This window comes from Ictalurus furcatus, chromosome 3 (genome assembly GCF_023375685.1).
Source record: "Ictalurus furcatus strain D&B chromosome 3, Billie_1.0, whole genome shotgun sequence".
NCBI lineage: Eukaryota > Metazoa > Chordata > Actinopteri > Siluriformes > Ictaluridae > Ictalurus > Ictalurus furcatus.
This window is the reverse complement of record NC_071257.1, coordinates 3,106,036-3,177,491: the sequence shown is the minus strand read 5'-3', so window position 1 is coordinate 3,177,491 and position 71,456 is coordinate 3,106,036. Positions and strand designations below refer to the sequence as shown.

The following is a 71,456-nucleotide window of genomic DNA, read 5'->3' as shown; positions in this document are numbered from 1 at the left end:
ATGCACAGAAAGCATGTTCGCGTTAAAGCAGGGATGATTACTGTGTTTGTCATGAATGTACACCTGTCCTTCCTCACTGATTGAATAATTAAATATAACTTTTTTTCCCCCCCCACATAGTGCAATGCCAGCAATGTAATGCTGTTTGTGGTCATTAGTTAATTAGGTAGAGTGAAAATGTATGAAATAATTTCACTCAGAGAGAAGAATGAGCCGTTTGGGAGCTGAAAGAGTCGACTCGTGTTAGTGAACCGAGTTACATGAGCCGACTCACTGAAAAGTGCCAGACATACAGTCATTAGTCTATTTGATTTTACCTTCACAATCATGACATTTGGCAGACTCACTTATACAACTGAGCAGTTGAGAGTTAAGGGCCTTGCTCAAGGGCCCAGCAGTGGTGGGATTTGAACTCACACCCTTCTGAGCAATAATAAGCTAACGGCTTAACCGCTGAACTATCTCATCTTACTACATCATGCTATCACATGCAGAGAGATTAAAGATTAATAAGAATATTCTCCTATGCAATGTTATAGTGAACAATATAGGATAAGAGTAAGAGGATTGTGCACCAGCATAACACTATGCACACCCTGAATGACCTCACTGCTGGAATCTAACAGTGCATGATGAAAATTCTCTCATATGTTCCAAATAAAATCCTTAGACAATTCCGTTGAGACTATTAATGAAGAACATTCAGTCAGATATGACGTACAGAGGGTGTGTATAACAGTGTGTGTGTGCGCGATTATATAAGGGTGAGGTAAGACATGAGCTCACTCATTTTAACACTGGTTTTTATATGTTCCCAGAACTGTCATCTTTGTTATTCTAGATATTCTGTACTCTATCTATGTGTGTGTGTGTGTGTGTGTATATAAAATCAAAAGTTTGTGGACGCTCGACTGAAATGTTTCTCATGATCTTAAAAAGCTTTTGATCTGAAGGTGTGTGATTAAATGTTTGAAATCGGTGTCGTAGATAAAAATATAATCCTGCCGACATATTCATTTCTTTCATTAGAAGACTAAAATTTTATTTACAAAACTTATTTTTATTAAACGGACGACTCGGAGCGAAATATTCGGAAAAGCAGCCGATAAGAGTCCAGCGTCGGTGTGAACTCCTTCAATACTGTTTAAAAATCATCTCAGGGAAATTCCTCAAGAAATTGGGTGAGAAAACGCCAAGAATACATTTCTGGGAATTCTAGGCGAAAAGCGCGTCTACTTTGAAGACGCTAAAATATGAAATTATTTTGGTTTATTTTGTATTTCTTATCACAACATAATTCCCATAGTTCCATTTGTGTTACTCCAGAGTTTTGATGACTTTATTATTATTATTATTATTATTATTATTATTATTATTATTATGGAATCACTGTTTTTGGCGAAATGACCCTAACTGAGCCACACATACATTTTTTTTGCAGTGAAAAAATTGTCACGTATAACATTTGAATGAATTTTTTGTTTGTTTTAAAAAGTGAATAATGTGTAATAATAACTCTATATGGCTGTTTGTATTTTTCATTTTAGATCTGGACCACACTGCAGATGTCCAGTAAGTCTAGTAAGAACTTTTCCAGGCTGTTTGCGTCTGCAAAGAATCACAAGTCAGATCGCAATATTTATCATGATCTAGGCTTGCTGTGAAACTGCCCTCAGAATAGTAGTGTTTTATTTTTCAATCAGTCCGTACAGGATTTTGGAGGGTTTTGTGATTTTTTTTTTTTTCTTTGCGGCCAAAAATGCTCGCATTTGTATTATTTTTTTGTGCTTTTTTTTTTTTTTTGGAGGAAAACTACTTTGAAATTGCAATTGCACAAAATTGTTTTGCACGGGAATCAAAGAGGGCTCGAACTGAACGTGCCATGTGATGACGTCACACAAAATCTATGGACAATTGTTTTGAAAAACAACAAGCTCCTTCAAATATATCCTGCAGAGTCTGCTTGGTTTGGCATTCATTTCTGCAAGAGAAGCAAGAGGGGAAAAGACTGCTTCAAAACCAACTGTTTAAGCGACTAATGACTTGTATTCAGAATGAGAAAGTTACTGATTGAACCTAAAGTAACTTGCTTCAGATATTTCTATTAGAAGTATAGTAAATGATTATCTCAGTTTTATGAAGTGGGCTTAATATCGAGGTGTGTGTGTGTGTTTCAGGCTGCATTCTTGGGGTGACTCATTGGAGGAGGCATTTGAGCAGTGTGCCATGGCCATGTTTGGCTATATGACCGATACGGAGACAGTGGAGCCCATCGATACTATAGAAATCGAATCAGAAGGTGAAAAAGTGTGTGTGTGTGAGAGAGAGAAGATGTTCTTTGTTTTCACTACACTGTTAGAGAACCAATCTACTGTAGGTGTCATTTTCAGGAGCCTAATTTATAATGTTCTTTTGAAAACACGACAAAAATGTCTGGTTCGAAATCCAACAGGAGCACTAAAGCAAGCAGAGTTAAAATATATAACTGCTGCGATGTTCTAAGCGGCGTTCATACGCGTTCAGCTGGTAAACACTGACGAGGAACGCCCAGAAACATTTTCTTCCCCGCTGTAAGACTGAAATACATCAGTCTGGGCAGGGTTACAAAGCTATTTCAAGGTTTTTTGAGGTTCTGGGGCTCCAAAGGGCCACAGTGAGAGGCATTACTTCGGAATTGGGAAGAAAAAAAACTTGGCACAGTAGTGACCATTCCCAGACCTTCCAAAATTCCTCCAAGAGCACAGCACAAAAAGAGCCAAGGAAATGTGATAAGGTGAAAAATACTGCTAACCCAGAAAAACATTAAGGCTCGTCTGAATTTTGCCAAAACACACTTTGATAATCCGCAAACCTTTTGGGAGAATGTTCTGTGGACTGCTTAGTTGAAAGTGGAACTGTTTGGAAGACAGGGGTCCTGTTACATCTGGCGAACATCAAGCCTGTGGTCATGCATGGTGGAGGAAAGTGTGATGGTCTGGGGATGCTTTGATGCTTCAGGGCCTGGGAAACTTGCAATCGTTGAGGAAAACATGAATTCTGCTCTCTAGCAGAAAATCCTAAAAGAGAATGTCCAGTCTTCATTCCGTAAGTTGAAACTCAAGCGCAACTGGATTATGCAGCAAGACAGCGATCCAAAGCATAAGAGTAAATCCTCGTCCTAGAGGTAAATGAAAGACTGATCACCGGTTATCGGAACCGTTTGTTTGCAGTTATTGCTGATAAAGCTGGCACAACCAGATTTTAAATTTAAGGGGGCAGTTAGTTTTTCACATGGGCGATAGGTGTTGGATAACTCTTTTTGCTTCAGTAAAAAAAATAATTATAAACAAAAACTGCATCAAATGTTTAATCAGGTTGCCGTAGTTTTACGTTGTATTTCGTTTGAAGATCTAAAACTATTTAGTATGAGATATATATACAAAAACAGAAGAAATCCGGACGGGGCAAATAGTTTTTTCCCAGCACTCTATATAAACACAGTATAACCTATACTTTATCAGTGGTAGAGGGACGGAAGGGGAGATAACAAGGAAACGGTGGAGATATCCCAGGGTTCCACGGCCTCTCCCTTCCAAACACAGCTGGAGATGTCTTAAAGATATGCACCAAGCTATGAATACTGTGACGAATGATGAATAAGATCCCACCGTGGCCCTGTGTGTGTGGAGTTTGCGTGTTCTCCCCGTGCTGCGGGGGTTTCCTCCGGGTACTCCGGTTTCCTCCGCCAGTCCAAAGACATGCATGGTAGGCTGACCGGCGTGTCCAAAGTGTCCGTAGTGTATGAACGGGTGTGTGAGTGTGTATGTGATTGTGCCCTGCGATGGATTGGCACCCTGTCCAGGGTGTACCCCGCCTTGTGCCCCATGCTCCCTGGGATAGGCTCCAGGTTCCCCGTGACCCTGAAAAGGATTAAGCGGTATAGAGGATGGATGGATGGATGATAAATAAGAGAGTTCTAGCACTGAAAATTGTACCCAAGTGTTGCTCTTGTTTTGTTTTAAATAGTTCTTGAAGATGGAATGACCAAACTTGGGAGGCAGGAAGACTGAATGTAATGAATTTTTTTTCATCAGACATGAGTCAGGATATTGCCTCATTAAACAATGGCTGTGCTGATTTAGGATGTCCTGTTTGCTCCCACAAGCATGTGACTTTTTTAGGTTTCATTGTTCAGTCAAGAAAGTGCAATCCGGAGTCTCTAGGAAACATACAGTGCAAAAGGAAGGTTAATAATAAGTATGTACACTCGAGTGAGTTTTAATTCCAGTAATGAATGGCCAGGAGTTGGCAGTACCTGTATTAAATACCGGGACAAAATATTAGGTACAAGGAACATGCAAGACAACATATAAGCTGCGAACACACATTGAGATGAAGGGAATTAAAGAAGCAACGTTTGAACACCGAACATTTATTGCTGGTCAGACACATTTTGGGGTTAAAGGGACATCGTGGGCATTTAAGTTTCGGGAAATATTTAGAAAGCTGAGCTTAGGGTGGGTTTAAAATACCGTTAGAACGCCCTGTTCAGATGGAATCACTGGAAACTGGGTGTCGGTTTTCCTGTATCGCTGCTTTGTTGATTTTCGTTTTTTTTTTTCTCCTTTTGTCACACGTTGTCCTAATGTCTTAATACAGGAGTCTCAAAAGGGGACAGTGTAGTGCTCTTTCCCAGCGATGGATTACCTTCTTTCGATGTGTGAATCAACATTGAAATGTTTAGTGTTAACCCCTTTCCTGATTAACTGTATGAAAGGAATTTCATTAAAGGTATGAAAGAAATACTAACCCCTTTTGTGTCTCTGGGTTGTTTTGAGGCAAGAACGATCCCACAAGAAGTGTCTCTTTCTGTTGATAGCTGACCCAGACTCTGGTATTTGGGTGGATTTCAACAGTCTGCCTCATGCTTGAGCCTGGTCCTTTTGTCAGTGCTAATAATCCCATGGTACTGTTACTGGTATGGAAGATCATTTAGAAAGTGGAGCTTCCTGAGATTTTAAAATGTAACTGATGTATAAATGCCCAACGGTAAGAGCTAAGCTTTCTACGGAGAAGGAAATTAATAATAATAATAATAATAATAATAGTAATATGTTCATTGATAATAAACATCATGCTGGAAGGGGATGAGTGAGTAAGGTTTCCCTAGATGTGGCCTCCCGGTGCAGTTCTGGGAATGGGAATAAAAGCACCACTATGTAAATCACTGGTCCGGATAATGCTTCACAATAACAGATCTGTCTGTGTTCTCATAGGTGATGATCTGGAATCACTTCTCTTTCATTTCCTAGATGACTGGCTCTTCAAGTTCAGCGCAGACGCCTTTTTCGTCCCTCGGGTATTTCACACACACTGTTGTTGAGAATCTGATATTTAAATGAGAGGTGGTCTCGGGAGTATTTCATCAGCTGTCACGTTATTTCAAGTGTCACTTCATACAATATATGGCTTATACTGTGTAGTGGCAGGGAAAAGTTTTTCAAAGTATTTCTTCCTGTTTGATTCATTACTGCCAGTTGAATAAGGGGGATAAAATAAAATCAAGTGTTCCATCAGATCCAGTGCATTTGTTTAGTGAAGCAGGTACTGTACGAGTCGATTTCTCTTACAGATGATTTTAGTGTTGGTATCAGCTGTAACACACACGCACGATGTGAGCTACAAGTGCATAATTACAGAGAGCCAGGTCAGCCTTTTTCAGATAGCGCTATATTTATTTCCCAGAAAAATTAATACGGAGATTTCGAAGTTCATTTCCATCTATTTCATACTAGATTTTCTAATTCTGGTAAGAATTTAACTTACTGTATAATACTACTAATACTAGTACTACTACTCCTACTACTCTTACTCCTACTACTCTTACTACTACTCCTACTGCTACTACTACTCTTACTCCTACTACTATTCTTACTACTCCTACTACTACTACTACTCTTACTCCTACTTCTACTACTCTTACTACTACTACTACTACTACTACTCTTACTACTACTACTCTTACTCCTTCTACTACTACTCTTACTCCTTCTACTACTACTCTTACTACTACTACTCTTACTCCTTCTACTACTACTCTTACTCCTTCTACTACTTCTCTTACTCCTTCTACTACTACTCTTACTCCTTCTACTACTACTCTTACTCCTTCTACTACTACTCTTACTCCTACTTCTACTACTCTTACTACTACTACTACTACTACTACTACTCTTACTACTACTACTCTTACTCCTTCTACTACTACTCTTACTCCTTCTACTACTACTCTTACTCCTACTTCTACTACTCTTACTACTACTACTACTACTACTCTTACTACTACTACTCTTACTCCTTCTACTACTACTCTTACTCCTTCTACTACTTCTCTTACTCCTTCTACTACTACTCTTACTCCTTCTACTACTACTCTTACTCCTACTTCTACTACTCTTACTACTACTACTACTACTACTACTCTTACTCCTTCTACTACTACTCTTACTCCTTCTACTACTTCTCTTACTCCTTCTACTACTACTCTTACTCCTTCTACTACTACTCTTACTCCTTCTACTACTACTCTTACTCCTACTTCTACTACTCTTACTACTACTACTACTACTACTACTCTTACTACTACTACTCTTACTCCTTCTACTACTTCTCTTACTCCTTCTACTACTACTCTTACTATTACTACTACTACTCTTACTACTACTTCTACTACTCTTACTCCTACTTCTACTACTCTTACTACTACTACTACTCTTACTATATATATATATATATATATATATATATATATATATATATATATACTATATATATATATATATACTATATATAGAATACTAACAACACTTTATATCCACTTGGTATTATTAGTGTTTCCTCTCCCTCTCTCTCTCTCTCTCTCTCTCATATATATATATATATATATATATATATATATATATATATATATATATATATATATATACTCTAAATTATATATAACATAGGCAATGAGTAAAATGACATTACAGTAAAACATTGGTGTACATAATGTATATCATGATGTAAAAGATAGTTTGAAACCAGCCATGTTTAAATTTCTAAAGTCATAGAAAACTATCTAATAGATCCAATCATAATCATAATCTAAGGAAAATGAAGTAAGTATATGGCCTGGCCAAAATAGATGTCCTGTTCCTTGTAAAAATAGAAATAAATAAATAAAGTAATCAGGTTGCTTAAACTTCTCGACTGAACCACCAATTACAGCTGCAAATACTTTGTGACTTAATGTATTACGTTATTTAAAAAATATGAATGCCATTAATTCCAGTGATCTTGTGTTTAATTATAATATAATATTATTTTATAGGAGGTTAAAGTGTTGCACTTGGATCGGATGCGCTTCACAATACGGTCTATCGGGTGAGTTCACAAAGTTTGTTTCTGGCAGCCATCTGTGCTGGGGTGGATGACTGAATAAATGTTTTATTTCTCCACTGTCTCTGCACAGTGAGGCCTTTTTTATAGTAACTGTAACTAACCCCAAGTCACTCTGCTTCTGGGGGTAAGTCAGTGCTGATTCACATTTGACCTCAGTTAAATTTTTTTTGCAGAGAACACACACACCCACATGCCTTCCTTTAGATCACAGTAAGTGGAAGGATATGAAAAAATTCCAAGACATCAGGGAGGCAAAAACAAGCACATTTACTGTTGGAGCTTCTACAAATCATTTTGGTCCTTTCAGTTTAGAGAATTTGGTGATGAAGTGAGGGCCGGTCAGAACAAACCCTGCATACCAAGCAGAACAAATCCTGTATATTTATAAAGCATGTAGAGCTGGAAGGGAGTAGAGAACGTATTATCTGATTCCACAGTTTGGCCATTTATGGTAGAGATTTGTTAGAGGAAATGTTCGAGTTTGAACTTTCGTTTCTTATTTGGTCTGCAGTGTTCCCTAGAAAGAAAGTTTTCCAGATAGGAAAGAGCTTGGTAGGACTTTTGAGCGCAACTATTCTGCAGTATACATACATGTATGAAAGAGATGACTCTTCTTTGCCAGTGAAACAGGAACATTTCCCAAAATCTGTGCAGGTCTCTCATACTTCCAATTAATCCTGTTATAATGTAGAAAGATATGTACACATTTTTGGAGCAACATACGCTGCAATCCAGAGCAGGACTACGCCAAACCACATTCTGCCCGGATTCCAAGCGCCTGGTTGCCTAATCCGAGAGTGTGGGTGCTAGCATGGTCTGGCTGCAGTCCAACTGGTGTCTTTACTCAGCGGCCAAATGCTTAAAAAGTGTTATGAAAAGAAAAGCCGATGTTACACAGCGGTAAACAGTAGACTGTCCCAACTTTTTTTGTAGTGTGTTCATCACCATAAGAATTGAAATGAGTGTATATTTTCAAAAATAAATGAAGTCCACAAAGTAATCCATCAAAATAATGTGTTTTCCATATCGTACAGGGTGAATTGAATTTTCAAAAGACTCTCTCTTTTTGTTTTTTGCATTTTCCATACTGTCCCAATTTTTTTTGGAATTGGGGTTGTACTTCTTGCAATTAGTTTCTAAAAAAAAAAAAAAAAAAAAAAATCCTTTGTCCTAACTTTCTTTGATATTATTGGGGTCTAGATCGCTTCCAGAGTCGAGCCAAAAAGTAGCATTTGCAGGTCGACTAACAAGGTCTAGTGGCTAGCATTTGTAGCACGCATATCAGCACGTGGTCTACTAAATCTTTAGAGCACGCAGGAATCTCACACACATCCTCAAAGGCACCATTAGAAACAACTGTCAGTTGTTGGGGGGTTTTTTTTCTTCGTTTTTTTTTCTGGAAATTCAGTCTAGAACCATTAAGGTTTCTTTGGCTTGTTTCTCTGGTGTGGATATTAATGGTTCCATGTTCAACCCTATAAGACCTCATTGTTTTCCCGTTTAGGTAGGGTTTTAAACAGAAATCCTTTAGAGAAAGATTTCCAGCCAAGAATGCAGTAATATGATGTGTGCTCTAGGAACACAGCTATTGTTTAGAATCTTTCAGACACTGTGAGACACTGTGGCTTGTGTAATTTGTTTACTACGGAGTCATTTGACTCTTATTATGGGTGAACTGTATATAAGGACGCACAAACTTTTGCTTTGTCTCTCAGTCATACCCCAGTCTCAGTGCTCCTGATTAACTGTTAACTGACTTGCCTCTGCTTGAACCCATGACCATATTCTTTCAGTCAGTGAGAAGAATCATCATTTTTTATTTTGCCAGTTATCCAACAGAAAGTTTGGATTTGGTTTTGTTCTATGTTTGAGCAGTGATTATTCCCAGTACCCTGTGTCCGCTCTTAGACTCCATGTTAATCTAATAAAATCTGAAAATTTACATGTTTGACCTAGAACAGAATGACCTAGGGGCCCGTTACTGGTTTCAGTTTTTCCAGACCCAAGACTTGTTTTCCTGAATCTGTAGACTCTTTGTTTTATTATTGTAGCCCAGTTTATTTAAACTGTTCCAGTTTGGCACGTTTCACACTGTTATCCCCTGATATCATCTGAGACACCAGGAAATATACAAACATAGGAAAAAAATTTTCATCCTGCCAGGTTGCTAGACTACGAAAGTGTTTAATTTTTTTCCCCACCATTACAGATCATAGACATAATGTGAAGTCATTATATAACTAGTTAAACACCATGGCAGTCACGTTGGCAACCAGCGTGTTGGTCAGTATTCTATTTTCATGGATCTTTATGTTGCAGGACATGAATATGTTTTCATTTCAGTCATTTTCCAGCATTTGACTCAAATTCTTCTTGTTCTGTAGTTGGGGTGAGGAGTTCAACTTGGCAAAACATCCACAAGTAAGTAACTTCCTTTACAAGAATACACAAGCAAAAAAGTTTAGTCGAAAGTATGACTCGGATCCTTCGGATATGCTACTGACATTACTTCAGACTTCTTAGTAGAACTGACGCAACCTTTAGTTCTTCAACACTTTCGGAAAACCATAAAGCGAGCCAAACTTTTTATACAGTGGACCACTAACTAGAAAAAAACAACAATAGAGCAGTTATGAATAGCTATGACCGGAGCGCTGATGAAGACATTTACGCCAGTGGTTTATTGTTCCAAGAACAGTGGTTAAAGCACAGATGTCGGATGATTTTATTTTCTTTCTTTTAAATAGTATGTATGTATTTCTTTTTTCATTCGAACCCTTTTCAGAGTGGCCTTTCTGTAGTGTAACAGACACCCAGTGGTCCAGCAGATGATTGTCATCTGTAAAATCCTACTGGGAAGAAATAAGGAATAAATAAATCAGTAGGAACGATCTCTTCACAGGGCACAGAAGTGAAAGCCATTACCTACTCGGCTATGCAGATATGCGACAAAGAGAAGCCAGAGATCTTCGCCATCATCGATATATGAGAAAGAGGTTCTCTCTGACGAGCTCGTGTCAATCACGTCGCACAAACTTTTTTTTTTTTTAATGCTAGAAACTGAATGCATACTGTTGTGCTTTATATGTTTTGACTGGCGAAAGCACCAAAGCACTGAAGAGATGATCCACGTCATATTGGGGATTTTATTAAAGGTGTAGTTTCCTTGAAACCCTCTGTTTTTACTCCAGTACAAAATCAAAACAAACCTTGTATCCATTTTTTTTTTTTTTTTAAATCTACAAAGGGTATCCATTAGAAACCACCTACAAACAAAGGAGAACTATGATGTTTGCAACAATTTCATCATTTATAATGATTATAAAACAGACTTTGTATTGATTGTATAGAGCTTTTTTTGTTTTGTAATGTTCCTATTTTTTTATAATATAGTATAAGTACAGCTTATAATTCAGTAACATGTAGAACCACCTTTAGCAACAATAACTTGAAGTAAACGTTTTCTGTAGTAGTTTATCAGTCTCATTAACGAGGGTGTACTTTCTTAAGCTATATACCCACAAATGAGAGCAACTTTTCAGATTAGTTTAGTCTAATATTGTGTACTTGGTCCGATTTTTTTTTTTTAATCCAAAAAAAATTGTAGGTTTGAAGTTTTGTGTATTGGATATCTAGCTTTCAAAAAGTGGAAGACTATAAATTTGGGTATCAGGCCAGTTTGCTTTAAAGATTATCACATCATTTCCAGTACATTCCAGTTCTGTGTGTGTGTGTGTATATATATATATATATATATATATATATATATATATATATATATATATATATATATATATACACAGAATCAAAAAAGGGAATAAAATGCTAGGTACTCAATAAGTTTGTCACCTTGGCAAGTTTGTTTCATAATATTTGAGTATCTGATGAATATATATGATACATTTTCTTCTCTCCCCATTTTTTGGGGTGTTTTGCTGAAATATTTTAGTTGACAACTCTAAAAATCTGGCTGTAATTGTACAGAAGCAAAATTGTGCATTTATAACTCGGTCTGAAACAAATATTCACAAAAAAAGAAACAAAATGCTTAATTGTTTATATGAAGTTTTATTGACTAATTCTAAGAATAATTATTTTTTTTAGCATTTAGACATGTAAATAGAAATACAGTTAGTAACTTATTGGCATATTTAAAGTCTCTCTCTCACACTGTCTCTCTCTCTCTCTCTCTCTCTCTCTATATATATATATATATATACACACACACACACACACACATGATTGGCAGCAAAAAAATCATTACAATTTCATGGAAACATATGAAAGTAACAAACAGTAACAATTCTCATTCAGCAGAGCAGACAGAACAAACAGGAAGTAATCCAATTTAAAACAGGATCCGTGTATAATGTCCATGTTGGGAAACAAGGAACAGATTACGTAACTGAGGTATAACAGAGACAGTAAAATAACAGACAGTCTCTGAATAACAGAGACAGTAAAAGGTAACTGCCTTGTTTAGTCGTTTTCTTTTCTCTCAACGCTTCTGGGATATGACTTTAGAGAAGCCACTGTAAACTTGTGACTGGGGGGGGGGGGGGGTTTGATAGGGGTTCTTTCACATTCTCCATACTTCCATCACCGCTTGTGGATGGGGGGTTGTAAGGCACTGTCATCTTGATTTAACACTGGTTTTGTACATTTCAGCCGTTTTAGCTATTATATACATGACTGTACATACATACAATTTTTTTCTCCTAAATATCTGTAGTGCAGATCGTTTTGAACCAAATTTATGGCCCAAAAAATAATCCCCAATAATAATAGTAATGAATTATTATGGAATGTACCTGACAACATTTCTGTTAGTTTTTGATCCAAATCACTGGCATATATATAGTATGGGGTTTATTTCACAAGAGGATCTCAACAGCTAGAGAGCAGAGTTAATATATATATATATATTTGACTATGAGGTTTAGTACAATTCAGTGTGGCAATTGCCTACATAAAAATCTGGAAGAAATAAGTTAGCTAGAAAGCCTTTGCGAGCTGGAATGCATCTAGCTTGGGTTATTTCCCTAAAGCCGACCTAATTCTTCTCAAACTGACCTACTTGATTCATAACCTAACTTAATAAACTCTTTAATCAGCATCAAACTTTAGAATTTTGCCTTTAACCAACATAACTCAACTCCTCCAACAATGGATATCTTATGCTCACATGTAGAAAGACATGGTAAGGATGTGCTTTTGCGTTGGTACTTCAATCCCGTACTCCGATCGATTCAAAACCACCAGTGTCAGACTGCCAGGACAGAAACATTTCAAAATGATTGCCTGAAATAATTCTAGCCCAGTTTATAAACTATTTTAGCAGCCTCTATTATTACACACAGAGCAGCACTCATCAATGCTTAAAGAAGGCACAAAGCAGCATAATGATAATAATAAGAAGAAGAAGAAGAAGAAAAAGAAGTAAAACGTCTGTTGAGGTGCGTTTAAGCAGTCTTCGACATTCCAGGATTCATAAAGTGCACAAGTATTTAAGACAAACAAGGCAGTTCCCAGCTTCATGAGGCCTTCAGACATTTTGATTATCTTTATCAGGTTGTACAAGCTGTTACTGACAGTGTGTGAACGGCCAAGGATTCTCGGAAAGTTGGCTCGGGTAAGAACTCATGAATCTCGTGCTAGAGAGCTACACGGAGCTCAGACACTGATGTGCGTGAAGGTACACTCAGATCATTTATACGGCAAAAAGTTCTAAACTTTTTTTTTTTTTTTTTCTTTCTCCCCTCAGTTTGTTGAGGTCATGGTACCTGGTGTTTTATCAAAATTCAAAAAACTTGTTCTTCAATCAAACCCTACAAACTATACACAAAAAAGGACACAAAAAACCTATGTACAGTTTTGATACTAATTAAATAAAATAAAGCAAAATGATAATCAAAAGCGATAATCAAACATTTTTCCCAGCTCCACTCTGTCAACCTGAAAGAAGATGTGCCTTCAACAAACCCAGACTGCTGGACGTGTTCTCAGAAAACATCACGCTATGGCATTTATCAACGTTACTATATTTAGACTTAACCTTAGGCGTTGATACTTGCCTCAGCCTTTTTTAAAGAAACAGTCTTTCAGTTTATTTCTTCTCGCGATCATATAGCCAGTCAACATCGCTGCAGTCACGAGGAAGAGAAAAGAAACGACCACGGGCACAATAACTTGGTTAAAGCAGGAGTTCTGTCCACCTGGAAGAAAAGAGTGGAAATTAAAACTAAATAAAAGCCTATTAAATCCTTATTAGGATCAAATATCTAAGGGGCTAAAATCTACACGGCCTTAAAATGGAAGCAAACCAGTGACCGGGTGAAATGATCGGTCAGTATTCAGGATATCCTGTTTGAAAACAGACCAGCCCATGTGAGGCTTTGTGGTTAAAAGGTATGACTCTCATCGTTGAGGTCATTGGTTGGCTTTTACTGTTAGTTTCCATCAGGGTATTACTAATAGGATAAATACACTGGACAAAATCCCTGTGTGGCCAGTGGCTTGCCAGGTTACTGAGGGCATGTGAAAGTGTCTGTTGCACTCTGCTCGCTGTAGTAAGTCTCTGGCTTTGACTCCCAGATGGAGCTGAATAGAAAGGGGGTGGAAAGATCAGAGGGTCATGAGGGTCAGAGGATCTTGATTCACTATCAGTAAGTGTTACACCATCTCGAGGAATCATAATGCTACCAACAATACCAGTTCTTTGTAAATACAGAACAAAGAAGTACTCATGGTTTGTATAACGTGACCTTGATGTCTTCATTTTTATAAACACCCACCTACTATGAGTCGCTGCCAGGCATGGAAATTGCTTTCGTGTGCACAACAAATGAGATATATTTGGGTAAATTCGGGTATTTTCAAAAACATTGGACGTTTATATTGATAGAAACTTCAAAAAAGACCGCTAGGATACATATCCACGTCGTGACATCTCGTCGTGAAATGTAAAGTCCTTACCAGTGTAGCTGACGGGCCTCTGCAGGTACTGATGCAGCAGATGGTTTTCGAGAATAAAGGTTAAGCTGAGAGGAGTGTTCGGGGCCGTGTAACTGCTTTTGACGTAACAAAGTCCCGTCTCTTCATTGGATTGCACGGACGTCTGAATGTGATCGGTGAGGTTCTCGCCATGTTCTCCTTCCCACATCACCACTGGCGCGGGGAATCCTTCCGTCTCGTACTGGACCAACACGCCCGAGGAGTTCACGCTGATGGTTAACCTCGGCTCTGTGTAGAAAGCTGCAAGAAGAATTCGCACGAGTATTAAGTGCTGAGGAATTCTGGAAAACCACTCATTTGTGCAAGCGTATAATTAGCCAGACATTTGGTAGGCTGACTAAACCTTCAGGTGGGCAGCAACACAAAGCCACATTGTGTTGCGCTTCTGTCAGTCACGAACGGGAATGTGAGGCTACATTACGCACAGACTCAACAAAACTGGAAAGTTGAAGATGGGAGAGATGGCACCTGGCCATTTTTCCATTCTTCAGCTGTCTAGTTTCGGTGAGACCGTTCCTACGGTGGCTTTTCAAATCCCTTCAAACGTGAGGCCTTCTGGTTGACATACATGCGAAACAACCCGTCGTTGTCAGAACGACATATGGTAGAACATGTCAAACTATGACCGCGTGAAGGATTTTCCCAGACCACCTGAAATAATAGTCATAGGAACGAAAAGAATGAGAAGCGAAACATGCCCTGAGCAATAATCGGACTTGGAATTGGATAATTGCAACGGTACAGGCTCAGAATCAAACGAAAAACCCTCGTTTACCTCCGTAGTCCAGCTGTAACTCTGCTTTGTCCGTTCCCTGATTCGTGCTCACGGTGCAGAGGTAGCGCCCTGCATCGTTAACGCCGACATTCTCGATCCTTACGGATGCGTTTCCTTTGCTCAACTCGGTCACGAACAGCGCTGTACGGTTCCGGTACGCAGAGCTTTGCTTCTCCAGTTGATCTTGCTCGTAATAGAAGCTATGGACCACGCGGCTATCCTCCTGCCTCTGCCATGTCAGCACCAAGCTGGAAAGGTCTGGGTTTGCTCCAAAATCAGGTGAGAACTTACAGCCCAGAACCACAGAGTGTCCTCGGGCTGCTGTCAAGCGCCTTGCTGGTACCATCACACTGAAGGCGTCTGAGAAGATACATGATCATATTAAAGAACTTACACTGAACAATTAGACTATTGCTAGTAAAAAAAAATAATAAAAATATACAGAATGTTATGAAGAAGCGAGGCTGGGGCTGATAACGCTAACAGTTGCATCACTGTGCAGAGTGAAGCACACTCAAGATCTTTGATATTTTTCAGCCTGCTTTACTCAACCAACTGGAGAAGAACCTGGTAAAGACCCATGTCCTTCAGAACGGAAGCCCTGCAAAATTCTTCAAGCTCATAGCACCAGCCCAGTAGTTATACTTCATTCGTTCGTTCACTCATTTATTCATCTTTCATAGCCACTTGATCCTGGTCAGTGGACCCGTAGCCTAGCCCGCCTACACTGAGCGTGAATGCTGTATTCATTTTTAGCACCAGAAAAAGAAAATGCTTCAAAGTGCACTAACTAGCAGAAATATTTATGTATTTATTTTAAAAGCCTCTTTTACACGGAACAAAACCAAAAAAAAACTGTGTCATGGATTAGAGGAAAAAAGGAATTTTGAGCCAAACTTGGGGGAAAAAAAACAACAACCAAATTGTATAAAGCATTCCATACTAAATGTAGAACTAGATGGAGACCAGCTCTCTACAATACTGCCGGTGAAATATCTTTGGATAAATGTATTGGTATGGTCTTTAAAACTCTTAGAAACAATCTTTTACAGCTCTTTAAAACTCGTGAAGTTCTTCTATATTCGATGACTGATAACTCCAACGACACCTTACACACTCTCTCATGGTTATTTTCAAATTTCACCTAATACTCTTACATCGTGTGTGTGTGTGTGTGTGTGTGAGTGACCCCAGGTTCCTGACATGCGAAGAAAAGAACCTGTGCACATGTACGTGTGATCAATAAAGACTCGTCATTATTATCTATTATAATGTTACTTATCCACACCAGGTGTCAATGTCAAGTTACCCTTCTTTCATTTATTTATTTATTTATTTAAAGTTTTGCAATTCAGTTGTCTGTAAACTATTGTAATGTACTATTTGTTAGTATAATCCTGTTTCTCTTCTCACATCGAGGTATTCTGTTCGGCTTTTCCCAATTCCCACTTCCATTTACAAACTGCAAGCTGCGAATCCAAATGACTCGACAGGAAACTTATCCTATATCGGTCAACATAAGCATTTATAACAGGAAGCTTATAAACCAACACCACACATTCCAACTCCAACAGGGTGTAGGAAACACAAAAACAACAAGAGATAACATTCAGAGCAAACAATCTGTGCACTTTTGATGAGGTTATTCAACAGTATTGGACTACCAATCCCAGCACCAACAAGCTGCCACGGCTGGGCCCTTGAGCAAGGCCCTTAACCCTCAACTGCTCAGTTGTATAAAAAAAAATGAGACGTATGGATGTTTCTCTGGATAAGTGCGTCTGCCGGTTACATCTGTAATCCGTTACATAAATGTTATGGAATAATGAAACGTTAACTAGGAGGAAATGATGCCAATATTTTCCCGCATGTTTTACTTTATATTATGTAAATAATCCTATCTGAAATATTTGTGAGAAGGGAGTTATTATTATTTTATTTTTTAAAAATATGGCGAATTGAGACATTGGGACAGTTTTCAGACTGTATAAGCTAGTACAAGTTTGTATCACGTTCTAAAGAAGAAAGAAAAAAAGCATGGCTTTGCTTTTCAAACATTTCGATTGCAAAATGATTCGATTATAAACGTCTGTGCGTGTTATGAAGCAACTTTTAGTGAAGGCTACAGCAGGGGGTAGAGCTTTCTCTTACAAAGCCCTACAGTTACATACATTACATTTATTCATGTGGCAGACGCTTTTATCCAAAGTGACGTATGGAACAGCCTTCTAATGAGTGTTCGGGACTCAGACACAGTCTCAGTGTTAAGGTCCGGGCTGAAAACATGTCTGTTTACTCAAGCTTACCATGAATAGACTTTCTTTTACGCAAAACACACGGTTTTAATCATTACGAGACCGTAAGCATAATAAACTGTCTGTTCACCTCCCTCTCCCTCTCTCCTTCTGTCGAGCTTGACAATTTTTATGGATTTTATTTTATGGAGAAGCCAGCAATCCTGACGCTTTCTGCACTCCGGACCTGCCTGATCTATCCTGATGCCCTACGTCTGAATGGAGCTCTCATCAACTACAGGCTAAACCCTGGAGATTGCTGAGGACGGTACCGCTTGAAGTATATTGAAATGGTTTTGGACCTCAGTTCCACATGGACGTTCTCGCTGTGGTTGCTGGGACTACGGTTGCAGCGATGTCCTTGGGACTGCGATTACCACATGCAGTTTTACGCTCCTTTAGTAAACCAGTGGACTAGTTCAGCAAAGACTTCCTATAAAAACCATAATGACCTTTCTTTTACTTTCACACTCCCCGTTGTTATCCAGATGAGGACGGGTTCCCTTCCGAGTCTGGTTCCTCTCAAGGTTAAAAATCCTGTGCTTATATGTTTCTGTAAAGCTGCTTGCAGACAATGTCCACTGTTAAATGGACGTCCCTATTTTTGTTACAGCACTACGCATTTATGCACTGAAATATATTACCCATGATCATTTTACCTCATTATAAATCAAACAGCCTGTGAGAAAAGCACGTGGGAAGTTTTCATAAAGGCAAAGGCAATGTGTTAAACTGGCTTGTTTCTTCCCTTCTGGGATGTTTCCAAAAGAGTGAGAGAGAGAGATTACATAAGAGTCATTACTCTCTAAGAAGACAACAGAGACACAGTGTTCTGCCAATATGATTTGTGATGGCCTTTCCTTTGTGCTCAGTGTCAAATTCCAGGTCCACCCAAAAGAGCCTCTCCGAACAGAAATAGAAATGATAAATGAATTGTTACCAACCTGCATATGAACACAGGATGATGATGATGAGGAAGGTGCTGTGCAATAATGCATCCTTACGGATTTCGCCTCTGTGACGTCGTACTGCATGCATTGCTGTTTCTACTCCACTCTGTGAAAACTTCCAGAGAAATGGACCAGTCTTACGAAGGAGCCTCTCTCTAAATACTCCTTCCTGCCCCTTTGTGGCCCCTCCTACTGAAATGAAAGTGCACCCCATGCCTCCCACTGCTCTGCACCACAGCACAGTGGAATACAGTGGAAAGCAACAGGTGTGCTTTATTTCATTCCCGCACAGCTCGGACATGAACGACGGGGGAATGTTACCGGACGTGTTCTAATGTTATTGCTTCTGTATTCTCAGCAAAAAAGAATCATTTCAAAACATTCATCTGCTTTTACTTCCAGAGAATTTCTTAACAAGTTGTACTGACATAAAAAGAAATTTAAAAAAAATTCAACAACTGGGACATAAACTGAACGTTTCCCAGATGTTTGAGGAGCAGAAATGGAATAACGAGTCCATGAACAAGGGGGGGGGGGGGGGGGTGCACATCCTCTGCACATGAACTGCTGCAAACGTGTCATCCTCATGAACTGCTCCAGATGTGTCATCCTATCCTCATGAACTGCTGCAAACGTGTCATCCTCATGAACTGCTGCAGACGTGTCATCCTCATGAACTGCTCCAGACGTGTCATCCTCATGAACTGCTCCAGACGTATCATCCTCATGAACTGCTGCAAACATGTCATCCTCATGAACTGCTCCAGATGTGTCATCCTCATGAACTGCTGCAAACATGTCATCCTCATGAACTGCTGCAAACATGTCATCCTCATGAACTGCTGCAAACATGTCATCCTCATGAACTGCTGCAAACATGTCATCCTCATGAACTGCTCCAGATGTGTCATCCTCAAGAACTGCTGCAAGCATGTCATCCTCATGAACTGCTGCAAATGTGTCATCCTCATGAACTGCTCCAGATGTGTCATCCTCATGAACTGCTGCAAACGTCTCATCCTCATGAACTGCTCCAGACATGTCATCCTCATGAACTGCTCCAGATGTGTCATCCTCATGAACTGCTGCAAACATGTCATCCTCATGAACTGCTCCAGATGTGTCATCCTCATGAACTGCTGCAAGCATGTCATCCTCAAGAACTGCTGCAAGCATGTCATCCTCATGAACTGCTGCAAATGTGTCATCCTCATGAACAGCTCCAGATGTGTCATCCTCATGAACTGCTCCAGATGTGTCATCCTCATGAACTGCTGCAAACGTGTCATCCTCATGAACTGCTCCAGATGTGTCATCCTCAAGAACTGCTGCAAACATGTCATCCTCATGAACTGCTGCATATGTCATCCTCATGAACAGCTCCAGATGTGTCATCCTCATGAACTGCTCCAGATGCGTCATCCTCATGAACTGCTGCAAACGTGTCATCCTCAAGAACTGCTGCAAACATGTCATCCTCATGAACAGCTCCAGATGTGTCATCCTCATGAACAGCTCCAGATGTGTCATCCTCATGAACTGCTGCAAACATGTCATCCTCATGAACTGCTGCAAACGTGTCATCCTCATGAACTGCTCCAGATGTGTCAGTTCTCGGCGTTTGCAAGTTCTCGATCACGTCTGGGGGACACGGTTATTTCAAATGTAATGTCCCGCTGCGAGGATGTTCAGAGCAGCTGTCTTAGGCGTCTTACATAACAGACATCGCAGTTCATTTCTCAGAACATATCTGCAGTCCTCATTCTTCCCTGCAGCAGAACTATGACCTGTTCCCGCATGCTCATTCCTTACCTCTCTCATACACACTCTCATATGAACACATCTCCTCCTCCTCTTCCAAATCCCTCCTAAAGCCCTGCTGACCTGCTCCCAAAAGAAACCCTGAACTCAGCAGATATGATCATAGGTGAGTTTAACATCACACAATGCTGGTGTGCATTCCAATGTGGATTCCTGTTAGTGCTGAACGTTTCAGTCCTGATTGAGATGATGTAGTGATGTGGTGTAAAGTGGTGCAGCTCTCCTACACTGCACCCAGATGATAGCGACCCCCTGCCTAGCGCCATCAATGCCGTCAAGGTTGTTTTTATATTCCGTCACGTAGTTCTGTTTCTATGTGACATTTTTTCACACAGGACTTGATATCTGTTCAGTGCTACTTCAGATAAACATGTTTAAGTAGTATTTATGTTTCTGTATTGTGTTTATATTTTAATGCTAGTAACTGGTGTTGAAAACTGGCCTAACCACCAAAGAGCCAGTGTGTTATGATGTCGCGTGTTGTGGTCCGCTCTGGGCCACAAATCAAAGGCCAATTTCTATTCCCAGTTCACCCCTGCTTGATTTAGTTAATCTACTGGAGACATTCCTTCCACTTTATGAATGGAGTCCTTGTTGTAAACGCTACGCTTTGCATTGAGACTAGAGAGAGAGAGAGAGAGAGAGAGAGAGAGAGAAGGAAATGATTGTTTATCACGGCTCTACCGCAACCGAGAACATTACATAACTCGAACCCCAGGCATGCAGAGTTGTTTAGGGGAGAGCGGTGTCAGGTGCGATATTCTTTGTAAACAAAAACAAACAAACAAAAATCAGCTACGCGATTAAATAACAGGTTTGCTATTCTGGGTCTAATCCTGGCGAACCAAGCTAGTCCAGCAAGGTTGTTTAAGGATATTCACCCAATCTGATATGTTAATCAGTACCTCATATTCCCGGGATGCAAACACGGCTAGTGTGCTTACACCTGTGCGTGTAGCGTGAACAACCGGTTGTTTTTTTTTAGCAGCACAAAAGAATTTCCCCATCAGCCATCAGTTAGACACACATTAACCTGACACGCTATTACACAGCTATTTTTTCACGTCTGTCCGAGTGAAGCGTCAACTCGACGGAGAACTCAGAACCACACGGTCTATACGCCGTGCACTTTTATTTGAAATTTCAAAAGGGTAGAGGTTTTTTGGTAAGGGTGACATACTGGTGTCTCTCAAACTAGACTCAAGTCTGTTAACAGTTAAACAGGTCAAATCATTCAAAACCACGGCGATCTGTCTCACGCAGGAGTGACTACAGACATGTGTCTGAGGTCTTGGTGTAAAACTTGAACGAGACCGTTACGCAGGGACCGGTGTCAACTCGGGTAACGCGACTGAAACATAACCTAACATGTACATTCTGAAAGGACGAGAGACGGATATGGAATGCAGTGTTGGAACTAACTTGATCCTAACGCCAGATTACAATCCCGAGAGAAAACCCCAGGTCATTTTGAATCAGCTAGAAGTAACGTTTAAGGTCGTGTAGCAGACGACCCAGAATTAGCCAACTTAATGTTCATTTATGTACAAATTGAACAGCATTTTTCTCACCAGAAATACTCACCAATCTGTCGACTTTATTACAAGAACGTCTGACTTCTTTCCCCCTAGTTTAACATCAGCATACTCCTTTTTTTTTTTTTTTTTTTTAATTTTTCTTTGGACGCTAACATTGGCTAGGAAGCAAAACTACACATTAAGACAAACATCGTCTGCCTAACGTCTAGCCGACACAGAAAACATTCATAAACGAAGTACGCTTTTCAGCATAGTAGTGTCTGTTCGGTAGGTTTGTTAAATATGGTCAGTATCTGATACGCTAGCCAACAAGCTTAGCGCTGTCCATTAACAATCAATCACCTACTTTTAGTGCTGGTCAATTAAACTGTAATAAATTTAAAAACTAAGCTAGTTTGATATAGTATGCATGTAAAACATACTTGATTACTTTTATAATGACTCTTACTGCAAAATAGGACTTTTGACAGTTAATTCTAGGGATCTTTGGTTCAGTCGCTATTCTTTTGTAGGTAGACTTAAAATAATAATAATAATAAAAAAGAAAGTAAGTACACCCCCTACATTTATCACACTTTCAAATCCATATAATTAGAATGAGGTGTTGATGACCGGGTGCCTATGATTAGAACAGGTACAGGTCAGGGAGTGCAGATGGAACCGGTCTTATTTATACCCCTCTCATATCTAGTGTCTGGTTTTAAATGTGCTATAGAGCTGTGTGGTGTCATCATGCCAAGATCTCAAGAGTTCTGTAAGGCCTTCAGACACAAAGCTTGTGGAGGCCTAGGAGTCCGGCAGGGGACTTAAAGACCTCCAAGGTACTTGAAATGCATCATTCCACTGTAAGGAAAAACAACAAGTGGTGCAGAGTTCAAACGACTTTCAGTTTGACCAGGACGAGCCGTCTCAGCAAATCCGGCCAAAGATCAGATGCGCGAGAGAAAAATTCCCCAGGCTGTTGCTATCAAAGTGCGTGTTTCTAGAATCAGAAACAAGCCTTTATGAAATTTCAGTTTCCAATGAACATCACGGCAAAGACCAGAACTTTTACAATAATGTGCTCTGGAGGGACAAATCAAAGATACGAGTTGTTTGGCCAAATCGGACCAAACAGCTTTTCAGGAGAAGCACCTCAGACAGGGGACAATACTAACTTCTGAGGCAAAGCGTGTACTTACTTTTTCCACAGAATAATATCAATGCATCTATTGATATTTCTGTTGAAAAAAATTGATTGGACAAAGTGAATTTATTTATAAGCACTGTTTCAAAGTGGTTTCAAATTTTCGCTTTGTAAATACTTCTCAGTTGCCATGGGGAGTACTTGTGTTTGACTGTAGAAAAATAAAGCATGGGAAGAAGGAGCAGAGACCTTTGGTGCCTCTCATGGGGGAAAAAAAATTAAAAAAAAACAAACAAAAAAAAAAACAACCTTTGTACAGCAGTCTATATTTGGACTCTTACAAGAATGAACGGAAAACTACAGGACACATCCACAAGACCCAGCGCTTCATGAATTTACAACTGACCACTCTTACAGGAAGTAAGTCTTTACACAACAGATACATTCTCCCATCCTGTTGGCCTCACTTGCTAACCGAAAGCAAGACACGAAGAGGCATCTTGCATGCCGGTAAATTACACTCATCCAATACAGGCATGACGAAAGCACGGTGGTGACTGATTGTGGAGTCACTTGTGTCCCAACACTAAAACTATTTGGAGAGAGGAGGAGGAGGAGGAGGAGGAGGAGGATGTTGGGAATTCAGCAGATTACAAGCATGAAGATGACTTGCGATACTTAGAAAACTGCACTGCTGTCTGTAAGAAACATTTATTGATTGCTTGACATACAAACCAGGCATGACAACATTTTCCACTATCGAAAATAGATTTAATTTGCTAACAGTACAAAACACCTTTATAAAAAAAATAAAAGAAAACCACAACTCACGTATTTATAAAATACAGCTGCGTAGAAAAGAAGCCAGAAGGCTACACTAAAAATGAAGCATATAAAACTGCACACCTGTTTAAAAGAAACGGTAACGTTAAACCTTTTTTTAAAAAAAAAAAAAAAAAAAAAAAAAAAAGCTTTCAATAACATTCTTTCGTTCTTATAGAAAATCCCTCAGAATAAACATATTTGGTCCATAATTTCCAGGTGGTCTGGACAGCACGTGTGCTGGGCGATAAAGTGAACAATTCAGCATGTACACCGGTCTAGTCTCCTAAGCCAAACGAAAGGCTTTTTGTTGAAGGGGCAAATGTGCTTTATGGGTTCCTGGAGCATAAATTAGGGTCCTGAGGGAATGAACAGAAAGATGAAGGTGAAACTTTCTTCAGGAAAAGCAGGGGGGGGGGGAATAGAAGGAAAAGAGGGGAAAAAAAGGGGAAAAACCTACTTTTTAGTGGTTTCACTTTCATCCAGTCAGCAGATCCAAGACCGGCATCTGTGAGACGGCGGAGAACAGAAAGGGGAAAAAATTAATAAACTTTCTACTTAATACTGAACTCAGATCTACGACTTTACACCAAGCAATGCAACTCGTGCTTATTTAAATGACTTATTTGATCTATTTTTAGAGTGAAAAATGCTAATTAGTATTTTTATTATACATAAGCTCATTTAGTGGTAACTTTTTTTTTTTTTTTTTACTTTTAAATGAACTCTATTTAAAAAAAAAAAAAAAAAGGAAAGGAAAAAAAGGTTTTAGAGCAAGAGTTGCATGTATTAACTTTTATCTAGATTTTGAATGTGTTCCTTATATTTTTTTTTAAAAGCAAAAAAATAAAATAAAAAAAAAATTCAAAACAGTGGTGTTGAATAAAAGACATTTAGGTCAGATGTTACCTTTTTTTGTAGCGCTTCCTAAGCCACCTTTTTTGTAGCGCCTCCTTCCCGATTTTTGTTCTTTATTTTTTCAGCCCAACGAAAGTCGAGTAAGCCTGCAAGTTTGCAATCTTCTTCACACTACACAACATTTATCCGAGTATCACGTTGGCCACAAGATGATGGGGAGGGGGGGGGGGGAGCTTTTTTTTTTTTCCTCTCTCTTCCTTAAATAACACCGTATACATTTTGATGTCCAAGCCCAAATGAGCCAAAGTCTACATTTTGTTTTGGTGACTTGTTCGTCAGTGTAATTTTTGATCATACGTTACCTTCTTTAAAACAAAAAGGTATTTATTTTACTTGGCAGGACTCACCTCACGATCCTTTTCGATAAAAGAAAAAGATGGAGTGAGCAGTACGTTTTAATAAACATCAGCACTTCCCAGGGAACGCTGGTGCAGCTTCCAAGGAAGTCCCCCGTTTTGCTGTATTGTGTATAAATCATTGAGTTGAAAAATTAAAGTAACACACTTCACTTCAGTACACAAAATATTGGGGAGAGGGGGGGTGTCTTTCGTATATTAGTTCTTTTTTTATGGTTTTAAGTTCACTGTGATACAAACAGGACAGTCTATGAAGAAGAATAAAATAATTTAACAGCAACTTAATTTAAAAAAAAAAAAGTTAATTGAATCTAATTAGCAACGGTTTATACACAATATTTTTTGACATCCACTGAACAAACGGAGTACATGTTGGATTATATCTGCATGCAAGTTTTTCGTGACATAAAAGAAAACTAGTTAGTGAATGGCATTTATGTACTGACAGCTAGAAGAAAAGCAAAAATACCAGGTTTTGTTAGCTGGAAAACAAGACTGCGCTTTATTGACTGACATACTACAGAAAGACAGGTTTAGTTCCCTATTTAGGCAACGAACACAAGGATTTAATTTTTTGTGAAATGCAAAACTATAGACAGCAAAAATAAAAAAAAAAATAATAATAAAAAAAGATTAACCATAGGTAACTTATATACAATTTTAAATTGGCCACATGTTTCCATTACAAAAAAAAAAAAAAGGAGAAAATTCATAACCAACGGAATTTGATTTATTATTATTTTTTCTTTTTTGAACAAAATACTACGCCGGAAATCGAACATATTGTTTCTCCAGAGAAAATTCAGGATTCTGTTAAACTCGTTCAAACAGCTCACATTTCTATTCCTGTCAGTTTAACGTTGGTGTTTAGTGTTGGGTTTGAACAGCGCCTTTTAAACACTACTGTCTTTTTCAATTTGAAGCCTTTCGGCGAGATTTTTTTCTTTTCTTTTTAAAGGATCATAATACTCAGTCTTTTTTTTTTTTTTTGCGCAAAAGTCAACTATTTGTAGTCAGAATTCAGGCTTCTACATTTTACCCACAATAATTACATATTCCAAAAAAAAAAAAGAAGAAAAAAAGAAATATATCAGCAAGCATACTGCACAAGCCAACAATGCAAAGAGGAAGCGCTAAAACGAAAGTCCTAAGTGAGCATATATATTCCTTAATCTAACTACAAAAGGTTGTTTTTTTTTTTTACCAGAACATTAAAAAGGAGGTGAACATAAAGAATAAGACAAAATAATAAAAAAAAATGAGGACAAAATATCTAAAAATTACTTTGAGCTGTTAAAAGGAGTTACAATTGGAGGCAGTTGCCCAGGCAACCAGAGCGAGCGACACGTCTCAGAATCTTCCGTACGGGTGTTCGCGATAGTTTCCTTTATTCTGGCGGGCAGCAGGAGCTTTGCCTCCACCGCTACCCCACGCAGCACCTTCCCAATCGTCCTCAGCTACAGGGGAAGAAGAACAAAAAGAAAGAAAAAAAGGGGGGGGGGGGGTGAATTTCTTGGGGTCCCAAACACTGAGATGTATCAATTGTTGGGATTTCTTAAAAATAAAGAATAATGCAAAAAGGGTCACACAAATTGGGGGGGGGGTTCATCTAGACATTGATGGGAAGTTTATCTCTGAGGGGAAATCTTATTTCTCCAGTCATCAGCACTAACAATTAGACTGAAAGCTGTCTCTTTAGATCTGCATTTTTCAGCTACACCTCATTTACAGCCGTGATAAATATTTTAAGTTGAATGTTTGGTCCACAAAATAACAAAAGTAACATAAAATGTGCTGACAAACGGTAATGCAACACTTCAGGGCGTGATGTTTACAGGAAAATAAACAACTTAAAAGCCTTCCCACACTGTCGCTCTTTTTTCTAGAACACCCGATCATGTCCTTCCTGACATGGGTGGATGGATGGATGTTAATAAGCAGTATAACGTGTATACCGTTGTCTTACCGTATGACTCGTAGTTTTCCTGAGCCTCACCATGACCGTAGTCATAGTACTCAGTTTCTCTGTATGGAGGAAAAAAATAAAAAAAATAACCAATTGCTATTACGGCGACAAACAAAAACAAGATTCTTTCCATCGTTCCTGCTAAACACCCATAAAGTACATAATAAAATAAGGTGCTGGGTACCTACCCCTGTGGTGCTGACTGGTTGTAATAGTTTTCATAACCTTCATATGGAGTTTCAGCGTAGTTCTCGTCATACGACTAAAGGGAAAACGAGGTACTGTTTAACGAGGGATAGTTTAAACATAGCATGAACACTGGGTACCGTGCCTACTAACCAACAGGGTGGAAAATAAATAAAAAAGACTGTTTATACATAAGTTATAGTTATATTTGAACGCTGAGCATTGATTTTTAAAACCAAGGGTAGCAGAATACGTGCATGTTTGTTGCGGGTCACGAAACCGTATTACTCACGTATTCCTCGTACGACTCTTGGCCTTGATGCTGCTGATGAGATAGCGAGGGTGCAGTTGCCATCCTCTGAGAGGCAGTGGGGGGTCGGGACCGTCCCGCAGCACCTCCGCGGTTAGAGGAGGAAGAAGGATGTCCGCCCCGGCCTACGGGTGCTCCCCTACCTGCTCCACCTCTTCCTGGGCCTCCTCTGGGGGCACCGCCACGAGGGGCGCCACCACGTGGGAGCATGCCACGACCCCTGTTGGGAAAAATAATCAGAGTCAGCATACCGTTCTGATCGCAGTGCATGATTTCGTTATCGAAGATGTTAGGAAAAATAATACATACTTTCATATCGTCCTTAAGAATTAAATTTGATCTGTTAGAAAGAACTTGTACCTGGCTCCGGGCATGGGAAGTGGTGGGCCGCCACGGCCCCGGCCAGGCCCTCCGCGGCCACGAGTGGGGGCGTCCTGAGCACCGTTCAGATACCCGACGTCCATGAAGGGATCCTGGTGCATCTCGTCCATGTTGTCCACCTGAAACGGAGCGGAAAGGGCGCTTACAGCAAGTACAACTGTGTAGAAGTCTGGCATCAACCTGATCCCTTCTAACCGATCAAGCAAAGAGACGAATCGTTCAAGGCGATGACGGAGTTTGTTACAATGCATACTGATTTAGTAGATTAGAATCCGAAAACTGAATCTTAACTAGTTCAGCTTAACCGACGAATCAAAAAACCATATCCTTCGGAACAAACCGTTATAAAATGCAACTTACAGGCACGAGGAACTTCTTGACCTCGTCCATAGCGTGAGCCATACGCAGGTAGCATTCAGGGATCGGCGCAAACACTTCGATGTACACGTGCAGCTCCATGGACAGATGAGCGTATTTGGGCTCCCCTCCCTTCCTCAGCTCTTCTTCCTAAAAAAAAAAAAATATTGAAATAAATGAAAAGCACGAGTAACAGACTATTAAAATACCGGCTTCATATAATTAAAAAACACAAGACTCTACATAGGAATCCATAATTAACATGGCGCATCTAAACACTGACACCTAGTGGCTGAAATGAAACATTAAGGCAATAATCTGAAGACTGAGTCTGCCATCTGCGGTTTCCGTGATGTTCAGGGCTGATACCCGAGGAAGGAAACCGGATCGCGCACTCGTCTGTCGGCTCACACCGACCTTACGCGTGTAACTTCCCCACACAAACAGTTTTCCAAGAGCAGCTCAGCATCCTCAAAATGAACTGCCGTTTTACCCAGGTGTTGGTGTTTGGCCAAGAACACACTGGTAGTAGCATGGTAGGGCTTTACTGACTTGCGCACCCGGTTATCAAGAATTCCTACTGAACACAATACGTTCAGTTCACCCAGCAGGACTAGAAAGATAAAATAAAATAAAAAATAAAAAACACATTAGGGGATTTATTACCTTGTTTTTGTCCCTCATGGAGCCCTTGCCCAGGACTGAAATCTTGGCTCCGGTTTCCTCCTGCAGTCTTTTTATGGTGCTTCCCTGGGGTCCGAGAATCTTCCCAACAAAGTTGAACTGTAGGACAAAACGAGAAGTGCCGCCTTATAAACCAAGAAGAAAGCCAGCCAAAGGTTAAGGCTCTGCTCCAGAGAAACAATGCCGAGAACACTAGAGAGCCTAGTTCTTCTATATGCTCTCTCTATATATAATCTATTGCTACGCACTCACCCGAGGGTACTGTTTGACAGGAATAAGCACTCTTTCCTTCACCCGCACGTTTTTGGCGGTGAACAGGTCCAGGTACGTCTCGCCGTCTTTTTTTGGCTCGCCTTTCTGGATCCGTTCGATCTCTGTAAAACACCACAGTGCAAAAGCATCATGCACGCTGCTCTACGACTCGGGTATAAGGCCCAGCTCACTCTGCGTTGTTTTTGGCTTTTAAAAGTGTATTCGTAATGCTGTTCAAAAATCACCCCATCGATGCGCAGCAGGTTTTTAATGAAAGAAGAGCGTCTAACCACACATTACAGTCAACAAATCCCACAAACATGGCTGTGCTGTGGCTGAAAACTTGTAACTCACCAAAAGTATCCTGGATCCCCAGATCAATTTAAGAGGATTTTCAAAAACGTACATTTAATTTTTCACGCTAAGAAAAATAATCTACATGGAAGCTGTTGTGACAGGTCAGGTGCTTGTGATATTGTGGTTCATCAGTGTGCATGAGTTCACTTTTAATAAAAACAAACATGCAGTACATGTGACTTAACATTCACCTCTGTTATACGTTGATACTTTCCATCTGAATAATCAAAACCAACCATTTCACACACAAACATGTAAGGGCTTGTTCATGCAATAATACATGCAGTATTTTCTCTCAAGTCATTTGAGGCACACATGTAACTTGTTCCCATAAATAACACTTAAATTAAATTAAATAAACAACAATAATAATAATAATAATAATAATAATAACAAAGAGACCTTAAATGCACAAAAAGCTAATTTTGTACTCCATCGTGTTATGATGTGCATTTCCTTTTACAAGTGCACCAGGTACGACTAATCCCTCCCTTCATTTCCTCAAGATTCTAATCAGAATTAGAAATATGAACTCCTTGAACTGCTCCAAGGATCTAACCTGGCCTGTAGCGTGTATATAAAAAACGACTTAACCGGAAGTCCACCCCCCTGCTACACAAACAAGCGTTCCGGGCCGGAAGCCACTTTTACAAACTGGGTTTCTCATCCGCGTTATACTTTTGTCCTCAAATCATGGCTTATACCATTATTGTGTAATCGTATTTTAGATATTCTGTCTCATTTGTACAAATAAAACAATGAAAAAAAAATCGGCTATTGCACTTTTAAGGGCTGCGCGCGTGCATGAAAACGATTAAAAAAATAGATTTACCGCGGAGCTCTATTTTTTTTTTTGGATAAATCTACACAAGGAAGATTTATTTATATATAAGTAAATAATATAAATTATTATTATTATTTATAAAACGTCTCAAGGCATTTGAGTTGCGTTATTTACCCCACAGTTCTTTGTTCAAGCCCAAGCTAAGCTAAGCTTTGTTGACTAGCCGGCCTTGCTAGCGTTAGCACGCCGCTCCCACGTTGCTAGCATTACCTAGCAACAGCGCAGCAAATTCAACAGGTTTACAACGCTGATGAACTCAATTAACGCACACAGACCTAAACATGAAGCGCAAACAAGGGTGAAATAACCGTTATATTTCCGACCTGCAGTGAGCAGTTTCATGGCGTGAGTGAACGACGCATCCAGGCTGTCCTTCTCCGCCAGCAGCTCGGGCAGATATTTACTCTCACTCTCCATGTTGGGATTGGTGCCGTTGTTGTTAGGTTTCTTTCCTTTGTTGTTGTTGTTCCGGTTGGCGTCCATGAAGCCTAAATATGAACGACTGCCTGTAATTTAACACTATTACTTTCGACGCGGAGAAGAAGCAAAGATTCCTGCAGCTTCTCGAACGAAAGTATGGTTACCGCCGTCGACGCGTTTTTTCCCTACCTGTATTTAAAGAAACCCCACCTACAGAACGATGATTGGTTCTTCAAAAAAACGAAGCCTATGATTGGATAAATTATGAAGCAACCGCCAATCATAGCTTGGAAGGCGGGATTTTGCCTCAATCTAACCCCGGAACAGGAAATTACGTTATAGAGGGGGGAAAGCGGACAGGATTATCCATTGTTGAGAAAAATGAGGCATTAAACATGGCGGCTGTCATATAAAACGTCTTGCTGCGTACAGAGCGTCTGATTTAATGACCTTAGAATGGAAAATTGAGACTGATTACAAAGTGTAGTGTGACTCTTTTGCTAAAATAAAATAAAATAAAACAAAAGACTTAATAGAAAAAGAATATCCAATCTTATAATAAATATGACACGGTTGTTTATATGTAATGAGGAGAAGAAGGAGAAAAAAAATCACACCCCGTTATCCACTTAACTCTTTAACGCATGACGTTGCCATATGGCAACAAATAATTTATCTCCAATTTATATATTTTATATACAGTTTGGGGGTTTCCCTCAATGACGCAAAACTACTATTTTCCTGTGTAACTGGCTTTATCTTTGACATGACATTTAAAAAAAAAGGAGTAACTGGAATCTCATACATTTTGACTATATACTTTCCATATTTTTATTACTGGAAAAATTAAAGTCTTTGTGGAAATGTAATACCTCATTAATCCAGGAAACGTGGCCCGGCTGCCAAAACACCCGCATCCCTAGTGGTATCAAATTGGTACACCATCTTCACCAGTTGGTGGAGAGGAATGTTTTAAGAAAATAACGCACCAGTAAGGCAATTCAAACATCTCAAATATTTACTGAAAATGAATTAGGAGAATGGAAAAATTACTACCAGCTGGCCAGGATGGTCTACTGGTTTGACCATGTCTGTCTGTCTGCTTTAGCAGCTGGCCAGACTAACACAATTTTCATCAGGAATGTCAAATGCGTTAATGAATAAATCCCACAATGCACTGAAAGGGGTTCGTATCCCAAAAGTGCACAACAGATTGAAAGGAACATTAAGCAGAGTACCATTAAAAAAAAAAAAAAAACCAACAAAACAAAGAGTGCGCTCATATTTACTTTACATGTCCAGATCAAGTCACACTCCCTCTTTCACAGAAGAGTGGAGGATATTATAAGAGCAAAGGAGGACTAAATCTGGAACGGGATGTTCAGCAAGGACATATGAATACAAACCTTTGGCCATATAGTGTATTATTGCACAGTATTGTGGTACAGTAGCTTTGTATACCCTGGGTGTTTTTAGTATTTACAACTCTTTTTTCACACCGGTACAGAAAAGTAGATATGTTAGTGGTCCAGATAAATCCATTACACTTCAGCCATTAATGTCACAAACACATTAATAAAAAGAAACTTACTGTGCTTGAATTGGGAACTATTCTTTCCAGAAATAATAAAATGCCAGTTTTACAGTTCACACTGAAATCATTTCCCCTGCAGCTGTTTAAATGAGTAAAATATGTTTAAATATAATGAATCACCACACACAATGACTTAACACAAACGACCTCCTAGAAACCCAGCTGGGTCAATAATCTGCCTGTACTGCTTATGTGACACTGCAAACTGTCCCATCGATCACAAGAGAAGCACGGGTTATTTCGTGAGAGTCGCCTGCTGTGATTGCGCTTCTCAAATACAGCAACACAAAAGATGTTCCAGGTCGATTGTGCTCGGTATTGTCTTCCAAAGCAGTACAAATAATGGTCATCAGAAAAAGTTGGCACACAGCGCTGATCAAGCCTGCACTTAAAGTCGGTGTTCAATCGACTGAAAATGCATATAGCTATAAATAATACTTAATTTTTTTTTATTTAATTCTTTTAATTTAAATTATTTGGCAAAAATATATATATAATTATTATATTTTTTTTTAATAAACGCAAGCAAGGATTGTTTTTATTTTGGAAGGATAATTTTTTAATTTGAAGAGAGGGAGACAGAGAGAGGGAGAAAACACAATGCAGTGTCAATTCTGTTTTGGCTTCTGATTGCATCTACATCGCTTCAAATTATTTTTAAAGAATAAACATTGCTCACTAAAGAGACATTTACATTGACATTATATTTTCGCCCAGCCACAGCCCACTACTGCTTGAATTATTCCATTTAAGGGGAGTAGTTGGTAATTTGTTGCCGTATGGAAACAATGTGCAATGGTGGAAAGTATCATATAGTCAGAAAATAATGTATGAGATGTATGTGATTACAATTCTAATTACAGCATTTTCCAAACTTTTAAGGTGCAGGGGTTTTTTTTTGCCACATAGTAAGCATGCGAAAGTTATATCTTCTAGAAAGGAATTACAGTTGTAAAAAGTCTGTGGATGGATTTACTCACTCAAAATACATATAAAAATTAGATCCATACTCGTTTTGGGTGAAGTGTCTTTCTTTTTTAACTCCATCTCTTGAAATTGCAAAATGTATGAAATTACAAGTTTTTCTTACTTTGTATTTGGGAAAAAAAATAAAATAAATATAGTGTAAATATAGTGTTAGAGAAGCCTGGTGTCTTTTTTTTTTTGCTGTGTTGGCCTGTTTCAATTCATGAATGCATATTCTATAGTTCCATTATCCCGTGGCGTTGCCATATGGCAGTTTACCATTTAACAGAACACTCAAAATATTTTTTAAATGACCAAATAAATAAATGCTAACTTACCTTATATAAAGTTTAATTTATTTCTTGTAAATAGGTGTGCCTAAATATTGAAAACGAATCAATTTTTTACAGCCCTCAGGTGACCTTCGTGGTGAATTGTATGTGATTGCAGAAAGGAAGCAATTCTGTCTCATGTGACATGGCATTTTTTTTTATGTCAAGGTTAAAAAAAAAAACCTTTTTTCCAGTTACATAAGAAAATAGTAGTTTTGTATTATTATTGCCCATCCCAAAAATTGGAGAAAAATTAATTGTTGCCACATGGCAAGACCATGCCTTAAAGGGTTAGTCTAGTCTGTAGCTAACGTCGAAAACTGAAATACACAACAAACCAATATGGCACTTAAATTTTTATTTGACCAAAAAAAAAAAAAAAAAATTATACTTTCTTTCTTACTTTCCCTATAATATCTGTATGACAGAATATATAACTAATAAACCCCACTGAGTAGTAAAATAATGACATTAATTTCCAGTCCATCTCTTAAAAGTTACAAACCCACAATCATTATCAGCGACTATCTAGAACATTACACCGACGTATGCATGAAGAGAGAACCAGCAAATCCTGATGAACTAATATACAAGGAAGAGAATTTTCATAATCAGCAGTGACGCGATTATGGTAGCGTACGCAAAATAAATTAACATTTGATCACTTGAGGCAGTTGATGAAACAGCACAAATCAACAGTGCTGAGCTGTGTGAAGGCTTGGACAGTGCAGCCTACTGAACCTCGATTTCTCGCTAAACTGAGAAAGCAGTTTATACGACTGTGTGAATCAAAAGGCCATCAGACTCGGCGGTCAATGCCATCGTTTAACTAAACGACCAACATCGCACTGCTAGTTCGAGCCGACAGACAGGATTATAACCTGAGGAGGAAAATATTCATTCATTTATTTATCTCAGGTTGTAATCCTATCGGTCGGCTCGAACACACGTACCATGTGGTCTTAAAATACGAGCTAAATGTCAAGCCGAACGCGTCGGAATGCTTTCAGGAAATGTTCAGTCAAATCCGGAGAGAAAAGACGCCACAATAAGCCTTTATCTCAATACTTCCTTTGCTGATCTCGTCTCCCAGATATACAGAAATACGGTTATGAAAACTTTTTTTTTTTTTTTTGGGAAATGTGCAAATGTCTCACAATCACATATCTTGAGCACAATATTAAAGACAAGAAGAAAAGAAAAAAAAAAAAAACCGTAAAGAAAAGTGTCAAGCTGAAGGTTGTTTTTGGAGTGAGAGTTAAGTTGATTAAGACAGACGGATCACATTTAAAAAACAAAACAAAACAAACAAACAACAGATTCGGCTCTGAATACGATAATCGACGACAGGTGGTCAAATTACTCCATCGCTATGTTGAACGGAACAATAAGCGAGCCGGGTTCGAACCAGGAATTGTCCAGAATAAATACGATTACAGCCAGGCTGACCGGTTCAACAACTGAAGGTACGTGAAAGTTCCCTTTGATCCAAACAACAATGCGAGTGTGATTGCGAGCGATGATTTGACAGAAGAAACGAACAGAAAAAGACAAAAGCGACGATGCCCGTAAGACGAGGAATAGGAGCAGGAGGAGGCCGAAATGCGACGGACCAGCGGCGGCGGATTCCACATGGCGCAAACGGCCTCGGATTAGAGTCGGGTCCGGCGAGAAGCGAGTGGTGCTTCAGTGCAAGAAGCGAATGCTCATCTTCTGCTCAACGTCAACTTTCTCCAACACCTGAAATGAAGTAAACAGACGTCACGCACCTGCACCGATAAACGAGGAATCTCTCTCACACACACACACACACACACACACACACACACACACACACAGTACAGCACTGATATACTTCGATACCAGAGTAAACAGTTTGGGTCGGAACACGAAGCAACACATTCGGCTTCGTATTATCATCATCATCATCATCAGTAGGACATCGTTTCAAGCTGATTACTTTAATAAACATACACATCACCTACGCTGTTGCCGTTGCTGTTTTCTCAGAACACACATTATCATACTCCATCCTTAAGCTGTAACTCCTTAAGGAAGTGCCTTTCATTTTAAGTGATGCTGGTGTGATGTTTCTGCTCTAGTCACACATTCATACACAGGGTTCATACAGATGCTTCAAACACTTTTTAAGCTTCCCCCGTGCCAGACAGGATATAGACAGGACATTTCAAGATATTAGAATTGTCTTTGCACCAAATCGGTGCAAAAGACAATCAATCTAACAGGACACACCCAGGTAAGAAGAAACCCGTCAGTCACGTGTTCCGGTATTTTTGCTCGACTACAAATCGGGTGGTCCGATACAAAATGTGCTATGTTGTATGGTGTCTAACGCGTCTACATGCAAATATATCTCTTCTTATATTCTTCTTTTTTTGCATCGTGGCTAGTAATTCAAATTAGCTACTAAAAGCAAACACTACTTTTATACAATAACGTAATCATAAGTGAGCTGTGATGATCCTGACACATGCCTAGTACGAATTATATCGAAATTATTTACGCCAGGTTCCATGGATTCGGTTCTACTGGCTGAGCGGCAGCCATTTTGTAATTTTTCTCTTTTCAAAGTTGCTCAACAGAGGTTGAACGGGGGAATGGTTAAACTATCCAGCAAAAACAAAATACAGGAATGGCAACAAGAGAAGCTCCTTTTAAAGTTATAACTACAACTATTAAGTATCGATTAACATCAGACTAGAGTGACAGATCTACCTTCCTCAGTTTATTCACAAACTGACATTAGAAATTTCAAAACCTTTCTAAACGGTCCTACTCTTTAGCATCTAAGCATGACTGTTCTGCTGCGTCACCTTGATGAACTCGCTGAAGGAGATGCACATGTCTCCGTTGGTATCCGCCTCCTGGATGGTCCGGTCTGCGATGCTGCCCAACTGCTCGTCGGAAATATTCACACCCACCATCATCCGCAGCACCTGAACACACACACACACACACACACACACATCAGAGCATGAAAGAGATACACTGAGCCTTGTAGCGATGTCAGATTCATCACACCAGTTACTGGGTGGATTCATGTAACCCATTCATGTGACCCCCAAAAAAATAACAGGTCATGTCTTCTTAATGCATTATTTCTGCGCAGAAGGAATAAACTTCAGGGTATTTTTTTGTAACCTCTCATACTTTTCAGAAACAGTCATCACACCCTCTAGCCTGTCCACCAATACTCGACTCGGATTGATCGGAAGGTCGATTAGTTATCTACAACTGCGGCTCTGACAGTAACTGCGGCTGTAGGTTTGAGTATTCCGACATGGTAAAGTCCTCAGGACAGGAGTTCAAACCTAAGTGATAAGAACCAACATTAAACGCAACGATAAACTGATCAAAAGTCATCGTTATATTAATAAAAGCAAACTGCTGTGGTATAAGAGGAATAAAACATTTTTGGACATGCTGTTATAAGAAAACAGTCAACTTCGGAGTGGTAACAGTAGCTCTGCTCTACATCGCCCTACCTCATCGTGGATTCATTTCCTATGATTGCATCCCCCCCCCACGTGTGTTCTCCTACATCCTTAATACCATGAGAATATTTGATTTGAGATTTGTCTGCACCGACTCTGAACCCTGTGACACCAGTGGAAAATAAGGAGTGTCCCAGCACAATCCTTCTCTTCATACACTATTTCTCTGGTGGTTTCAGCTGACAGTGAGGTGTGTCTCACAGGGGATTAGTTAAGAAACAGAGCTCACTAAGTTTCCCCGAAGAAAAGAAAAAAAAAAAGGTGAGATCTTTAAAAGACAGGGAGCATTAGGGACAAAATGTACTCACCTGGAGTAGCTCATCTCGAGAGATTTTATCATCTCGGTCCAGGTCATAGAGACGGAAGGCAACTAGAAGGGGGAAGGGGGGGGGGGGGGACGACACAAAAGAGGATAAATGATCAACAAATTAGAGCAGAGACTATCGGCTGCGTATTACAGTAAGAGAAACATCTGTGTAATCAACATTTTCCGTAACATCTCAGGCTGGTGAGATTAAACAATGATTAACAGAACTGTCCAAGAACGAATAAATACTGTTGCTGATGTTGGATATGATGTTAATCCACCATCCTGTTTGTTCCATGACAAAGTGAAGTTGATTTATCAGGATTCATAATATTTACTTGATAAAGTCTGCTCTGCTCGTCCCCAGCTGTTTTTAATTCAAAGTGCATAATGATCTACAGGACATTGTTATTGCTGGTACGTGAAAAATTGCACACAATTTATTCAACGCCTCGGAATAATAAAATAATAAACTCGTATGCGTATTCGTCTGGTCTAGACGTGTGGACGAGCTTTTCGGAGATTAGCTCCGAGGCGTCAAGGACCGTCACGGCGACGGCAGACTCACACTGCAGTTTGTTGGTCCTGCTGTTGAGCGGCTCGACGTTCGGGTCTTTGTTCTTCTCGTTGTCTTCGATGGGCCGGAAGTGCGCCAGCGTCCGCATGAATCCTCGGAAGTTCACCTGATCCTCTCTAAACAAAACGTCCACAGAGGCAGACATGAGCAGCTCGCAGCGATCGTAAAGGAGATCATCCGGCTGAGCTTAGAACAGTCTTTATATTTCTAAACAAGAGGTAAGCGGTGACATGCTCCGTTTCTACGATTAACACGTGTGTAATGTTTATTTTAATAGCTTACACGCCCAGCCTTAACTTCTCGAAGAAAACCACTCATGCCTGAAGAATGAAGTAAAAACATGAGCATGCTTTATATTAGAGCCAGCACCTAGAATTACCCCGCCTACGTGCCAGTCTCTCTAGGAACATAATGAGACAGTCTCTAAAACGCTGGCTCAAACATGACTGTGGTACGAAACTAAAACAAAAACCTACAGAGTGGGGGGAGAGAGAGAGAGAGAGAGAGAGAGAGAGAGAGAGAGAGAGAGAGAGAGAGAACATGATGCATTAATAAAGAAAGTCATTTTGTCAGTGGTGTCTGAGATGTGTTTCATAACAACGCTGCAATGTTCCTGTGTGCAGTCTGAAAGAGGATGGATATTACGCCATACACGCGCACACACACACACAGTACTATAGTGGTGACACTTCAGAAATTTTTCACGGAGCTTTAAGCGCCCTCCAAGGCCACAACCCAACATGCGTCACTAAACCAGTTAAAGGGTTTATAAATATTAACATTAGATATCTGAATTCGCCTGAAGCGCGATATTGATCTGATACACGCAGCCTCTTAGTAACCAAGACAATGCTCAGCAAACATCTGTTGCTGATACGCGGCTTCTCATAAGATGATTTTCATCCTGTGTTCGTGTGACGTGTATAAACACACACACAAATCATTTATATCACTATATTTTCGTCATGAGCGTTACGATACAGTTACTCTAAGAATATCAGCCCTGTACTCACCCCTCTGGGAAGAAGGCATTAATGATCCGATCACCAAGAGGGTTGATGGCCAGCTCTGGAATTCTTTGGAAGTCTTCACGGCTGAACGAGAAAATACATAAATAAGTGAACAAGCAAGTAAATAAATAAATAAATAAATAAATAAAAATGGTGCCTTATTTCAGACATTTTTTTTGTGTCGAACACATAATTTACGGCATTATAATAATGACACTATCGGAAGTAAAGCTCTCCGATGAAGTCTTCACACGGGAAAATCTTCGGGACGTTCAGGAAGTTTGGCGCTTCGCTTCTTCTCGCAGAGTTCATTGTGGTCTCATTAACCTCAAGCGAGAAAGAGAGAGTAGCGAGGGAACGACTGTTCATAGCGGTTATATAACGGAAGTGATAATACGTGATGATAACTCGTTTCCCCGTGTTAAACGCAACTATAAATGGAGAAATAAATAACATTTTTCAAACTGGCAAATGGTTTTGTATATGAGGAACCAAACACTGCTGATACTTGACCTTTGGAGCATAACAGTAACATTGTTGATTGTTTCCTTCGAACATTATTTTTATATATCGTAATCGTTTTTTTGTGCATCAATTTATTATATATATAAATATCTTAAAACGTTTAATTACACTTCAACCTAGCCGAGAGAAAGCACCTTTTCCCTGCAGTTTGTCCTGCGAGATCTTCAGATAACGTCCGGGTAAGAATGACCGTGTGCTTGCTCAAAGTATATTTTCACGCACAACCCAGTCTCATGTTGTGCCAACTAACCACCGACCAAGACACCTTCGACTCACACGAGCGAGTGACAACGTAACGTAAATGTCCTGACCCAAGGACACACGAGCTTTGTATTCTGTGTACTATTGAAACAATCTCAGTGCTACACAAACAGGTCTGTCAGAGTATTTTCACTGTCAATAAAGTCCTATGCATTCTAATACACTGGCCACACAGAACCATCGTGCTGTGATTAACACGTGAAAAAAAATGAACTCGGACTGTTTCAAGTGTAAACTGAAGAAAGAAAAAAAAAAACCCCTCCGGATATTGCACTATTATATCAAATTGTTCGTTTCAGAGGAGCTGTTTGAGATCCTAGAGGATATGGAGTCTCTCATATGTCTCTTTGTATATTTTTCTGGCAACGAGCTTCAGGACGAAGCTTGATCACAATCTGATCTGGACAAAAAACGTGTAATAAAAGGACGGGATCGCAATTCCTTTCTCGATGCAGGTGCAAGCTTCAAAATAGTTTTAAAAACGCCTGGCTGTAGCGAGTTGTTCTTAGCGAATGTTTATATAAATGAACCGAATATAAACTTCCCACTAAACAAACGCAGACTATATGAACGAAGGGCACGAGGGAGTCGTGGCTACTCTCAAACCTCGCCAGTCACACGTTACACGTCCAGCTCATTTATTATCAACTCCGATTTTCACCCTCGAGTGGTATGCGAGTCACTCTCGGCAGAAGAAAAGTCCACCACAAACGATTGTTTACCTTTCGACTTCGGGAGAACGCTCTGTTCTTGTACTCGGCACTCTAATAGCACTGGCAGTTATTTTGCTCAGGATTTCTGCGAAAGAAGTACAAACGTGCTGCGAACCCCCAATCGCAGACGAGCCATCTCTCACACATATCCGCTGGGAAGGTGTAGCTGCCATGCTCTCATTATCTAACAGTAATGTTAGAATTGAATAATAAATACACACAGATTTGTTAGTTAGAAAATGAATCATGAGTGAGCGAGGGAGATTCGTGATCTCAATTCTAAGGCAATTATAAATGTAAAGCTAGTAAACTATCCGACTGGTCTATGTACTTTTCTCTCTGCTGTTCTCCTACAAAGGCAAGGCATTAAAAGTGTCTTTGCTCAGATTACACAAAAACGTGCCCGAGATAAAAGGATGAACCACACCACGTACAGAGGTCAGCCATCAGCATGACTCAGCGCTCCCGAGAGAGTAGAAACGACACCCACTTCTCCTCCCCCACCCCCACCACCAAAAGACTTTTCTTGAGAAACGGCTGTAACTCAGAGACTGTCTCACAATTCATTTACAATTTAGAGTCATTCATTTCACAGCCATTTTGACACAAAGGGGCAGAATCCAACCCAGCCCAAGTGTAAAGATACGGAAAGATTAACCCGAGCAGGAAAGAAACGCTCGCACGATGTTCCTTCCCATATCGTTTATCTCATACAACAGCTAACCACAGTTTACAGTTTATAGACACGGTTAAAAGTGAGCCATTTTGAAGCTGAGAAAAGAGCGAAACGCAATCAGATGCATCGCACGAACAACATCGCATCGCACGCAGCCAATACAACTATTACAACGTCCTGAATAAGAAAGAAAGAAACCAATGGTGTGCTGAGCAACAGACACCGAATGGGTCGGCTAAGGAAAACCACAACAGCTGATCGCAATAGAAACGTTGTCAAGAAAAACACCAAAACAACAGTCAGTGACACGGCAGAGCTGTAATTTATCTCTCAAATGTCTAGCTTTTGAACGTTTAGCTGTGTTTTCCCATAACAGGAAAGGAAAGCTCTCTGAAGTGTTACTCTGAGACACCGCACATGAACTGGAGGTCCTTAATCGCATCCATAACACTGGAATTGCTCGATAGGTTAAAGCCCAAAAATGTTCGAAGCAAAACAAGAGATTTGAGACGTAGGCTTGAGAAGTATCTACGAAAATAAAATAAAATAAATACAAATGTAGGCTATATACACAACATTTACTTCAAGGTCACGTTTCTGAAAAAGAGAGCACATGTAGACAGATTACACCACAGATACACACACACACACTCTCTCTCTCTCTCTCTCTCTCTCTCTCTGAGGGTGTGTCTACATCGACATTGCGCTCCAAAGACGTAGCGTTGATAATTATATATTTACTGACCAGACAATGGGTGCGTGTTTTGAAGTAACAGTCGCGTCAAAACTGAGCACAGATTTCAATAATAATACAGCAATAATATGTGATACAATTTACTGTTACTGATTCCACATGTTTCACAAAGGTCGCTAAACTTGAACCTTTTTTTTTTTTTTTTTTAAACTTCCTCTTAACAACCCAGTCGCCCTCTGATTGCCCTCTAGACGGATCCAATCCAAGCATACGGGTGAACAGTCGAGAGTTCAGTAAACCCGACCAAAAGCCTGGCGGCCAAGTAAAAGCACCAATGTGTTCGCCTTGGCTAAAGGGCAAATCGTAACGGTCTTAACGTGCTCATTAACGTGTCAGACATACCGGTTAACTCAAACCGCATCACAGCACCCTGTCACTGATTGATCGCTTGTTACAACACGCCCCACCGGTCTTCCCACCGGGGGGCGGGGTTGTTAGGCATATTAGCAAGTGTCTATCGTTTACTGATTTATTGACACGTGAGACTGGTGCTTTTTGCCAAGAACCGTGACTAAGAACCGCCTACATTCGCACAAAACTCTCCAGAACAGCTGCCCCGTTGTTCAAGATTATGAAGCTTGTGGCCAGAAAAGGGTACGAAAATATACAGACAAGACTGAGAAGACGATTCAAACTTTATCATGAGTACTAGAAACAACACTGATATCATCACTTCTTCCTCTCGTTTCTTGGTCCGTGATGCCTGTCAGCGTACAGTTTTTATCCGTGAGTGTGCGTGTGTGTACCTGAGAGCACCGTTCTCGCCCTTGTCCAGGCTGTGGAATCGGCTGTAGAGGCGAGTGATCTGACTGTGCGAGACTGAAACAGACACAGATATCATAATCATCATCATCATCAAACTTAAAGCCATAAACCATGGCTGCATGATAATTATTATTATTATATTCGATTATTTTTTCGCTCCACGGTACATTTTATTGTTTTATAAGCCTATGTTGCTTCGTGTGTGTGAATAAATAATTAAATCTAAGTTTTTTTTTTAAAGTTTGAAGTACCCAGTGGAAAAATAACGACACTGATTGACCGAGAGTAGACATGTTGTGACTCAGGTTGCGTTACGGTACACTCTTTACCCCGGGATTAGTCTGGTCTGTCCTGTTCTTATATGTTTCACCGCTGAGACATAACGCTGCTTAATGTGGGCGAAACAGCACGGTGTTTAGGATTGTGTAAAGCTAACTGGGATTAATAAAACCCACAATGACACAGTTATGGACTGGTTACTGGGATCAGGTGCATATCGTGTGACGTATTGCTGTGAGATACATCATGCACCCCTATGGAGATAGAGAACAGGTGAGAAGCAGCAGTCATGTGTGTGTGTGTGTGTGTGTATGAGAGTGAGTAAGCGAGAGAGTAATGCTGAAACAAAAAGACAGTGGTGTGAAGATCACAGGGTTAAAAAAGCCAACCTGGAACAAACAAGGGAAGAAGTTACCAGGCTGGAGATCTGTGTAATGCTAGCTCAACGCAAGTTCAAACCGTAGATCCAGAGATCGCTCACGTTAAAATTGCTCAGGTTTAGGCTTGGGATTAAAACATCTACCAAATGTAAACGCTCTGGCTTTGAGACCTAATACGTAAATGTGCTAACAACCATCTTAAAACGCTGGTCGTAGGTCAAGACGATATAGACTAGGATTAGAGATGGTTAACAAGTCTATAAAAAAAAATCATTAAAAAAAAAAACAAAAAACGGTGGTGTGGATGTCGGCGAAAACGTATCGGATCCTTAACAACCGGCAAAGATTTGAATTGTATTCAAGAAAGAAATGTATTTTTGGAACTGGAAATGTTTTCCTGAGTGATTTTTGTGTGAAATGGCTCCGTTAGAAAATAGACACATTTTCAAGTGTCTTAATAGTTTTTAAACGGAAACGATATCAATGTTTGGCCGATAAAGGGTTTCGGTTCCGCTATCGGAAAAGACAGCGCGATATCTCCGGTTACGCTCGATATGCATGACATAAGCACGAACCTGAAGGCTTTCACGATATACGCGTGATCATCACACGACAAATCCCATACGTACTCGTACGTTCGGCAGACTCGCTGTTTTGACCTTGCTTGTTTGTTGAAGAGCTCGTGTCACATGACCATAACATACAAAAGCCATACCCGTCCTAGGAACTCGACGACTTCCCCAAAACCCCTGGAAGCGTTGCGTCTCAGACGAGCTCATCTATATATAGATATAGCTTTCTTTTTGTAGAAACGAGACATTTTTTTTTTTCCAACATAGAGTTACAATACATTACCCGGTGTTATTTCTACTGGTCATTGTATAGAAAGGGAAATACGTCAGACACGTTCACCCACGATCCTTAAAAACGTCCTGGACGAATTCGGAAATCCCAGAAATACTCCAGTAATCATTATGTGGTAAAAACTAATCCAGTCTGAATAGGGCTTTAGCGGTTCAGTCGGTTATACCAGTGGTCCGTGAACAACAAATGAATGCCGCAGGTCCATGAAATGTTTTTAACCCATTATTATAATTATTTAAAGTTATATGGAGTATTGAGCTCTTATAGTTTTATTTTGAGTGCTCAATGAAATGTAATGTTTTTTTTAACAACTACTAAGTTCAAAGAAACTTGTCCAGCCTATAAGCTGTGTATTGTAGTAATGTCATTTTTTTGTGGAAAGTTCTGGAACATAGGCTAGAAAACCTTTGTCTAAGTAAATGCTGTACGTTAAATAAAGTCTGTGGAATTTATTTCACAGTTAAACCAACAAGTTTTCAGAGTAACACTACTGTCAACACACTCATTTCTATGTTGTAATAGACGTTTTATTTTTATTTAGTGTGTAAAAATGTGTTAAAAGTCAACACTGAGTGTTGTGTAGCCTGTTAGCATTAGCTCTAGGCTTTCCCTAACTGTGTGTAGGACTCATTAAGGGTAAAGTTAGTGATCTTTAGCCGTCAACTTACAGCCAGTTTCCTTTTTAATCTCCTCGATGTCCTCCTCTCGGAGTAGGGACGATGCTCTGGACCCCATGTCTCTTCTCTGTCTTGTGCTGTCCGCTAACTCAACTATCCTGCTTAGCCGGCTAAGCTGACGGTTTCACACAGCCACTGAATAGCTCACTAACTTAAAAAAACCAAAACAAAACAAAACAAGACACACACGACGTGATATATTTACCCCGGGTATCCACGCTAAAGATTTCCCAAATACTTCTATCAACACTCTCGGGCTGGTTCTTTTATGACAAACGTTTTACACACACACACCCCGAAAAGCTAATTCTGCTAACTAACCAACACCTTAAGAGACTCTAGATACTGTGTTCCACTGTACCAAAACGAGTCGGATTTTCTGTGACATCACCCGCCTTCTTAGATCTGATTGGCTGAGGTTGCTCTAACCCAGTTTTCCATTGGATAGTTCACAAGTCAGTCATGGCCACGTCGCGACTACGCCCCACAGAAAGGCTGACTCAAACAGTGCGCTACGTAGTGTACGCTATATAGTGCACTCGTTTAAGGAATAGCGCGCAATTTGGGAGTCGGCTGGAAGATTTAGCAACTTTGCTAGCTGATTGACAAACACAATCAGGGTTTTATATGACTTTTTGTTTCGAGGACGAGCTTACTGAAGTGTTTTCCCTTGTGTTGAAGTAGTAATAATACCACAGGCCCTTCAAAACACACACACACGCGCACAAAGTTGCAATAGTCAATGTCAATTTATTATTTTTTTACTTATACAAATAACCTGGAACCATCTAGCACTTTTTTACTGATATAAATCAAAGTGATATATATATTAAAACCCCCCAATTATTTAAGCAATGTCCTCAGCATATGTGTGTTAATTGGCTGAAAACACTATTGGGAAAGTTTGGATGATTAGATTTTATATTTAGAGTTTATATTTTATAGACATGCTAGATCCTGGGGGCGGAGTTTCCTGAGCACAGGTTAAAATAGGAGGTGGGCTCAATTAGAGACCTAGTCTTGAACAAATCTTACCTAATGCAACTTCTGAAAATAGTGTTTTTAAAGTTTAGGAATAACAATCTCCAATAAATGAACAAAACAGTATTATACATTATACACAATAAACCCGTACAACAGCGGACGTTTGTGGAGTTTAAAATGGACATTTTGTAGTAATTTTCACAATTTAAAATATAAAGATAGTAAGTACACCCCTATATTCAAATCCATACACTTTCAAATGCATAAAATTAGAATCAGGCGTTAAAGATTGGTTGGCGGTGATCGGAACCTGCTTAGAGAGTGCAGGTGGAACCGATCTTATTTATACCCCTCTCATATCTAGTGTCTGGTGTTCCCTTTGTTAATGAGGTGTGTGGTGTCTTCGTGCCAAGATCTAAAGAGTTCTGTAAGGCCTTCAGAAAAAAAAGGTTGTGGATGCCTATGAGTCTGGGAAGGAATTTAAAAATTATTTGAAATACATCATTCCAATGTAAGGAAAATCATCTAAAAGTGGTGCAGATATCAAACGACTGTCAGTTTGTCCAGGACGGGCCGTCCAAGTAAATTCAGCCCAAGAGCAGACTGTCTGATGCAAAAAGAAAATTTCATCACAGGATATGCTAGTAAGTCTTGCAACTGTTGGTATCAAAGTGCATGCTTCTACAATCAGAAAGTGATTGCACAAATTTGAGCAACATGGGAGATGTGCCAGGAAAAAGCCTTTTGCAAGATTACTAATTGCCAATGAACATATAGGCAAAGACCAGGCCTTTTGGAATAATGTGCTCTGGACAGACGAATCAAAGATAGAGCTGTTTGGCCACAGTAACAGTAGAAATGTTTGGTGCTGACTAAAGACAGCTTTTCAGGAGAAGCACCTCATACCAACTGTGAAGCACGGAGGTGGAAATGTTATGGTTTGGGGTTGCTTCGCTGCCTCAGGGATCTGGACAATGTAATATCTGAAAAGTATTGATTATTCTCTGCATGTGACACCAATCTCTCGCATTCTTCATATGTCTGGGCTATGGGGTAGACGGAAGCCCTTTCTCACAAAAACATCCGAGCTCAACTAAATCACCCAAAACCATGTGGCAAAATTTGTGATCTGATGAGACCAATTCCAAAAGGTATAATAATTCCATAATTCCAAAGCATGTTTGGTGCGAAAAAATTTTAAAAATGTAAAAAGCACATCACCAAAAGAACACCATACCCACGGTGAAGCATGGTGGTGGAAGCATCATGCTTTAGATCTGCTTTTCTTCAGCCAGAACTGGGACTTTATCAAGGTGGAGGGAATCACGAATAGCTACAAATACCAGTCGATATTAGTGCAAAACCTTCAGGTGTCTGCTAGTAAAAAAAAAAAATACTGTGGGGTGACCTGTACACCGGAGATGCCCTCGCAATTTGATGGTTCTAGAATGTTTTTGCAAGAAAGAGTGGGAAAATATATCCAAGTGTAGATGTGTCAGGTTGATAGACTCTTACCCAAAAAGAGTGAGTGGTGTCATAAAATCAAAAGGTGCTTCAAGAGGTTATTAAATTATATTTTTTTCCCTAAAAAACTTTCTGATTGTTGTTCTCTTTATTTGTATACTTTGCAATTGCACATTAATGGTGAGAAAACATCTGACGTGATTTAGCTTGGTTTAAATTTTTTTACATCACAAAAACCTGCCATTTTAACAGGGGTGTGTAGACTCAATACCCATTGTATGTACTCTTGGTGTGGTAATATTTTGAAACACTCTTTATTAACCAGCTGCGGTTTTGCATGTTGCCGGTATGGATGTTATTTCTGTGATTAACTCTGGCTGCGGGTTCGAGTTAAACTAAGGCTCCTTCATAATCCTGGTTAAATACTGATGCTGGTTAAATATCCAGCATGCCACAATGGAGCTCACATAGGACAAACATCTGGAGTAAATCCAAAACCATCACCCCTGATCAAACACCAACCTCACAGTCATTACTCTAATGACCACACTTACACACAAACGCAGGATTTCGGGAGCGCTATATTACATTGAATATAGCAACTGAGAATGAATAAGCTGAGTTGTGAGTGGTTGAAATTTAAGCACTGAAGTGAAGTATCTAATTTGATCTCTCTCACGCTCACACACATAAAAATAAACTTCCACCAGTGTCAGTTATATAAGTAACCTCCACCACATGTTTATAAATATAGTACTTTTCCATTTTTATTTTAATACTCTTAGTAATGTCGTATCTACCAGAACAGACTTTTTTTTAGCCTAAATCTCAGCAGGACACGACACCCAGAGGAGGTGATGGTTTTGTGGCTTCTTAATCATCCCATCTCCGAGAACTTGTCCTCAGCCTGAGATCTTGGACTGGTTCAGTAGAGTTCACTGGAGTTGAGAAGGCATTGTCATCTGCAGTGAATAGAATTGCATATAGAAGAACATTAAAAGTATGGATCTCCTGCTAAGAAAGTCTGATCTACTGAAAGAATGATAAGATCTTCTAACCCCTTCATCTCTCAAGGTCTGTTGGTGAATCCAAACTACAGTCCTTATTCCTTATTAGTCACCCTTTGTGGGTCACGGTGGATTCGGAGACTCCCTCCAAAATTGTTGGAGAAGCTTCTCCTCACAGAAAACCTCCATATTTTGTTACTATAGAAACAAATAGCACCTTAATATAAACTTCTGGCAGCCAGAACTACTACTGTTATAGACAATTACTATGAATCGAGAATTCAACAGCAATGTGGTATAAATTCGTGTGACTCACAGTGCATCACTAAATTAGAATGATTGCTTACATCCTGAAACGTTATCATCTTAAATAAAAAATAAATGAAAAAAAAAAGATCCCTGAATGTATTGTAGGTATTTTTTCCCCTCCACACTTTTTTTTTTAATAAACTGTGTGACAATGCAAGCCTTCAGTTTAAGCACTGTGATGAATGGCTCCAACGATGGAGAAGAAAAGACTTTCTGTACAATTCCCAGCAGGCCATCAAGTCTGTGTGTGTGTGTGATGTCTAAATCACAGACTTGACATTAGCGAAGATGGCACCATGGGGGTGGGTGCCACTGGTGCGTGTTTAGGAATGTTAACTCGGCCGTAACCTTTTCAAGCGATGTACGTGTACGTCTCTTCGACTTTTCCATGAATCATGGCCAGAATCCAAGTATGGGTCAGAGCACCGGCAGACGAGGTTAACAAATAAATCCATAACATCTAGTCAGACACAAAGCCCGGGGCAATTCAGTGTTAGAAATGCAACTTGGACAATAATTAAACCAGTGTTTCCAGGTTGTACTGTTTATAACACACAAACAGCCCTTGTGGCATTGTACTTTCTTGCGCATGCTGGAATGAATTTTACCCTCCAATAACACCTTCTCATTCTTGTATAAGAGCTGTAATACTATAAATTAATGCTGTTATACTGGCTGTCTGGAGATTTCCCACGTTCCCATCATGTCCATCTTGGTTTCCTTCCGGGTTCTCTATTTTCAAGGTGGATTTAGCTACTCCAAATGATCCCTGATGAACTGGTGTCCAATTCCAAATAGTTTTGGGCAAGAAATGACCAACGCATTGAGTATCAAGGCCAATCTTTAAGGCTTAGCAGCCTTAAGCGAAATACTTGATCTATACATGAATGCAACCTTAAACTGTGCGTGTACTGCTTTACGCTTGTAACTACTGCCCTCATGTGATTCCAAAATATAAAGGAAGTCGTCACGGGTATGTAAAATACCATAAACGGGTATAGAACAAGCATCTGTGGCTTAGTATGGCAGGCCGAAAATGCAAGACAAGAGACAAGGGTTTCAGAGGTCTTGTGGAATCCATGCCTCGAAGGGTCAGAGCTGTTTTGGTGGCACAACATGATATTAAGCGGGTGGTTTTAATGTTAATGTCTGGTCGGTGTATGTGAGAGAAACTAATATGCAGCTTGTTTTTAGTGGGTTCTTTGGGAACCCAGTCCTGATGCACACCTCCCAAATCCCAAAAGGATTCTTTGGTTTGTAGAACCCTAGAACAGAAAGCTTTATTTTTCAGAAGCATTACCAAGTAGAATTCCTTTAGCTATAACTCTTTACCATCCAAAGAACCCACGAGGATCGTACCAAAGAAAGTTTTTTCTTCTTTAATTCATTAAACCGCACAATTTAATGACAGATCATACTGAAGTCTGAATTGAGGACTGCTGATACAATATATTGTCGTGTGTTTGATCTCCACGTCACTAGAGGGAGCCACATTCCACGACTGTGATCTAGAAGGAATTGAGGAATTCAGTACTTAATGATCATGTCAGTGTTAATACTATTGTATATATATATATATCATTTTAATAACAGTGTGATTTTTTTGTTCAGATATACACTCCTCACATAAACTAATTGCTATAAACTGATTTAACTGATATCTTCCCTGAATATCATTTAAGTGTGTGTGTGTGTATGTGTGTGTGTGTGTGTGTCTTTAAGTGAAATAGCAGACTGAGCCCAACATTACAGTCAGATCCAAAGAGGCCTTTGAAGTGGCGTCCATCCCTCCGTCTTTCTTTCATTCTTCGCCAACTACCTTTGAGGTTGAGCTCATTAAAAATCACACACACCCACTTCATTTTACCACAACCACACAAATCTACACACAGATGCATGATGGAATCACCTCAGTCTGTCATCAAGCGAACTCTGTAGTGACTGACTGGATGTGAAGCCAAAACTGTACAAGCACAACACACACACATGTACACACATGGACACGTTATACACTTAAAGTAGTAGGACTGTCCCACCCCCACCCCCCAACCCCCCACCCCTTTTTTTTTTTTTTTTTTTTTTTTAAATCGGATTAGTATGTTAATATTTTATACAGTGCTCAATTCATTTTCCTACACGTTAACCCTCTACGGCATGAATTATTACATTTACATTCAAAAAAGTTTTCTGGATTTTTATTACTTTAATTAGTTAGTTCAAGTATCAAGTTAGTTGGTAATTTGTTGCCGTATGGCAACAGCGTGCAATGGTGGAAAGTATCATACGTTCAAAAATAACGCAAAATGTATGAGAGTACAATTCTAATTACTGCATTTTCCAGACTTTAAAACTAGACTTTTTACAGTTGTAAAAAGTATGTGGCTGGATTCACTGATTCAAAATACATATAAAAATTAGATCCAAACATGTTTTGGGTGAAGTAACTTTTTAACTGTGTCCCTTGAAAGAATCTCCAGTTACATCAGGAAAATAGTACTGCATTATTGCCTGTCAAAAATAAACTGAAGATTAATTGTTGCCATATGGCAACACCATGCAGTGAGGGGTTAAACAATTCACATGAATACACACAAAGGTTAGCATTCACACACGTTCTGAGAGCTTCATTAGTATGAGATCCCAATTCAATCACCTTGTTTAGATTTGTGTAAATTCTTACTTTATCCTGCTTAGTGGATCAGGAACTTATCCCCGGATCACTGGGCGTGAGACGGGAATAATCCCTGGATGGGATGTCAGTCTACTGCAATCTACTGCACACACCACACTTTCATACACCCATACATTCACCTAGGTGAAATTTAGTTAAGTTAATTCGCTAAATATAGGCAATTCACTAAGAGACATCTTCTGGAAGGTGGAAGGAAATCACTGTGTAGTCACTAAGATGAGTTATAAGTTATACTGGATGTTTTTAATCCATTTTAAAACCATATCTCGCCAAAAATCCAAATAGAAGTCCAGAGCAAAAAGGACTTGCAGCATAAACTGCGTATACTTGCATTATTTCTGTTTATCTCTGCGCTGAACAGCCTGCTTTACTCACTGGGCTGACTAATGGAGGCCACGACATTGGAAATTAACTCACATCACACCAGGTCAGAAAAGAAAAGCTCTGCTGCTATTGATTCCTGGCTCTGCAGCCTACAGGCGCTGCAGATAGCTCTCTTTAATAGCTCTTGGCCCATCGTTAGTTCAAGATTCTGGCATTAAGCAGCATGGTAAAAGCTTATATGCTCAGATATTCAGACTGCTTTAACCATTAATAACACACGCAGGCTTTAATAATACAGAATAGTTGATGGTTTTCCATCTCTCTCGTTCTCTCTCTCTCTGACGTTCTGTGTCTCATGTTGTGTTTAATCTATTCTTTGATTATTTCTGTGTCCGTTTTTTTTGAAACGTTGACATTTGGTTAGCCGTAAGAATGATTTAAAATATCTTTTAGAAACTGTTTGAACTTCAGTAGAAAAAAGTTAGTCAAGGTATTAAAAAGTCTGTATGTATCAGAAATGTTCACCTTGTCCCTAAGCCTGAGCTTTGTGAAAAGTGTGTACAAATTTGAACGACATGTTCAATCAGTTCTGTTTGACTTCATATGAAAAACCTAACCTTATCCTTAACCTTCAGATATTTCCATACTATCCCCCCCCCCACAAATCCGCAAGCGTGAGAGGATCGTCAGTGAAATCCATCCAACACAACTTTGACTCCTTTCCTTTTTTTTTTATCCCATCCCATTTAATGTAACTTTTTAAACAACCTCATACAAAGTCAATCCACAGATATGCCTCTTGAAACGCACATTATACTGTAGAAGAAAGTTTTGCTAGACAGCTTAAAGCATTTATTTTTATTTGCGTTCCATTAAGCGATTTTTGTTCGTAAATGAATCTTTAATTAAATACGCTAATGACCCGACCGTCCTCTTGCTCATCAGCGATGGAGACTCTCTGCCTACAAAATAAACCCACACTTGACTTTACTGCATGGCGTGCTCATAATTTCCTCCAGGCCAGCGTTTCAAAATCGGCTCATGAGCCAACCCACAGCAACCAAATCTTCTTCCTTTCCTAAACCCCCACTGAGTGTAAGAGAATGAGTAGAAAGAAACAATGTCTGTAACCTCAACCTTATGATCAGCTGATTCAAAAGCGGTTATCTTTAAATTTTAAAAAAAATCCCCTACAACCTAGTCTTGACCTTTTCTTTTATTGTAGAATAACTGAGTCATTTTGTTAAATTTATTTTTGTATTCTTTAACTTATAGTATAACTACTGAAATCTGTTCATGGACTCCTGGGTGGCACAACAATAAAGCTTTCTCTATATCATCAAGAGATCACGAGTTCAAATTCCCCTGTCAATAAGGGCAAAACCAGCCAATCAGGATGTTTGTGAGCTCACGTATGAGGAAGAGGGCAGATAGCGCTCTGTTACGATGTCCTGTGATGCAGCATGAACAACAGTTCAAAAACTGGCCTCGTGTGTCTCGGAGGAAGCACGTGTTAACCTTCAGCCTCCCTAGTTAGTAGTTGTAGTGTGATAAGGGAGAGCTGGCTGGTCGGTGGGAATTGGCCAAGACCAAAATGGGGGCCTATCCTGGGAACACTGGGAGCAAAGCAGGAATACAAACATAACAGGAAACCATCTACACCCACACATACACATGTAGACATTCATTCCCACCTAGGGACAATTTAGCCAATCCACCTTACTGGCATGTTTTTCAGAGGTTGGAGGAAACTGGAGAACCCAAAGGAAACCCACACACATCACAGCCCAAACCCTAGACCCTGCAACACCAACACTACCTGCTGTGTGGCCATGCTGATCCTTAAAACATGCGATCTAACATTGTATTTACGTTCATAACAAGGCAAACCTATATTACTGTAAACGTATTTGCTCATCTTCAGTATCCACTTTATCCTGGTTCGGAGTGGTGGTGGAACTGGAGCCTACGGATATGAAGCGGGAATACGCCATGGATGGGACTCCATTCCATTGCAGGGCACCATACACACACATTCACACACTGGTTTAGTTTTATAGGCAATTTAATGTCACCAACTCACCTACCAGCACATTTTTGGGGAGGCAGGAGAAAACTGGAGAACCCAGAGAAAACCCACAGTGCATGGTCAGAAATTGTCCATCCATCCATCTATCCATTTTCTGTACCATTTATCCTACACAGGGTCGTGGGGGAGTCTGGAGCCTATCCAAGGTAGGGGACACCCTGGACGGGGTGCCAACCCATCACATGGCGTGGTCAGAAATTGTAAATGAGTAAATACAAAACACACACTCTTAATCCAATTTCCTTTTTTTTTGTTGGATACTAAGTGTAGATACAAGAAGGTTGGCTTTGGTGAACGCTTTGTTCTCTCTGTTATACCTGCAGGAAATACATCCCCACCCAATAAAAACATCTGTGGTATGCTGGTACACACTGTATATACAGTACTTATGTACAGAAGGGCAGAAAGTGGCAGCTCTATGTAGTGCTGCGGCATGTAAGCACTCTAGTGTGTGTTCTGCGTTTTGTTTTCTAATATCTCTGCCTCAGGTAACGTATAGTAATCGCATTTGTATTTGCTTAGCTTATCCTACCAAAGGGAACTGTAAGTATTACGGTAGTTTTTTGCTCTTTAGTATCCGTGGTTATTATTGTGTGACATACCAAAGTGTTGCATTCTCAAATCTGATTGGTTGTTCCAGCTGCTAATGCACTTATTCGAATACGCTGCCATCTCTATGGTAACGACCAATCCATGGGATTTGTATTGTGGACATGCCACATAATCAAAGGCTAATAAACTGGGAAAATGGATTTTAAAGTGTAATGTTAGTTAAGAAAGAAGAATGTCTTTGAATGAGCTGCAGTCAATGTTTGTTGTTGGGCTATCATCCATCCATCCATCCATCCATCTGTGGACCAAAACCATTCTCTAACACATATTCATTCTTCTCTTTAGGACGTTCACCAAACCTAGTGAAAGAAGAAATAGAAGTGAAAAAGACAACTCTTTTGGCATGGACCAGCACACACACTAGGCTTATTTCTACTTTGTGGAAAAAGTAGGTTAGCTGCATTAAGAGTAGTTAAATGACCACATTCTGGATGGAGAAGTCCTCAGCGCTGCTGAACACATTTGTCTAGACCTCAGGACCAGATTCAGGGCCAGAAGTTCAGCGTCACACCACAGGTCTGGCGATGGTTAAAAAGCTGAGAAAGGCAGATATACCAGCATAGACTCGTATTATTATAATATATTATTCCTGGTCTGGTTCTCCATACTGGAAAATTTGCGTTTATTTGTTGGGAGACGTAGCCACAATAGCATCAGTAAGAGCAAAAAATGCGACGCATTATGGGAATGATACGGATGGTTGTGTTTCACAAATGCGGCAGATTTGTGAAACCCTCCACCGCAGCCCCACAAATAAATCCAAATATATTATGTCCAATGTGAGTTTTATACGTGCAGACGTGTGTGAGCACACACAGACGTGCACGAAACAGGACTAGTCATGCAAAAACGCTCACGATTGGACAGAGTGTATTAGGGTTTTAATTTGCGCCACTTCCTTTGCTTGTTCCATCTCTAAACGTTTTCCCCTGAAGAAGAAACTGCTGAGTTTTCCATTTCCTTTCGGCCTTTCTCTGCGGTTTATGTGTGAGTGTGTGTGGTCTGGCTGATGGAGGTGAAAGAAGGAGGGTGTGTGCCTTTTCCGTCCTCTGCTTCGTGTCTGAGAGCAAAGTTGTGTGACCATAGCGTGTTCTGAACATGCATGACTTTTCAAAAGTGAGTCATACACTATTTAATGTGCATGCATTTGTGTGTGTGTGCGTGTGTTAATGTGTGTGAGCAAGAGAGTGAGTGTGTATGTGGAAAAGTCTATCCTTCTCTCCATTTTTTTCCACAGACAGTAAATGAGAGGAGAGAAGTTCGCCATGGGTTACCGTTAAACATCGGCCGGTTGTCTGTTCCCAGGCCAGGCACATGGATCCAGTTACGCGCCACCAGCTGTGTGTGTGTGTGTGTGTGTGTGTGTGTGTGTGTGTGTGTGTGTATTGAGGAGTCACTTCAGGTCTCTTTAGAGCTTTCAGTAGCATTAATGCCTTTGCTGTACTGGTGAGCACTGGGGAAGGAAAAGCATTTGACAGACGCCAGTCCACCACTGTTAGCCTCTAGAAATAGCTCATCCAATTAAGTATCACTAATCTAATGTTCATGCAGAGATAATTAGGTCTAGCTAATTAAAAACAGAAATCATCTGCAGCAGAAACTTTCACTAGCAAATCAGTTTCTTTAAATCAACTTCTTCTCGGGCCGTGAGAAACAACTAGATTGAGAACAAAACAGATACTAGACTTAGCCGTCTTTCACTCATCGTGCAACCAGTGCTGATTAATAACAGATATCATGCTGTGTAGTTTCGTCTCCTCGTACCCGTTGTGTAGCGATACAGCCTGTACTCTTACACCAGTCTTAATAAAGACTAACTCAACCCCAAACCCTGCTATTTTAGCCAATGGCCACAATGAGCATGGGATGAAAAAAAAATTTCTGCTCCAAAGGGCTGCCAGGAAAGCAGCTCGACTCTGCCATGCCACTGCTTTACTTTTACTGAAGGGGTCAGTCGTTTCGGTTGAAAATGACTAACCACAGACCTATTCCCATAGATCGTTGGCAAACATTGGTTTAAACAAAACACTCGAATAACTTTTAAAGGGATGCCATGAACTGTTTTTTTTTTTTTTTTTCCTATGTAGGGAATAAAACACATTTGGGAGTGCTGTTGTAAGAAAATAATCAATGACAGGATGGTGTGATGCAACTGGACACAATGCAGAATTGCTGCTACCAGCCCAAATTTGATGATAACGACATCATACTTTACAAATATATAATCAGGGTCTAGTTAAATTTAAAACTGTGTAACAACATTAACTAAACAAACTAGTTCCTGTTAACACTCATATACAATAAACCAGCCCTCACTAGCCTCTTTTTTTTCACTCTCCTCTAGTTCATAAGCCCCCCAAAAAAGCACAGCTTGTCATGTTACCAAGAAACCATAAAATTGTGGAAAACGTACTGACTGTTACAAAGCTCTGAAACTCAAGACTTCTTCCATAAATATTAAACAAACTTAGGAAACTTAGCCTTTTCCATGATAACAGTGCTCATTTAATCCATTTCCTCTTGGTCTTAGATTGTGCGGATCATCCACCATACCAGATGTTACTATGGAAACAATAACCTGTTAGGACGAGCACATTAATATAAACCTGTGGTTTGTAATGCACACCTAGAAAATGAATCAGATGAAAAATTAATCAACCGATTCCGTCCAATCAGATTCGAGAATTCGACAGCGCTGTCGAATGACTGCTAATATAAATATAATATATCTGAAATGTGTTCTCTGAGAAGTTTCTTCTCCAAAAAGGTTCATTTTCAGAACAATGTTAGTACAGAGCGGCAATCAGAATGCAACTTTCAAAATCCCGAAGCTTGTACACAGAAAAGTGTACAAATGGTGTATCTAAGGCTGAGACTTCCAACGTAGCTGGGTGTATGGTCACAATATTTGGCCTAATGACGTTCCCTAGGAAGTGGACCTCGAGGAACTTTGGGTGGAGACAAAGGCCAGACTTCCATACCTCTGTCATCAGCTACAACAGGTTCTGGACCATTTGGGCAAAACATTTACTGCAAAGTAGGCCAGCCAGGACCCACCAGTGTCCTGCCAGTTAGTGGGGAACTGTAGATCCCAAATGGTATGACAATTAACTGACAGAGGTCCTGAGTCAGGGGGAAAAGTCCCGGCCTTGGCCTCCGGCACCACATCCACCAGTGAAAAAGCAGTGTGTGTGTATATGGTGTGTTGTCCATCCTTGGGAGGATGATCCTTCTACTTTTTTAAAATCCTTAGATTCTACTTATTTGAGGCTAATTCCTGCTACTTGAGGCACCACTGTTATTTCAGATGGTTAAGTCACATAGGCATTGCTGCAAACGTTTTCTTTCACTTATACCTAGAAATTTCCTGTTTTTAATTTTGTTTTTCTAACAAAAGAGACAAATATTGTAGTGAAACAATATGCCACAAAATGGTCATAAGGGTGCTTTCCCATTTGGTGCTCTTGGAGGAATCTTGGAAGGTCGGAAACTTCTGGGAAGGTTCACTAACTGTGCGGAGTTTTTCCATTTGGAGATAATGGCTCTCGTTGTGGTTCTCTGGAGTCCCAGAACCTTTGAAATAGCTCTGTAACCCTTCCCAGACTGATGTATTTCAGTTACCTTCTTCCTCATCATTTCTGGAATTTCTTTCACCTTTGGCGTAGTGTGTTATTGAGTAAGACCTCTTAACCAACTTCTTGCTGTTGAAAAAGTTCTATTTAAGTGTTGATTTGATTGAACGGGGTTTGCAGTAATCAGGCCTGGTTGCGTCTAGTCCAGCTGAACCCCGTTATGAATGCAGTTTCATAGATTTGGGGAATTAGTAACCCAATACATATTTCACACAGGCCTAGTCGGTATTGGATAACTTTTTTGCTTCAATAAATAACATTATCAGTTAAAACCTGTATTTTGTGTTTAATCAGGTTGCCTTTGTTTTATCTAAGATTTTGTTTTCATTTCTGAAACAGTCTGGTATGAGATATACACAAAAAGAGAACTACGTAAGGAAACTACGCACGGAAACGCCGATAATCATCTCTATACAGGACTTGATTGGCTGTGTGACCTTCTTCGTACTGTTTCAGCGACTTTAAGCATTTAGGAAAGAATAAATGTAAATTGAAAATGTCATGGCACCATCAGGAGGAGGAAAAGGTCGCACACTATGGGAAGGTCAATGCTGAGGTTAATGACAGTGCTTGGAGTAGTAATAGCATGATCATATCGCATGTGGCTAGAAATTGGTAAATTGGAGATAAACGTTGCTCTGTTCAGGGTCACTTAGAGTAAGGATTTTTTTCAAGTTATGGTGCCCTTTTGTTATGGTTTTCAGTTACATCCAAAATTATAGAGAGAGCTACTAAGAAGCGGTTTAGATAATGAGGTCTGATAACCACGAGAGGTACGGGTCATTAGTGCTGCAGGGGGTTCGAGATGTCTTTTATATGAATTAGCCTTCACCTCAGTGGGGTAACTGACATTTCTTTAAAAAATGCTGACACGTTTTGATTCTTACCCCCATTCTTACTCACACACAAACACACACGCACACACACGCACACACACACACACACACACACACACACGGTATGCCTATTATGCGAATATGTTCGTTTTCCATCTCTTTATCTACCCCTCCAACCCCCCCATAATAAATTGAGAAAAGCTTTGTTCCGTCTCCCATTCCTGGTGTGTTATGTCTGCTCTTAAAGGCAATTATGGTTAAACATGACCCTAAACACGACAGGCATTGTTTCAGGCAAAGCTAGTTTTTCTCTTTGTTCAACTTGTCAAGTTATTGCCAGAAAAATAGCGATGACTGTCGTTTCTGAGAAAATTACACATGAACATCCTCCCAACACAAACACACATACACACACACACACACACACACACACACACACACTGAATACGGTTGTAACAAAGCCACAGATGCTCTTTTCAAACAAACGTTTGCTTGCTAGAGGAAATCTTCACACCTGCATTTTTGTTTACATTCAGCTTAAAGGAAAACCTTATTTGTTATTTCCCTGCACCTTGGTGCTAAGGTGAAAAAAAAATAATCACACCCTCACTCACAGCCCCTTGCACTCGCCTACGTGCACAAAGTCCCCTTGAATTCTTTTGAAATTTGTATTCACCCACACAGACGTAGACCAAATGATCGTAACTGTAAACCTGTTGAAAGGCCTGCTGGGAAGAATCAGGACTGAACAATGGCTGAAAGTGAGAGAGAGAGAGAGAGAGAAAGAGAGAGAGAGAGAGAGAGAGAGAGAGATGAGTAGATAAAGAGAAGGTAAAAAAGAGAGAGAAAGCATGATGGAGAATGAGAATGATGGCATTGAGGGAGGGGGTGAGAGGGTGGTATGAAAATGAAAGAATGAGAAAGAGAGAGAAACGCAGTTCGAGGGAGATAGATGGAGAGACAGGTAGAGATAGACAGATAAGGAGAGGGTTTGAGAGGGAGACAGAGAGAGAGAGAGAGATAGACAGGGATGGAGGAAAGAGGGGAAAGGGGTATGGAAAAAATGGAGAGAGGGAGAGAAGGCAAAAAAGATAGAGAAACAGGAAGAGAGAGACAGTGAGGGAGGACAGACAGGGATAGAGAGACATAAAGGGGACGTAATGGGGAAAAACATGAAAAAGAAAGAACGTGAGAAGGCAAGAAAGATTGACAGACAGATAGAGAGAGAGATGGTGAGAGACAGAGACAGAGAGAGAGAAGAGAACATGAAAGGGAAAAGAGTGAAGAGAGAAAGAGAGAGAGAAGATAGAGAAAGTATGAAACCGAGAAAGATAGTAAAAAAAGAAGAAAAAAAAAGCAGAAGACTGAAAATGAAAGAAAATGGGAGGCCAAGATAGAGATATAGAGGGAGGGAGAAAAGACAGGTGGGAGAAGGTCAGAAACAGACAGGATGTGTGAGTGTGTGTGTGTGTGTGTGTGTGTGTGTGTGTGAGAGAGAGAGAGAGAGAGAAATATGGCATGGGCATTAACAGAGAGCTGGGCGCTAAAGGAAGGAATGACAGAATGAGAAACATCTGATGAAAAATAACAAGATAGAGTGAAACGATGAGCATAGTGGGGTGTTGGGGGAAGGAAGGAATGAAAGAGAAAGAAAAAAGTGCACATGAAAAAAGTGAGAGATGTGTCATGAAAGAGAGACAGCAGGAAACTGTTAGAGTGAGAGATAGAATGATGATAAGAGAGAGGAGGCTTAGAAATGAGAGAATGAACGAGAAAAAGAGGCAGCAGGGAGGAGAAAGGGCATGTAAGAGAGAGAGAGCGAGAGATAGAGAGAGAGAAAGAGATAGAGAGAGAGAGCAGTGGCTTAATGTATATAATACATTGCATATATATAATCACAGTGCTGAATTGTTGAATCTGATTGGCTACGTAATCCAAGTCAGTAACTATAAATGGATAAAAGTCCATGCTGTTCATTAATACATTAAAGTGTAACAGTTGGCACATTGCTTCAGTATACGAGGAATGAAATAAAATACTTCAGAGCGTGATATTATTGGAAAATAATCAACTTCTGAGTGGTAACAGAAACTCTATTCATGTTGAGCCACACCGCACCACCTGTCGTTGATTATTTTCCTATAACCGCACACCGCAAGTGTTTTATTCACTATGGTGCATTAACTTTCACAATAGTCTAATGTAACTATATAAGCATTATTTATTTTTCCATTTGATGAAGGAAATTACACTTACCGGGTTTTCGATGTTTAATCAACCAGCCCCTGTGAGTCATCACCATGGCAGATATGACAGTTACACTTAATGGAGCTGAAATTTTGGAGAAAGACCACACCTGAAGCCACACCTTCTTCCTAGTATATTTTCTATAAACTCCCTTCTCTCTCTCTCTCTCTCTCTCTCTCTCTCTCTCTCTCTCGCCACCTCCACATCTCCTCCCTTCTATTCAACTCCTACTCAAAAGTCTTGGCTGTCTAGAGCAAAGGTAAATGGTCTGCACTTATATAGCACTTTACACTGTGTCTCATTCACCCATTCACACACACTCACACACCCATGGTAGCAGAGCTGCCATGCAAGGCGCTAACTTGCTAGCGGGAGCAACTTGGGGTTCAGTGTCTCGCCCAAGGACACTTCAGTATGTGGAGTCACGTTTGAACCGCCAACCCTACGATTAGTGGACAACCCGCTCTACCACCTGAGCCACCGAACCAGACTCCAGACTTGTTAGCTGTACTTATATATTCAGGTCATGTGGTGACTCTCTGGGTCTGATTACTGGTACTAACCTGTTTTAGCTGCAATTAGGGTGCATTCTGCACCAAAAAAAAAAGCCTGTTATGTACGAAACTAGCATACAAGTCTGACCGTGTATGCGGCAAATCACAAAATGTTCTTCTCTCATTCATACATATGGATTTGAGGAAGTCTGCGCAAAAAAGGGTGGAGAGATGGAAAGTATACCTGATTACATTCTCCATTTGATGTACTGAACTTCGGGTAATTAATGGGAGACGTTTTATTTGTTCTTTTCGTTTAACTCCCAAAACCAGGTGTCAATGAATGGCGTGAGGGTTGATTTGAGCGTTATATGCAGCATCGTATACTGTATGTTATAATACAATTGGGTTTTTCAAGGATTCCTTAGATAGTTATGATATTTAGCATCCTACCTAGAACCCTTTCCAACAGGAAGCCAGTGTGTTGTAATGTTCTATGCGTAACCCTTAATAGTTCCTTCATAGAAGCAGTCTCTTCCCTACGAGTCTATGTGATTCTTACATTGTGCTTTACTTCCTCGGTTTGTGTGTTTTGTATCTTCCTGGCTCATCACTCATCACTATGAAATAATTCCATTTACTCATTTATTAGCAGACACCTTTATCCAAAGTAACATCAGAAATCGGGTAGACTCTAATCCATTCGGCCCTGAAAAGTTCTCAGAACTTGCTCACAAATGATATAGGATCTAGGACGTCCCCCGGGTCTTCACCAGGTCTCGAAGAAGGCCGTGTACAACAAATTAAATGCGCTGGACCAATTTGCAGAAGGTTGACCTCGATATCTTCCTTTTTACTTAATATTATTTAAATTATTTATACATTTAAAACAACATATAATTAGATTTTCTGGCAACAGATGCTAGGACAGTTCACAGCTGTCCCAAATCATGTGATATAATTATTGCAGCACCCTGCCATCGCACACAAGGAAAACCTCAACTCAAGCTGGAAGTTTTCATGTCTATGTCTATATTTTATAAATCGTTGCTTAGACATGAGTTTTTATATACGACCATTTTAAGATTAAATTGATGTCGAGGTAGGTTTTATACATTTACCACATCTCCAGAAATATAACCTAAAAAGTACAAGTGTCGGTTTTAGACGAATCACTTAAAAAAATCTTTAAAAACAAACACCAGTTGTTTTTTTTTTTTTTGTGTGTGTGTGTGTATAATCACCACTTTACAATCCACCTCTGAGAACGAATCAGAAGACCGTTTTGTCTCCTTCCCATGTCTGACAGAAACCTGGCCTGCGGGGAACTGAGTGGGTGTGGAAAGGGGCTTACACAACCTCTTCCCCCCCTCAATCAAATAATGATCCATGACCCCCATAGTAACTATCTCAAGCTCTGTCTGTGTGCTTGTCCTAATTTCCCAACAAAATTGCAGGAAACACGATCTATTCTCGTTGGACTTCATGGTTTTTTTTTTTCTCCTTCATGTGAGAAATAGATGTCGTGTATTGATTCTCATGCAACTGCATGGGAACCGCAGCTCTTGTGCTTTTTAAGGGTGGTTCTTCCTACGGGTGAGCGTACATGATGCACTACACGCTCGGATCTAAACTACATGATGAACACACAAGCTGTGATGCACTACAGTAGCTCTTCTGTGGGATCGAGCCTTCGCTCCCCACGCTCGTCGATGAGTCTTGGGCAGCCATGACCCTGTCGCTGGTTCACCGGTTCTCCTTCCTTGGACCACTTTTGGTAGATCCTCAGCACTGTATACCAGGAACACCCCACAAGACCTGCTGTTTTGGAAATGCGCTGACCCAGTCATCCAGCCATCACAATTCGGCCCTTGTCAGAGTCGCTCAGATCCTTACGCTTGCCCATTTTTCCTGCTTCCAACACGTCAACTTCGAGAACTGACTGTTCACATGCTGCCTAATAAATATATCCCACCCCTTATCATTGCCAGTGTAACGCCATGTTATTCACGTCACCTCTCAGTGGTTTTAATGTTATGGCTGATCGGTGTATACCGTCTGTTATATAACGGGATATCGACTTGGCGCTCCTTGCATCTAAAATATAAAATGAACATCTCATTACGGACCGGGTTTGAAAACATATTCCCAAAGAACGAAATGTGGTTCTGTAGGTATCCATGTAACATTTATTGTATTGTAATGGATTGTCTAGTGTTCATTGAAGTAGCGGTTAGATAGACGATTTCCTCTGCCAAATATTAGCTATCTATGTTTCTAGACTATGTATTTGACATACAGTTGAGTTGAGCTGATGTGCCAATTTTTCATATTAAAACATCACAGTAAGCAAGACTGGATATGGTTGATATGTAGTTTAGAGAAAGGGGACTTAACAGTTGGAGAAAATGAATGCATGTCTATGAGTGACACGGTTAAGCTCTAGCTAATGAAAAACAGTTCATGGTAGTGGAGTTAGGTTTAGCGGTAGTGCACTGGGCACTGAGGCAGGAAGACGTCTCTGTGGGAACAAGAGAAAGCGACAGAGAGAGACACACACACAGAGAGAGAGAGAGAGAGAGAGAGAGAGAGTAGCGTAGCTCTCATTGGTCTCAGCAGAGTTACATCTGATGAGAAAAACTACCTTATAACAATCTGGTACAGCAAGACCCTCTTTTCTCTCTCTAAGAACGTGCAGTGAACTTTATTTACTTCTCCTTTGTCTAATCCAGCTTTATTTATGATGCCCTCGCCTCCGTCCCTCCTTCCCAGAGACGTGAGGAGGGTTGGCTTATCACTCTCAGGGTCCCCGTGGTCAAAACTTCACGGGAACTGTGTGGGAAACCGTGATGTTGGCCCGAAATCCTCCTTTCCCAGAATCCTCTTCTCTCCGGTCCGCTTAGGAAACATTCCCGGACCGGTTCTAACTCGCTGCGTCTTCTCACGAGCGCTGGGAAGAGCGAGGCCTAATGGCTTCAGTATGGACGCAGGTAGCAGTGACCCAGGAAGTGGTTTCAGTGTTCCATGAGAAACCAGCGAACGCTTTTAGCTTATCATTTGCTCTCCTTTTTTTTTTTTTTTTTTTTGGTTTGTTTGTTTTCTTTTGCTTCCTTCCGTTTTTTCTTTGTTTGTTTGTTTTTTTTTGCCCAGTCTGAATCGGTCTGGCGTGTATGACCATGTTTAAAGGTTTTTACAGATGAAATATAAACCGTGACACAAATCGACACGACTGAATCGTTTACTTGGAAAATATCACGCCTTTTAAATGTGCTTTTCGTACATTGAGTGTAAATGCGCGATCGCTGGAAATAATTAACGAGACACCTTTTATGTTGGGCTTTGGGGTGGGAATCATTATTAGCCTGTAATCGGGGGTGTGTTAGTAATGATGGAAGAGTGTTACGTGTGTCACGTGGTGTGTCATCTTGTTATCCCGTAGTGTTACAGCTACCATGGGAGAGAGAATGTGCGTTTCCCATAGCTCTGGATGTAATCAAAGAAAGACAATGGAACATATGAGATCGTGTGTGTGTGTGTGTGTGTGTGTGTGCTCTGACAAATGTGGATGACTCGTAGTGATGCTTATGACACAATCACAGCCAGATGAAACAGGCTGTATGTGTAGGATGAATGAGGATGTCTATGAAATCAGTGCCCTAAAAATGCAGCCTAAAAGTGTGTGTGTGTGTGTGTGTGTGTGTGTATGTGTGTATGTGTGTGTGACATGAAATGAGTAATTCTTCTGACCTCCTCTAATTAAAAACTGACTCTGTGGGAGAGCTGCACACTGAGATCGTGTTGAAACACAAGGAAAAAGTCACGGTGAAGAGAGACGACGGAGATTCTGACTCAGTGCTGTGGGTTTTATTCTCGCTTTTTTTTTTATGGGCTTGGGGTCTTTTATGGGGGGCGGAGTGAGGGGGGGCTGGCGGTGTTGTGGTTGGATGCCCATCTTAAATATAAACAATAATGCTATTTTTATTCCTTAACTGAAAATACATTGCATTCTAACTTTGAACAGAATACTGTATATACAAATACTGTATTTTAGGCGCTATACAGTTACATTAACTTTACCTTTTATATATATATATAGATAGATAGATAGATAGATAGATAGATAGATATTCTTCACTGTCAATAGCTAAGTTGCGAATTGAACTTATGTGAAAAATTTGGAATATTGCGTAAAACATTAGCGAATAAAGCACCGTTTACAAGAGAAGAAAATCGTTACTTCCGGGGGAAACGCTTCCTCTCGCTCGCCTCCATTTTTCCTTTTCTGAGCCAATTATCCGATCACATGATTTGCTGAGGCAAAGTCAGGTGACTTTTTTTTTTTTTTTGAAGACTTACTCGGTAAACGTGTTTCCATCGTAGTTTACACGCACTTTACACGCGTCACGGAATTTTAAAAAATGATCCGCCTCAACCGAGTGCATAATTATTATTATTTTTTTGTTTTCGAATCTGATATTGTGATAGCACAAAATTCACGTAAAACGATGCGGATGGAACGATCCATCAGCGATCGATAGATGTCTCTGCGAGGAGATGTTTATGGAAGCGGCAGTGCTTTGTAACACTCTGTGGTAAAGCTGTAACTTTTACGCCTTTGTTGACGTTTTTTAAGAAGAACTGGAGCTTCACGGCTTCTCCGTAACATGACGTGCTTTGCTCAACAACCAACTTACACCCCCCCCCACCCCCCCCCCGCCCCACCCCGCCCCATTTTCCCTTCGATACAAAGAAAACAAAAAGTGACCCCGGTGATGTACTGATGTTTCGTGGACATTCCATACAACTTTAAAAGTAACTATGAAGGGATAAAAAAGAATAAAAAATAAAAAAAGTATATGTGTCACAAATAAAAATGACACTTGTTGGCAAATTAGTCTTGTATGAGAGAAAAAAAACACTCAATAAGCTAAAATAATCCCATTCAAGCTGGTAACAGGAACTCAGATACATATTGATGATGTGCCTATAAAATGAGAAGTGTTTTATTCCTTACTTTAATTGGATGACAAAACAATGGTAACAATCAAAACAAAACAAAAAGATCTATTGGCGATCTGGTAAAGTTTATATCTTCAGCGTATCAGAATTTATGTGTTACCAACTGACAAAAAACAGAAGCACCGAGGGACGAAACATGCTGCAATGGCGCGATCAGTAGGCTTTGTCTGCTAAAACTGCCAATGTGTGAAACATTTCAGGTGGAACGGTTCCTCATTTGGTAAGTGTGAATACATGCTGTGTGTCTCGCTTTCACAGAGACCCACACACACATGCACATACGCACGCACACATACACACACACACACACACACACACATTGTATATATGAGTGTGAGAGTTTCTGAGAAGAAGTGACACACCCACACACCTACATCTGTCTTCTTTTTGCTTTAGCTGATTAAATACAGGGCTTTTGTCCTCTGCGTGAGTCTCGCGGAGAGGACAAAATATTTGCCCCACAGCACATCCAACAGCGAAAGAAGAAACAGAGCAGATGAATGGAAAAACAGGGAAAAGAAAAGAGGGTTAGGAAAGGAAAGAGGGGAGGAAATACTGTACATTCTTGTGTTCGAATGTTTTAGTGGGAAAGATCATTACGAGTACAGTATTTATTTCTTAATGGATTGTAGTGTCATCGTATAGGCCTTGTGATATGAATGTCATCATTTACTTTATTTCTTTGATCGTCGTGTGATACTTTTGCACAAGGGATGCTTGGATGTGTAAGGAGTAACAGACGCCAGGGTGTGCTGCTCTAGGAAAATAATCAACCAAGTGGATATTTTTCCTTTACTAGCATGTCTTGAAGTGGTTTATCCCGCTTACACAAGAGCAAATGGACAACTGTTACATCTGATAATTTTTTTAAAGAATGAGAAGTTTTTTTTTGTTTTTTTTTTTTTTTTGTTTTTTTTTTGGTGGATTAGCGGTTAGCACGTTCGCCTCATACATACAGGGTTGGGGGTCCGAATCCTGCCTCCGCCCCTGTGTATGTGTGGAGTTTGTATGCTCTTCCCGTGGTTTCCTCCGGGTACTCCGGTTCCCTCCACCAGTCCAAAGACGTGCGCTGTAGGCTGATTGGTATTTCTAAATTGCCTGTAGTGTGTGGATGGGTTGGCGCACCGCCTTGGTTCCCAAGTTCCCCCGTGCAACCCTGTGTATGACAAAATGGATGGATGGAAGATTGTTTCTGAGAAACCGCATAACGCAATGTCCTCAGTTTTACCTTTGACTGTTGCAAAGCCCTGACACTAGAGACTCAGAAAACCTCCCCATATCAGTGATTACCGTAGAGTAACAGTATGTTCTGTAATCTGTTTATCATTAGCCGTAGATTACGCAGAGCATCCATGTGAATTAGCCGTTACTATAGAAACGACAACGCGTTATAAGAAGCGCATTAATATAAACCTGTGATTTGCCTTGCAACTGGAAGTACTCTCTGAACCGTTTAAATCTGTCCTGTAGTATTTAAGTCTTTTAGTGTTACCCATCCATTTCATATGTAAGATATGAGCTAACTTTAACTTGAATAACTTTATTGCTAGTATTTTACAACAACAACAACAAAAAAAAAATTCTCAAAGGAGAACCACTTAAACCACACAAATAAATGTGGGTATAGATGTTATTTTCCACTGGGATGAGTAAAAACGCAGATTTGGGAAAATGAACGTTATTTGTGTATATTCTCTCTGAGCCGTCACCCTTTCACGGCCCCCCACTGGCTTCGTTTATTTTGGATCAAAGCTTCTACTACGTATACGAGTATTTTTCTCTTCAGCCTTCTGACCTCGAAGACGCGAGTTATTTACTCAATTTGGCTGCATGTCTGACCCCGTGGACAGTTACTACGCATATAAGATCCTGTCTCCTGGATATCCCAATAAACAAATCTAATGAAACAAAAGCGTGTTTTATTTCATTAAAACAGCAAAATCCTTTGAAAAATTTAGGCTCTTAAAGTAACCTATTATCATAACCTATTCCATTTTCCAACCAAATACAAGCAAGTACTCGGAATATGACTTTTTTTTTTTTTTTTAATTAAAATGCATCAAAAACTACAATGTTTGCACACAATGAAGGTAGACTATAGCAGAGCATGGTACACAGTCAAAAAATTACAATATACAGTGAATGAAAAAACGCTATTTGTTCTTTAGGAAAGGAGCCACTGAGCTTGCACGTCAACAGACCAGCCATGAAGACTACAAAATGCCTCGACTTAATAAACACGTAGCTTTGGTCATTTCACTAAGCCAAGAGATTGGATGATGAATGGATGGGATGGATGGGATGGATGGATGGATGGATGTCCACTTTATAGTTACAGCTATAAAGAAGTTAGATTGTGCTTTTGTTATACATTAAATAAGCGTTATAAGGCATAGTATGTGTGTCATAGTTGTTTCCTGAGTCAAATTGAAAAGATCACAAGCCCAAATCTGGAAACCTGGACTCGTCCTCAACACTATAATCCCAGAGACAAAGGGGAATCCATTCAGCAGAGGTGGACGCTGCTGGCTGCTTTCTAAACTTAATTCTTTTATTTCATGGAACGACAAGCTTTCTGCTTCCTCCGTTCTATAGGAACTTCTCACACACTTGCTCGCTCAATGTCAGCCACGGCCTCGGGCTCAGGACGTTAATTATGTACAAACGACAAAAGAAAAAGAGATGAAGCGCCATCACAAAGGCTTCAAAGTGGCTTTGGAGCGCAGCGAACAAAGAAGCCAGCATTAGGAGAACCAGCGGCCTAAAGAATGGCTGGCGGTCGCTGAAAGACGATCTGACTCCCACACTCCTCGGCACACACTCTCTCTTTTCGTCCTCGCTCTCCCTTTAGGTACAGAGAGCAGGTGTGGCGGAGTGTGAGCGGCTGGGAAAGGCCCCTGGCTCCTGACCTATTGTGCACAACGCACACACACACACTCTCTCTCTCTCTCTCACACACACACACACACACACACACCTGAAAGGAAGGGAGGGACAGATTTCTGGCCACTTTAGCTCCAGTGTGTGAGCTTGTGCGTGGTTTTGTCATTGAAATAATGAGAGACGATCCGTTTCATATGTAGTTATCATCTACCATTTCAGTCACCTCATTGATGCGAGGAAAGACGGATAATGAAGGCGCTTAAAGCTACGTGTGTTCTTCATTCTTTACGAGGCTGGAATGACATCATAAAATGTAACACTTTGGGCAACAAAAGGAAAGCGAGCCATTGTGCCTGGAAGTATATTGGATTATAAGTTATTACGATGAAATTTGATCTCTTTGGACTTGTTTTTTTTTTTTTTTTTTTTACTTTCCGTGGATAGGGTTCCTCTGCATTTCGTTTCGGGTGGGTCCTTTTTTTTTTTTTTTTTTTTTAAGTAGCATGTTTTAGTGCATTGGAGCTACATAGGAAAAATACATTACATTTAAAATTTGTACCTATTTCATAATTTAGAAATAATATATTACAGTAGCATGACTTGCGATCTTATATTAAATCATAGAAACGACGAAAAAAAAACAAAGAAAAAGAAAAAAAATTATAAACATCAAACAAACCAAAAAAAAAAACAACAAACAAACAAAAAAAGATAAATGCTTTTTTTTTCCTAACCTGGAAACATCGAGAATAATCATAGAACTGGCTCAAATAAATTAAAGAAACCCAAACCACATTTCTTAGTTTAGACAAATAATGGCTTGAAACAAAAAAGAAAATCGAAACAATATTTAAAAAAAATAATTACTGTAACAATAATAAAAAAAAACTGTTCATACACAAATTGTTCATGATTGGTGGAAACAAATGAAAACATTAAAAAAAAAAAATCATTCATTTTGTACACTGAATATCAATGCTGTACCGTCAAAAGGTAAAAGCTGATTGGGGCCATAAATAAAAGTCAAATCAATCACTTCGGCCCAATACAGCATGTCCTCAGGCTTTCTTTAACCACCAGACCTGGCTAAAGGTCAAAGGTTATTCTCTGAACTTCCTGAAGTGTCTTTTTTTTCCTCTTTTCGCTTGGCCATTGAACTCCTGCTATCATCATCATCATCATCATCATCATCATCCTCATCATCCAGCTGCTCTCATTACAGAATAAAACTAAACGTCAGTCTTTTAGAGTCTATGCTTGTTTTTCCCAGAGGAGCTTTTATTTCTTGCTGTTCTTTCTCCGCTCAGTTCAGTCTTAAAGCACACAAAGCCTCATGAAATACATAGTACAATATTGAAACCACTGAAAGATACTGCCTCTGAGAAAAATCAAAGCGACTCAAAATGGATGGCAAATTTTTCAAATTTGACTGGAACATGCAACTCTTGTGTCGTTGTTCTCTCGTTTCTTCAGTAAGGCCTCCAGACGGACTCGTCCATTCGTCCGGGTGTGCTCATGGCACTCGGCGAGTTGCTGTGGCTGCCGTCGGCCTCCACGCCGTCGCTGCCGCCGATCAGACCGCCGGCTCCGCCTCCTGACCCCGAAGCTGCGCCTGCCGCCGGGCAGGAAGTCAGCATGCGGGTGGGCGAACGCTCTCCGACCGTGCTCCCGGCGGTGCCGCCTGCAGGAACCATGGAGAACTGGTAGGAGCCTGAGCCGGTGCCGTAGTACAGGTGGTAGGGGGACGAGTTGGTCTGGAAGTGCGAGCTCTGGTTCTGGTTTCCGGGGTATGGTGGGGGCAGGTAGGTTGTGTAGCGCGTAGAGGCAGGAACACCTGTCATGCTGAGACCCCCGATGCCTGCACTGGATGGGTTGG

General features: G+C 40.1%; 5 protein-coding genes across 10 annotated transcripts in view; 1 reads left to right on the top strand and 4 right to left on the bottom strand.

The window, feature by feature from the left end:
- zbtb8os (zinc finger and BTB domain containing 8 opposite strand) overlaps positions 1-11,156 on the top strand; it is an 11,701-nt gene extending 545 nt beyond the window's left edge. Inside the window, exons 2-7 of one of the 3 annotated variants that reach the window (XM_053620406.1) lie at positions 1,548-1,572; positions 2,178-2,299; positions 5,256-5,338; positions 7,352-7,404; positions 9,807-9,843; positions 10,325-11,156. In XM_053620406.1, the coding sequence (XP_053476381.1) occupies positions 1,548-1,572; positions 2,178-2,299; positions 5,256-5,338; positions 7,352-7,404; positions 9,807-9,843; positions 10,325-10,411 (407 nt within the window). In that variant the 3' untranslated portion in view covers positions 10,412-11,156. The other 2 variants (XM_053620409.1, XM_053620407.1) reach the window with 2 other exon arrangements.
- Positions 11,157-11,474: 318 nt separating this feature from the next.
- LOC128605194 (V-set domain-containing T-cell activation inhibitor 1) lies at positions 11,475-18,603 on the bottom strand. The gene is made up of 4 exons (XM_053620398.1): positions 18,450-18,603; positions 15,212-15,571; positions 14,398-14,676; positions 11,475-13,637 (listed from the first exon to the last, which is right to left on the bottom strand). The coding sequence occupies exons 1-4, from the start codon at positions 18,541-18,543 to the stop codon at positions 13,498-13,500; spliced, it is 873 nt and encodes a 290-aa protein (XP_053476373.1). The 5' UTR covers positions 18,544-18,603; the 3' UTR covers positions 11,475-13,497.
- A 5,034-nt stretch (positions 18,604-23,637) lies between these two features.
- On the bottom strand, positions 23,638-30,995 carry khdrbs1a (KH domain containing, RNA binding, signal transduction associated 1a). Of its 3 annotated transcripts, none has more exons than XR_008385506.1 (11): positions 30,697-30,995; positions 29,173-29,294; positions 28,903-29,019; positions 28,240-28,386; positions 27,859-27,998; positions 27,481-27,718; positions 27,191-27,264; positions 27,003-27,061; positions 26,321-26,493; positions 24,223-24,270; positions 23,638-24,121 (listed from the first exon to the last, which is right to left on the bottom strand). XR_008385506.1 is itself a non-coding variant. In XM_053620395.1 (9 exons), the coding sequence occupies exons 1-9, from the start codon at positions 30,854-30,856 to the stop codon at positions 26,387-26,389; spliced, it is 1,164 nt and encodes a 387-aa protein (XP_053476370.1). In that variant the 5' UTR covers positions 30,857-30,994; the 3' UTR covers positions 25,510-26,386. The 3 variants fall into 3 exon arrangements, 1 of the variants encoding a protein (XP_053476370.1); XR_008385507.1 differs by having other exon boundaries at positions 26,344-26,493; XM_053620395.1 differs by lacking the exons at positions 23,638-24,121; positions 24,223-24,270 and having other exon boundaries at positions 25,510-26,493; positions 30,697-30,994.
- A 3,031-nt stretch (positions 30,996-34,026) lies between these two features.
- chp1 (calcineurin-like EF-hand protein 1) lies at positions 34,027-45,345 on the bottom strand. Its single transcript, XM_053620397.1, has 7 exons — positions 44,980-45,345; positions 42,770-42,842; positions 39,098-39,178; positions 38,076-38,200; positions 37,509-37,570; positions 36,520-36,642; positions 34,027-35,425 (listed from the first exon to the last, which is right to left on the bottom strand). Exons 1-7 carry the CDS (start codon positions 45,044-45,046, stop codon positions 35,372-35,374), a joined length of 585 nt encoding a protein of 194 aa, XP_053476372.1. The 5' UTR covers positions 45,047-45,345; the 3' UTR covers positions 34,027-35,371.
- A 24,271-nt stretch (positions 45,346-69,616) lies between these two features.
- The window catches only part of runx3 (RUNX family transcription factor 3), a 54,460-nt gene continuing 52,620 nt past the window's right edge, over positions 69,617-71,456 (bottom strand). For both annotated transcript variants that reach the window (XM_053620392.1, XM_053620391.1), the window contains one exon: positions 69,617-71,456. This exon is cut by the window's right edge and continues 108 nt beyond it. In XM_053620392.1, the coding sequence (XP_053476367.1) occupies positions 71,050-71,456 (407 nt within the window). In that variant the 3' untranslated portion in view covers positions 69,617-71,049.

Excerpts from the sequence above, each read along its gene's own strand:
- LOC128605194 (XM_053620398.1), bottom strand. The coding sequence starts at position 18,543 with ATGCATGCAGTACGACGTCACAGAGGCGAAATCCGTAAGGATGCATTA. Across the intron at positions 14,677-15,211 it reads GTTACAGCTGGACTACGGAG|CTTTCTACACAGAGCCGAGG; the intron begins GTAAACGAGGGT and ends TTCTTCTTGCAG. Across the intron at positions 13,638-14,397 it reads GAGGCCCGTCAGCTACACTG|GTGGACAGAACTCCTGCTTT; the intron begins GTAAGGACTTTA and ends CTTTTCTTCCAG.
- chp1 (XM_053620397.1), bottom strand. The coding sequence starts at position 45,046 with ATGGGGTCCAGAGCATCGTCCCTACTCCGAGAGGAGGACATCGAGGAG. Across the intron at positions 42,843-44,979 it reads GATTAAAAAGGAAACTGGCT|TCTCGCACAGTCAGATCACT; the intron begins GTAAGTTGACGG and ends TGTCTGTTTCAG. Across the intron at positions 37,571-38,075 it reads CAGGACCAACAAACTGCAGT|TTGCCTTCCGTCTCTATGAC; the intron begins GTGAGTCTGCCG and ends TCCCCCTTCTAG.
- khdrbs1a (XM_053620395.1), bottom strand. The coding sequence starts at position 30,856 with ATGGACGCCAACCGGAACAACAACAACAAAGGAAAGAAACCTAACAAC. Across the intron at positions 29,020-29,172 it reads CTGTCAAACAGTACCCTCGG|TTCAACTTTGTTGGGAAGAT; the intron begins GTGAGTGCGTAG and ends TTTGTCCTACAG. Across the intron at positions 27,999-28,239 it reads TCAAGAAGTTCCTCGTGCCT|GTGGACAACATGGACGAGAT; the intron begins GTAAGTTGCATT and ends GCTCCGTTTCAG.